Source organism: Emys orbicularis, chromosome 10 (assembly GCF_028017835.1).
Source record: "Emys orbicularis isolate rEmyOrb1 chromosome 10, rEmyOrb1.hap1, whole genome shotgun sequence".
In the NCBI taxonomy this organism is placed as follows: domain Eukaryota; kingdom Metazoa; phylum Chordata; order Testudines; family Emydidae; genus Emys; species Emys orbicularis.
The window spans coordinates 45,872,642-45,943,385 of NC_088692.1; the positions used below are offsets into that span (position 1 = coordinate 45,872,642).

Sequence of the window (70,744 nt, forward strand, 5' to 3'; positions counted from 1 at the left end):
CTTGAGCAAAGCCACTAAACCTACTGCAGCTGTTCCTCCGATCAGACCAATCGGCAGCGCACCACCCTGCTACTTACAGTGACACACCTAGCCCCTGGGTTCAAATGCCAATGTAACCACCCCCTGCTGCACTTCAGAAGTGGGTATCAACCACAGGAGCTTCCACGCTGAAGCTCAGCCTGCTACCACTCAAACTAAACCAGCAAAGCCACTAACTGGCTGCAGTAGTAGGCTGTTACCCCTCTATGGCCCAACCACTCATGGTGGCCACAACATTCATATCAGAGGCCCATTCACAAAGGCAGAGTCGGGGACAGTTTTTTAAAGAACTTTAATAAGCTAAAACCATTTTTTTTGCTTTGTTTTTATTGTTGTTAAAAATGTCATTGCTGTAAACTTGAGAACGGCCATGTGCCCAGGGGCAACGCCCAGGTCCAAGGGCAGGCACATGAGGCAGGACGTGCCCATGGCTCCTGCTCAGTGCTGGGATACAGGGTGATCAGGGCGGGGGGGAATGGGAAAATATCAACAAGCCCGCCCTGGCCGCGTTCTCTGCTATACATCTATGCACAGGCAGCAGGGAGCCAGCTGGGAAACCTGACTCACAGTCGCACCTCCACTTCCCAGATGTGGCACCGGAGCCATTGCCCTCCAGATGTGGTGCTGGCTGAAGCGGCAGAGTCCTGCTCCAAGGAGGATGCTGAGGCCCTCACCCCACCCCCACGCCTGTCTGTTTCCTTCATGAAGCCAGTGTTTTCATTGCTCCTTTTGGCAGCCTCGGACACCCGGCTCCTCTCTGCCTGCACCAGGGGGAGCGGCTCGCCGGCTCCCTGCGTGAAAAGTGTGGGCTCCACAGGTGCCCCTCAGTTTGTGTAGACCTGAGTTCCGATCACACGCATGATTTCCTTCTGGATCTTGGGGTCCTGAGTGTTTATATTGGCGTCTCCTACTTGTCCGTCTTCGTACCTGGGAGGGGCGAGGCAGGGAAAGCACCATGAGGGGGGACTCAGCGAGCACCCAGAGCTTCCCAGAGTGCCCATCACCAGCATGTCCCTGCTCCAGCAATAACCCTCCCTGGGCCACACCCCCATCGAGGGGAGCAGAGCTGGGGTCTCCAGGCCCTCGGACAGAGGGGGAGGTCTCTGATTGCAAAGACAGGCACCTTGCTCTGTGTCTGGGCAAGGGGCTGGCAGGAGGGAGATGAGCCCCAGCTAAACCGCCCAGGTTTGCCAGTGGGGTCGCAGAATGGGAGCCATTCCATTGCTAACACCCCTCCCTGAGCAGAGCCAGGCTGCGGGCGCCAGCAGCCTGGGTGTCAATGTCTGGTCGTAGCTCTCAGCTCCGAGATGGGTCCGTCTCGGCAGGGCTGGCCTCCTGGTGACAGAGTGCAGACCCCTCTGCTGTGCTGCTGGCACTGAGCACCAGGCCAGGGGCTCTGCCTGCCAGCACCTCCCTGCCCAGCGCCCCCTTGTGCCCCCAGCTGGCAGGCACCAGGCCCTGAGCTGTGCGGAGCCAAGGGGAGCAGGCTCTGGGGCTCACCTTCCTCCCACTGCTGACAGCTGCACGCCAGTGCCGCTCTGGCTGGCTGGGGCAGGGGATGCCATAGGGAGAGGGGGCGGTAATGAATGGGGGGGCCTGGTGTGGAAGGAGGGGGCAGTGGGGCTGGAGGCTGCACTTGAGCATCCATTTGGTGGCACACAGGATGCTGCTGGGCCCTGGAGACCTCCCTGGGGGGCGGTGGCGGTGAGGGGCACTGCGTTCTCCTCTCCCCTCCCGTATGGGGCTGAGTCGAGATGCTGACTAATGGTTCGCATGCTCTTGCTGTTTGGGCCGTCCTGGTGCAGTTTGAGCCATCCCATCCCCAAAGGGGGAGCTGCCCCCACCCCACACGCAGGGCCACTCCCCACTCGCGCCCTGGCACTCACACAAAGAAGAAACGGGTGCAGACATGGTCCGAGACCGGGCACACCCAGATGTTCCCATGCTTCTGGAGATCCTTCGAGGTGATCACTGCAAAGGGAGGAGGTGTCAGACAGGCACCAGGTGCGCTCACGGCTCACACACAAAGCTGGGGCCCTGCCTTGGATGCCAGTTCCATGGGGCTGTCCCTGGGTACGTGTGTCCTGCCACACCAGGCTGTGGGGGGGAAGGGCTGCCTCCCCATGCCAGACAGGAGTGCTGGGAGAGGCACAACCACCAAGGAATAATGGGGTGACCATGCCAATGACACCCATGGTGCTGCACAATGGCGCTGCCTGGCAGTGACCCCAGGGAACTGCACCATTATCTACCCACTGTCCTGTTAACACCTGTTACTGCAGCCTGGCTGTGCTCCCATCAGTCACCTCATTTAATTAATCCACTGAAGTGTACCCATTCAACAGGATAATGGGGTGAGATTTGGGCCTGTGCTGGGAGGAATGGTAGATACACTGGAGGCAGTGGCGTAGCCAGCTTCTAAGAGGAGGGGGAGCAAACATAAAAAAGGCGCCGCCCCCTTGGCTCCTCCTCTGGCCACGCCCCCCTTGGCTCCTCCTCCGGCTGCTCCGCGCCCCCCCCCCGGCTGGCTCCTCCAACCGCACCGCCCCTCCCCCCCATGGCTCCTCCGGCCCTGCCGTGCCACCCCCGCACACCCCCCCTCGCTCCTCCGGCTGTGGCTGCCGGCCGCATGCTGCGCCCCCCCCGCTCCTCCGGCCGCGTGCCCACCGGGCCGCCAACCTGCACCCCCCCGCTCCTCCAGCGGCGACTCCTGGCCGCGCTGCGGGCCGCATGCCGCCCGCGCCACCCCCCCGCTCCGCCGGCCGCGTGCCCGCCACCCGCCCATGACTGCCGCCAGCGCTAACAGCATTTTGGGCTGTATTAGTAGGAGCACTGCCAGCAGATCGAGGAACGTGATCATTCCCCTCTATTCAACATTGGTGAGGCCTCACCTGGAGTACTGTGTTCAGTTTTGATCCCCACACTACAAGAAGGATGTGGAAAAATTTGAAAGAGTCCAGCAGAGGGCAACAAAAATGATTAGGGGGCTGGAGCACATGATTTACGAGGAGAGGCTGAGGGAACTGGGATTATTTAGTCTGCAGAAGAGAAGAATAATGGGGGATTTGATAGCTGCTTTCAACTACCTGAAAGGGAGTTCCAAAGAGGATGGATCTAGACTGTTCTCAGTGGTATTGGATGACAGAACAAGGAGTAATGGTCTCAAGTTGCAGCGGGGGAGGTTTAGGTTGGATATTAGGGGAAAGTTTTTCACTAGGAGGGTGGTGAAGCACTGGAATGGGTTACCTAGGGAGGTGGTGGAATCTCCATCCTTAGAGGTTTTTAAGGTCAGGCTTGACAAAGCCCTGGCTGGGATGATTTAGTTGGTGTTGGTCCTGCTTTGGGCAAGGGGTTTGACTAGATGACCTCCTGAGGTCCCTTCCAACCCTGATATTCTATGATTCTGATTCTATGCAGGAGGTTCTTCATCTTTTTCATTCTGAGCCCCCCCCCCCCCCCCCCCCAACATGCTATAAAAACTCCACAGCCCACCTGTGTCAAAACAACTGGTTTTCTGCATATCCAGTATATTAAAAGCCAGGGCCAGCGTTATGGGGTAGCAAGCAGGGCAACTGCCCAAAGCCCCATGCCACACAGGGCCCCGCAAAGCTAAGTTGCTCGGGCTTCAGCTTCAGCCCCAGGCGGCTCGGGCTTCAGCTTTCTGCCCTGAGCCCCAGCAAATCTAAAGCTGGGCCAGCTCTCTGGTTTATTTTGGCGGACCACCCTGAAACCTGCTCGAGGCCCCCCAGAGGGCCCCAGGTCCCTGGTTGAGAACCGCTGGACTACATGATCTAATGGTCTGGCCTTAAAAACTCTAGGAATCATTAGGATCGCCCCAAGGGACCTGCCTATACAACAGGGGTAGGCAACGTTTCAGAAGTGGTGTGCCAAGTTCACTCTAATTTAAGGTTTCGCGTGCCGGTAATACATTTTAATGTTTTTAGAAGGTCTCTCTCTATAAATGTATATTATATAAATAAACGATTGTTGTATTTAAAGTAAATAAGGTTTTTAAAATATTTAAGAAGCTTCATTTAAAATAAAATTAAAATGCAGATCTTATCAGTTTAGTGTAATCCTTGCCCTCGCTTTTCCTTGCTGAGTTTTCCAATGTGGGCTACATCAGGGGGTGACTGAAGAGCGCTGGGTCGAGGCCAGGAGCAGAGCCCTGGGCTGGCTGCCGGTACCCCAGGCTGGCAGTGGGCTGAGCGGGGCCGGCGACCGGAACCCCAGACCAGCAGCGGGATGAGCTGCTCAGCCCACCGCCGGCTCCACTCAGTCCGCTGCCGGTCTGGGGTTCCAGCAGGGGTGAAAGTAACTTACATGTCTTTCAGGTACTGTCATATTGCAACCCCCCTCAGGGGGAGGAGCTCAGGGGCTGGGGATGTGTGGGTGTGGGGGGGAGCACTCAGGGTAGGGGGTTGGGGCGCGGGGGGCTCAGGGCAGGGGGTGGGGATGTGGATGATGCAGGAGTCAGGGCTGGGAGCATGGGGGGTGCAGGAGTCAAGGTTGGGTGGCGTGAGGGGCTCAGGGCAGGGGGTTGGGGTGTGTGTGTGTTGGGGGGCTTGGGGCTGGCCTGGGACAGTCCCGGTTGCAGCCAGGTTACCTGGATGGTGGATGGGTCCCTGCCCCACGCTGTTCCTGTTCCTGCCAAGGGAGCTGTGGGCCAGCTGTGTGTACACCCCCTGCCAGCCCGAGGTTCCGTACATCCAGGCCAGCAGCGGGCTGAGCGGGACCGGCAGCTGGAACCCCAGCTGTCAGGAGCCGGCGGACGGAACTCCAGACCGGCAGTGGGCTGAGCCGCTCAGCCCGCCGCCGCTCTGGAGTCCCGGCCGCTGGCCCCGCTCAGCCCGCCGCTGCTCTGGGGTTTCGGTCGCCGGCCCCTTGCCAGCCGGGGTTCTGGCCACCGGGACCCCAGCTGGCAAGGGGCCGGCAGCCGGAACCTAGAAGTGAAAGTAAGGTGGAGCATGCACGGGGCTGAGTGGGGCCGGCGTGCCATTAAAAATCGGCTTGCGTGCCACCTTTGGCACGCGGGTTGCCGACCCCGCTATACAATTATGTTTCAAAACATACAAAAAGGAGTTGACTAACATCAACTGAATAGCGTTATTATTTATTTGTATTGTTGGATCATCTAGGAGCCCCCACTGAGATCAAGACCCCATTGCGCTAGGAACTATATAAACACGCAGCAAGAGACAGTCCCTGCGCCAAAGAGCGTGCAGTCCAGCCAGACAAGTGAGGAAAGAGCCGATGGAAAGGGAGTTAGGCTACAAGCAAAGAGCCTAGAGGTGGCTGGGATTGATTCAGTTCAACTTTTTTTGTCAAAAAAAAAAAAAATGCAGAATCATTGAAACCGAAACTTCTGGTGGGAAAGTTTGGACAAATGTCTCAACTCCAAAGCATATTTGGAAAAACCGTTTCTGAACCGTCGAAATGCCCATTTTGACATTTCTCAGAACAAAACATTCTGGTTCCTCCAGTTGGAAAGTCCTGTCCATTTCAAAACTCAAGCCAGTTAGAGTAAAACATAGAAAATGAAAAGCGGGCAAAATGTTTTGACTTTATGGCAATGGAACGTTCGACTGAGCCAAACCAAAACGCCTTCAGATTTCCAATGCATGAACGTTTTCAAGTTTTCACTTTTCATCCCAATTTGGGACTGGAAGACATTTCTCAAATTTTCACAGGAAAAGAAAACTGTTTCCTGCCCAACGTGAAGAGCAAAACCCTTTCCCCCCCACCCACTGGCCCCAGGAAGGGACGGGCAGGAGTCACACCAGCCCCAGGGTCAGTGGGCTCAGACCCAATAGAGGGCATAAGCCAATTCCAAAGCATAGGGGCCCAGCACTGGAAATGCCCAGGCAGGGTGTCTGGCTCTGGGGAGAGTTCACAAGAGAACATCGGCTGATCTCAACTACTACATGGGGGCCTGGGGAGGAGGCAGGATCCCAGCCAGACAGTCCCACCAGGCAGGGCTTTAAAAAGTCAGTATCAGCCCCTGGAGCTGTGCCCAGAAGCCACCAGGGATCCACCCAGATCCCATGGGCAGGCCCCATCCATGCCAGAGCCCAGCCATCAGCTGATCAAGAGTGAGCCCCAGCCAGACCACCATTCCCCAAGCCCTTTCCCCAGCCAGGCACTGAGAAAAGCAAACACGCTGAACCCACTGGGCTCAGCACAGAAGAGGCCGAGACCTACCTGTCACGCGCAGCTCATGGTGGCTCACTGCCTCCCACAGCCTCACAGCCATGCTGAAAGTGAGGAGGTGATCTAGCAGAGTCCCTGCAACCCTCACTGCTACCAGGGAAAGCTGCTGAGGAGGAGCCAGAGCTAACACCACCCTTCTGGGTCTCCAAGAGAAGACTCCTGAGTGAGTGATGCCAGCCAAAGCTCCACCAGAGACAACGTGGCATGGGTCCCCTCCAGTCATGGACCAGCCCCCAGACTGGCCCAGATACTCCTAGACAGGGAGAAACGATGCCCACCACAGCACAAGGCCCGGGACACACTGTGCCACAGCCATTTGTGTGGCAGAGAGGGGACACCAGCATATGGACGGCCAAGATGATGAATGGGCAGCACGTCCCACTAGGGCATGGAGCGAGCAGACCACCAGCTGCACAGCCCAGCAGGAAGGGATGGCACGCTGCGATAGTCTGTGCTCAGAGAACAGGCAATAGGCAGCCAGGTTTCTGGCACCCACCATTCCAACCCCACCTTGTTCCAGTGCCATTCCTGGGGTCCCAGGGCCCTCAAGGCGGTGAGTGAGGACACCCCTTCCTCCACCTCTTACCTTCACAAAGTGCTATACAGTTTAGATTCCGACTCTGTAGGAACCGGGACTGGATGGATCGAGTCTGCAAACAAACCACAAAGTCTGGGTTACCATGACCTGCCTGGCTCCCCACTCGGGTTGCGTCACTGCTCTGCCTTTGCAGTGGCCGGTCCTGCCCCTTTCATAGTCCAAGCTCCGTAGGAGCCGCCAATCACAGTGGAGAGTATTGACCACGTCAGAGGTATAAACACTGATAACCCAACCAGGGCTGGACCCCGGCCCTGCTTTCTTCATTTGTTGCTCTCAGTAATTTGTAGAGTTCTGGGCTCTGTGGCCCAGCCCCCAACTGAGGGTGGGACCCGAAGTGCCCCTCAATGCCCACTGGCAGAGGGCCCACTACACCGTAACTCGTATCAGACCCGACACACTGTTGTCCTAACATGTCTCTAAAACATAAGGTATCATACGTAAACTGGTGACATGTTGGTCCTGAAAGTCACTGCGTAACGCATGTACAGATTAGGTACAAAGAGTTGTATATGTGTGCTGGAAATATGTTTGGGAGACGGAGCATGACCCCAGCTTACCCTAGGCAAAGGAATGTCTGACAGGCTTGATGACCGGTACAGGACAATGAAAGTACATTTACATATCAGGTGAACAAAGTCATCAAGCTAACAGGCAACGGAGGAAGGCGCTCAGTGAGCTCACCGGGGCTCGAAGCCTGCATGCCCAGGAAGTCTTTCTGGCTCTTGAAACAAAGACAATAGACTTTGGAAATTGTAAGAGAGAGCACAAAGACATTCTAAGTATCTATCACTTAAGCAAGGCCAGAGCCCTGGGAATCTTCAGCCATGGGGGTTGAAGTCTCTGAGAAGAGGTTATAAGTGAGAAATTGCCTGAGACCAAGCTTGTGAGCTGTTATGCTTTTGACGCTAGAAAGCGGGTTTTACTTTTGTTTAGCTTGTAACCAGACAAGCCTCTTGCTTAGTATCACTTAAATCTCTGTTCTGTATAAATCAACGTATTCTTGTTTTCTTACCAAACCATCTCAGCGTTGTGCATGGAAGTGAAGGGCGAGTCTTCAGCTAACCTAACCAACTGGTGTGCACACCGTCTCTTTGGAGGCAGCGAATGCAAGTGTCCAGTGAAAGGGGCTGACACTGCAGGGAGACCGCTCCAGGGAGCGCAGGAACTGGGGTTCACTGATGGGTCCTAGCAAGGCAAGGCTTAGACGGGCAGAGCCTTGAGGAGTGTGTGGTGAGGTGGGCTGGCTGGGTGGCAGGGAGCTGACTCACAGTTTAAGCTCCAGCACAGTTCCCACTTGTGGAGGCAGAGGGGTAACACAGTGGCGTTCGGTACTGAACAGAGCATCACAGAGGGGTGGGTCTTTTCTTTGGGCAGGCTCCACCCCCCCCTTCTCAGGATTCAAACAGGCTGCCCCCAGGCTGTGCACAGCAAACAGCCAGCTGTCCACCCCAGTGAGCAGTGCCGTATCCACCCCACCCTGAACAGTGACGGAGGAATTCCCAGTCTCACTGCTCCCATGGGCGGACCAAGATTGGATGCTTGTAAATTGGAGAGGCTGATGGCTCAGGCTGGGCTCACTGCAGGCAGAGCTGTACAGGTTTGGCGCACACACACACACACACACACACACACACACACACACACACACAGAGCTCTGCCAATGCATCCCAGCCTTGTCTCAGGACACACAATCAGCTTCATGCTTTGCAAAAATAGAGCCAGAATAAATCCCACCAAACATCTGATAGATGTAAATAGCCAGGTCTCCAGATGTAGACGCCCAGGGCACAAACCAGAGAGGTAGATGAGGCTGACTATACACATTTTATAGATGGGTAAACTGAGGCACAGAAAGTGGGGGTTTTCAGAAGTTGACTGTTTTCACAAGTTGACTGCCCACTGACATCAATGGGACCACAGTCGGGCCAATACTAAGAGGTTATGGCCCTTACCAAAAGAACAACAGAACAGCAAATAGAACCTAGGAGCCCTGAGCCCCAGTCGCCTGCTCTAACCACTGGACAACATTCCCTCCCCTCAGGCACAGAAGCAACAGTGATTGCGCAAACACATCTCAGGCATGACACAAGCCAGTCTTGCACATACCCCTGCGGCTGGCGTAAGGACAGAAGGACAAACAGAGGCTGTGCATGGCTGGGGTTCCAGGGACAAGGCCCAGCAAGCAATACCGCCGGTTACCTGAGGGATGGTGTTCATTCGGTTATATCTCTGGACGAGCTCATCCTTTGAGGGCATCCTGTGTTGTCCTTTCCCCATCCCTGTTGGACAATAAAGGAAGAACAGCAGCACAGGTCAGCAGTTACTGGGGAAAGGCCGCCCTCCTCTTGCTAGATCCTGTGTCCAGGATGCTCCACAAGGCACAGCTGCTCGCTGAAGGAGGCGAAAGGATGAGGCCAGCTCTCCATGCAGATCAATATTGCCCTGGCAATGCACTGCCAAACCCAAGGCTGTGCCATGACCCAAGCAGACATTCCCATGAAGAACATTAGATGGTGCAGGAACCCTCTCATATACAGGAGCACAAATGCATGCGTGCACGTGGGAACTACCATGCAGGGGGCTGACTTGGTGAGTGTAACCACATAGGGACATGTGTCCCTGGAGATCATTTGGGCAAGAGCTGAGACGACCATCTTCAGTCTGCTGTCTATCTTTTAGGAGGCAAGACTGAGTGAGGTCCGTAACATGGCCCCACCACACCACAGCCACTCATGGATTTAGCCCCAGTGGGAGGACTGGACCCACTCTTACAGCTTGGGAACTGGAACACAGGGTAGATCACATGATTTGCCTAAAGCCACAGCATTTGCAGCTGAGCTGGGAATTGACCCCATGTCTCCTGAGCTACAGCCCAGCACACAGCTCCACCAGGCCACGTCTTACCCTGCGTTTATACCTCATCGGCTACATGATACCTGCCCTGTAGCTTAACAATCACAGGTGCTCAGGGAGGAGGAGACTCTGTAATAAGGTGCTCCTGAAAGGGCCAAGCACTGCGGAACGACAGAGAGCCACAGCTGCCACCATCTAGGGCCGCCTGGGGCCATTGTGAAGGACAAAGGTGGGGAGCGAGTGACACTGCTGAAGGCAGGGTCTGAGCCTTGTCAACAGGAGTTGCTGTGGTTCCCTGTTAGTCTGGAGTTTAACAGGACCTGGAGCTCAAATTCTGTCTCCCCCCATCCCCCTCAAACTGCCATGGGGCAGCGTCAATCCACAGAAGCCAGATGAACCCCAGAGCAGCCAGCTGGCTCCCTAGGTGCTTGTGGCTGAAGCAGGGGCACGTTGACTTTCTCTGCCATCCCGCTGGCCTGGGCTGGGCCCCCCAGACATGCATTGTCACCAAATGCTCCAGGTGAAGATCCAACCCGACTGGGAATATCCATGGGTCAGGGCCCTTGACAGACGATGCAGCGATGAATCTGACTTTCCAGAGCTAAGGGGCAAGATCTGCAGCAGTGTGATGTGTCTCAGGGACGCTCAAGCTGGAGGGGGGTTAAGCAGACACGGCTTCTACTGCCCTCGTTTGCTTCCTGATGTGCCCTAAGAGACATCAGCCCATTGGCCCCAGATCCCCAGAGTGAGTAGTGTAAAAGGGCCCTGGGAATCAGAAAGCTCCCCGAGTTCACCTCCCCGCAGAGAGGGGAATAAACAGGGACCAGGAGTCTCCACGTCCCCCAGCTCTCTGGCCTGGGTTAGACAGGAGGCCAGACTAGGTGATCACGGCGGTCCCTTCTGGCCTTTGAATCTGTGAATCCATGGGACCAAGAGAAGGGCCAGCAGAAACCCTGGCGGGGGATCTGTGGGGACTCTCCCTCCACCCCCACTGGCCACGGCAGCACTAAGGCTGGGGCGACCTACCACTCAGGGTAGTTCCTCTGCTGGCCACATGCCTGCTGCTGGTGTGGCCAATGAGCCATGTGGAAGCTGTGCAGAGGGGACAGAGCTGGCTGCCTGGATGGGCAGCCAGGCTTCCCTCCACATGGCCCTGCTGCACTCCCAGGCTAGCTGGCTTGGCTCCCCTTTGCGCCCCACTGCAGGGGGAGGGGGAGGCAAAGCGTTTGCCAATGGAACTCAAGAGGAACCGTCCCCTGTTCATCAGGCGAGCAGAGTGGAGAGGAGGGAAGGAGGGCGAGGCAGGGAGAGCAGGTAACAGACCCAGTCATGCCAGTGCTTCGCAGCCTTCCCCAGAGCAGGACACACACACCCCATCTACCAATGCAGCTTGGTCGCTGCCCCTGACACCGGCATGTGACCCACCTGAAAGCCATGACCCCAGGCTACCCCCGCTCTAGGTGTTCATACCATGCCTATCACCAAATCATGACAGTACCCTCAAGGCACTACAGTCATTCATTCCCCAGACAGGATGGCTCTCTAGACAGTGCAGCCAGGGGCTTTCAAGAGGCACTGCTCTATAATGCACAGGCAGCAGCTGATATAATGCTAGGCTGGACTAGACACAAGGGCACTTACCACAGGGGCCAATCTCACCCCGGCCCCGGGAAATGCAGGGGGACAATCAATTGGCTTTTCCTGCTTACCGGGGCTGGAAGGGTGCTCTGACTGGAATTTCCAACACCGCTCCCAGAGAGGCACCGAAATGACTGGCCCGATTTGCTTAGGGGCTCCGCCCACTGAGTACAGCAGGTGCAGGGCTCTCTGGGAAATCTGGCCCCGGTGAAGGGTTCCAAGCACTGGAAATCTGGGCCTGAGCTCTTTTGAAGAGATAAAGCCAGATTTTCAGAGTTCCTGTGGAGAGACTTTTGCAGATCAAATAAATCAAGCAAGCCCCAGCATGGGAAAGGCTTGAGAGGTGATGGGCTAAGAGACGAGGGCCCTAGTCCTCACTGAAGCCAATAAAAGCTTCAGATACGCAAGGGAGGCAGGACTGGGCTCCCAGTTTGCATCGGGTTTCTTACTGTGCTGATGCAATGGCTGAGAGAACTGGGCCAGCCGGGAAGCCGGGAGCCCTGGCAGACACATCGGGGGAAGTATGTTAATTAAAGCTAGTTGGAAAACAGGTTATTTCTCTATGGCAAATTTCTACACAAATTAAACAAGTTATTTTTGTCCAAATTTTCCATGGGAAATGTTGATATTTCTCTGAAAAATGGGAAACTGAAAGCGAACGAGTTCAGTATGGAAATGCTGCTGTGGTGCCCATAGCAGTTGTAGTTCAGCTGCTTCATGTTCTTCTTCTCTTAAGTGGAGCACAGAGTCTGGTCCAAGAGGTGAACGCAGCTGAACCACTCAGTAATAGGGACCATAATGTAATATCTTTGGAGGGGGGGAAATGCCACAGAAACCCACCCCAGTCACACTTTACTTCAAAAAGGGGAACTACACAAAAAGGAGGAAGTTCATTAAATGGAAATTAAAAGGGACAGTCTCAAGGGGGAAATGCCTGCAAACTGCATAGACACTATTTTAAAACACCATGACAGAGGTTCAGACTAAATGTATACCCCAAATAGAACAGAACAGTAAGAGAACCAAAACACATGCTGCAATGGCTAAAGAGCGGAGTAAAAGAGGTGGTTAGGGGTAAAAAGGTATCCTTTAAAAATTGGAAGTCAAATCCTAGTGAGGAAAATAAAACAGAGCATAAACTCTGGCAAGTCAAGTGTAAAAGCATATTAAGGCAGACTAAGAAAGACTGAAGAGCAACTAGCTAAAGACACAAAAACTAACAGCAATTTTTTTAAGCACCGCAGAAGCAGGAAGTCTGCCAAATAATCAATGAGGGCACTGGATGATTGAGGTACTAAATGAGCACTCAAGGAAGACAAGGCCATTGTGGAGAAGCTAAATGAATTCTTTGCATCAGTTTTCACTGCAGAGGATGTGAGGGAGATCCCCACACCTGAGCCATTCTGAGGAACCATCTCAGACTGAGGTGTCAATAGAGGAGGTTTTGGAATAAATAGCTAAATTAAACAGTAATAAGTCACCAGGACCAGCTGGTATTCACCCAAGAGTTCTGAAGGAACTCATATATGAAATCGCAGAATTAATATCTGTGGTATGTAACCTATTGCTTAAATCAGCCTCTGTACCAGATGACTGGAGGATAGCTAATGTAATGCTGATTTTTTTTTAAAAGGCCGCAGAGGTGATCCTGGCAAGTACAGGCTGATAAGCCCAACTTCAGTACCAGACAAATTGGTTGAAACTGTAGTAAAGAAGAGAATTATCAGATACATAAACATGATATGTTGGGGAAAAGTCAACACAATTTTTGTAGAAGGAAATCATGCCTCACCAATCTATTACAATTCTTTGAGGGGGGTCAACAAGTATATGATCCAGTCGGTATAGTTTTCTTGGACTTTCAGAAAGTCTTTGACAAGGTCCCACACCAAAGGCTGTTAGGCAAACTAAGCAGTCATGGGATAAGAGGGAAGGTCCTTTCATGGATCAGTAACTGGTTAAAAGATAGGAAACAAAGGGTAGGAATAAATGGTCAGTTTTCAGAACGGAGAGAGGTAAATAGTGGTGTCCCCTAGGGGTCTGTATTGGGACCAGTGCTGTTCAACATATTCATAAATGATCTGGAAAAATGGGTAAACAGTGAGGTGGCAAAATTTTCAGATGATACAAAATTACTCAAGAGAGTTAAGTCCAAAGCTGACAGCAAAGAGTTACAAAGGGATCTCACAAAACTGGGGGATTGGGTAACAAAATGGTAGATGAAATTCAATATTGATAAGTGTGAAGTAATGTACATTGGAAAAAAATAATCCCAACTATGGATACAAAATGCCGGGGTCTAAATTAGTTGTTACCACTCAAGACAGAGATCTTGGCGTTATTGAGGATAGTTGTCTGAAAACATCTGCTCAACATGCAGTGGCAGTCACAAAAGCTAACCCAATGTTAGGAACTATTAGAAAAGGGATAGATAAAAAACAGAAAATATCATGCCACTATATAAATCCATGGTATGCCCACACAGTGAATACTGCTTGAAGTTCTGGTCACCCCATCTCAAACAAGGAGTATTAGAATTGGGAATGGTACAGAGAAGGGCAACAAAAATTATTAGGGGTGTGGACAAGCTTCCATTTGAGGAGAGATTAAAAAAATGGGACTCTTCATCTTAGAAAAGAGACAACTAAGGGAGGATATGATAGAGTCTACAAAATCATGACTGGTGTGGAGAAAGTGAATAGGGAAGTGTTATTTATCCCATCACATAACACACAAACCAGGGGTGCCCCAATGAAATTAATAGGTAGTAGTTTAAAACAAACATAAGGAAGTATTTCTTCACACAACCCACAATCAGCCTGTGGATCTCATTACCAGGGGATGCTGTGAAGGCCAAAACAATAACTAGATTCAGAAAAGAATTAGATATGTTCATGGAGGACAGGTCCCTCAATGGCTATCAGCCAAGATGGCCAGAGACTCAACCCCATGCTCTGGGCATCCTTAAACCTCTGACTGCCAGAAGCTGGGACTGGACGACAGGGGATGGATCACTTGATAATTGCTCTGTTCTGTTCATTCCCTCTGAAGCACCTGGCATTGGCCACTGTCCTAAGAAAGGATACTGGGTGAGATGGACCTTTGGTCTGACCCAGTATGGCCCTACTTATGTTCTATGGGCTAAACCCCCTGGTCAGACTACATCTCCCATGGTTCACCACAGTCTCCCCTCTTGGAGAGGTGGGTGATGCATCATGAGAAATAAAATCTAGCTGGGGAGCCTGGCCCAGAGAGGAGAAAGGGGACACGAGGTGCCTGAACTACAGCTTCCAGGGGGTATTCGGGTTTTGGATGAAAAATCAAAGCTTCCCCCAGGAAGCAGATGCTTTGCAGAGAGACATTCATTGTCCATCTGTTCCTGAGACATTGATGGCACCTTCCAGATTGCAGGCATGGGAGGCTGCTTCTCAAAATCAGTGCCATGCAATGCTGGAGAAGAACCAGGACCCACCCACCCCCCCGCCCCAGGCTGGCAGAGTCGCCTTCCTGACTGTACCTGTCTGTGACAGCAGATATCCACGTAGCCAGGGACTTCCCATCAGAGAAGACCCATCGCCCCGTCAGACCAAGGCAGGATCTGGCACTCCCGGCCAATGGCTGCGGGTACATCCCAGGGCATGTTACAGAGAGAGAGGTGGGGAGGGGAGAATGAGGGAGCCGTGCGATGCATGGGGACTGCCATAGATGAGACGGGCACACACACAAACACACCACAAAACAGGCATGCTGGCGCCACTAAGCAGGCGTGTCTCTGAGAAGGCAGGCATGAGCAAGCGTTAATCCCAGGAGGCCACAGGACCAGCTCCCCTACAATTTAAACCTGCCTCCATGCCACCGGCACGCCCTGCCCAGACACCCTGGATGGAGCTGTTCTTGGCAATAGCCCTGAGGGGGACAGCCTGGAGCACAGGGGTGACAGAGGAGCAGGGTCTGGGGGCACTCATGCCAATCACACACAGCTCTGGCTGGAAGCAACATGTGCAGATAGGCCTCGCATCAAGCCCAGCCCAGTGCGCAGACCAGAGCCCCGGAGGGCAGGCTGTGCAGGCCGACCCACGTGGGAAACCCCGCTCAGAACTGGCCCTGGGAGCCGCATTCTCCTTCCCTAATACACATGGCTTCTGGAAAATGCTGTTTGCATGTGCTTCTCCCAGCCTGAGCGGTGTGCAACTGGCACGAGCCCTTTCCACAGGGCGCCCAGAACTGCCCCAGCCCAGCAGCGTCCCTCCCAGGCTGGGTTTGCAACAGGACATGGAGGGGAACGTGTAGTTCTCCAGGGCCATGGGGTGCACAGACAGACGGGGAGAGAGGAGAGCCTCTTACCTGAGTATCCAAAGGAAATACTGGAGATGGGGCTCAGATAGATGCCTTTGCCATAGGCTGCTCCATGCAGCTTGCAGGAAAACACCAGCGTGAGCAACACAGGCAGAGGGCGTGAGCATGTACCCAGGGGGCGCCGCATCCACCAGCCCAGGGCCAGGGCGGGGAGAAACCAACAGGGCACAGACTGGCCAGACTGCAGGCCCTCCCCCGCTAGTCAGTCTGTCCATCCGCCCCATGCTGCAGACCCTTCCTCTGCCTGTCGGTCTGTCCATCCGCCCCACGCTGCCAGCATCTCCCCCACCTGTTGGTCTGTCCATCTGCCCCACGCTGCAGGCCCCTCCCCTGCATGTTGTCTAGCCGTCTCCCCCCATCTCCCACCAGTCAGTCTGTCCAACTACTTTTCTGTCTGCTTGTCCCACTCAGGAGCAGCTGAGCCTGCAGAGCCAGTGCCTGGGCACTGCTGGGAGCGGGGCGGGTTTGGGAAAGTCGGCTGCTGGGAGCTGAGCTGAGCTGCAGTGAGAAGAGGAGAGGGCATGGCCTTGGGCGTGGGACCCTCCCCAGGTGGGCTGTCAGTGAAAATCTACTGCCCTGGGAGCCCTCGGACACGTCTCCCGCTGGCACACCCTGCTGATGGGAGACTCTGCTGCTGGTGCTCACTGCAGCCCAGCACTGCAGGGGTTAATCTCGCCCCACAAAGCTGGGCTCTGTTCTAATGCCAGCTAGGCCAGAGCCCAGACCTCAGACCCACTGGCTCGCTCAATGCCCAGGAGAGCCTAGGTCACCTGCATGTGGCCACACCCAGCCCATGTGGTCAGCACGCTGGCAGAGGGCTGGCACCAGGCCGTTACCTGCAGTTTGGTGTAGGACGCATTGACCAGCCCGTTGCGTAGGATGGAATGCCAGTTCTCAATGTGAGATCCACTGCAAGAGCAAGGAACCAGCACGTCAGGCACACAGCCCTGCCCAGCACTGCCATCCTGCATGCACCCCTGCTCACACCTGTCCCCTCACGCACCCGCCCTCCACTCCTTCACTGGCACCTAGCACACACACAGCCAGCCACTCCCTTGCTACCAGAGCAGCACCCGCCCCGGCCTCCCTCTCTCCCACGCACCCACACCCGGGATGGCAAGGCCAGAGGTGGAACTTCCGGCTGGAACAGACGCCCATGTGAGCGCTAAACGCCACCGTGTCTGTGGCAGTGCGGGCACCAGGAGGGGCTGACCGCCCCGAGGACAATCCCAGGAGCGAGCCTAGCCACATACCTAGGGCGGCTAGCCCCTCCCGCTATGCCTGGCTATGTCCATGCCAGTTGGACTCAAACCTCCTGCTCCAGAGCAGTCAGACCCACAGATACACCCTCCCCTAGGGCTGGTGCGGCTTTGTAAAGTCCCAAGAACTCTCTCCTCTGCTGGGGCATGCCCAGCCTCCCCTTCTGAATGGCCCTGGGCCTCTGGCAGGATGGTGGGCCAGGCTGAATGGAGACAGAGGTTCGGCAGACCCAGCCAGCAGCCCTTCCCAAGGAGCTCCCTACTCACGCACCCTGGGGATGCAGGCAGCCTCCCAGGGCTCCTCATCAGCCCTGCGGTGCCCCAGAATGCCCAGCTGTGCCATGGCCACACAACACAGACTTAGCCGGGCAGCCCCAGGAAGGTCCCGCTTAGTGCAGGTAAGTTTAGATCCTTCTGCACTTCTGGGCTTTGAGGCAGCAGGCTGGGATTCTCAGGAGAGCAGCCCCCACTGCTCCGTCTGGGCCTGGCCGTGCCTTTGCCCTCCCAGGGTAAGGAAATAATGCAAGTTAGCTGGTCCCTGTCAGCTGCCAGCCCCTTTGGGGCTGGAGTCCCTGTTCTGGGCAATGGATTGAGCTGGTTCTGATCTGACCCAGAGGGTCCTTCCCCTCCCAAGCGCACAGCACCACCATGCCACTGCCAGGCGGGCTCGCAGGGCCCGATCCAAAGCCCAATGGGGGTCTTTCCATTGACTCCAATGGGCTGTGGATCGGGGCCTAAGTTTCCTTATCTAGCAGCAACCCCATTCCCCCAGCCTGCCTGTAGCCAGAGTTCTCCCCCAGGTACACTGACCCTCTCGCCTGGCTGGGTACCTGGTTCAACTGCTGCAGCAGGGGCTTGGCTCGCTCTCTCTGGGCACTAGCGCCCCCAGGGCATTGCTACCAGAGCAGGGACAGGCCCCACTGCAGGGATTCTTCCGACATGCTGCAGTGAAGGAGAACCTGGGGCAGCAGCGCCAGCCAGTTTGGAGCCCCCAGGAAGAAGCAGCGGGGAGCTGCCCCAAGGGGAAGGGCCCCGTCCCGCCGCAGACTCACTGAAAAGCGAAGGTGCTCCCGTAGAGTTTCTTGGCTGTGCGGAACCGGGCTTCCTTGGCTGGGGGGCTGCTCAGCAGGAGGAACTGGTGTGAGGTGTGCATGAATTTCAGCTGCTACCAAGGGAAACAGACCAGCAAAAAGGGGAGGGAGCGAGCGAGCAAGAGAGAGATAAAAGAGAGAGATCATGCAGGGAAGTCGGTCCCCAGCGCTAAACCCCCATCCCAACCCCACCACCGTCTCCAGGAGCCAGTGCAGGACCCAATAGTGCAGACCCCTCCACACCTCAGGGACGCTGGGTGCCAGGCAGTGACTGGTGGGGTGGAAGCAAACCAAGGCTGCTCCCTGAGTGGCTAGCGATGGCCACAGACGGAGCCTTTCAGCTTCCCAGGCCAGTCCCTCTCGGTAGGGCCTTCAGGCTGTTACCAGTGACCTAGGAGCGAGTGTACATGGGCCGGGGAGCCGTGCTGGGAACTGGGGGTTGGGGAAGCTCCGGCCCACTGTGGCAATACGGAGCAGGGCTGCACTCACTGGGCATGCAGGAGGGAGCAGGATGGTGGCACGCAGCCAGCCTGACCCAAAAGGAAGGAGCTCGTACCCTGAAAGGGGGGCGGCCACGTACCCTGCTGAGAGGCAGCTTGACAATGTGAGATCTGTTACTGGAGATTATCCTAGGGAGGAGAAAGAGGCCGTTAGAACTACGGGGTTACCCTGCCAGATCAGCCATTGGCCCAGTTAGGACATCTTAGATCAGACCAGTACACACTCTTCACATATTGAATCAGAGCCCAGCCCATCCAGCGTGGCATCCCGCCTCCTCTCTGGCAGATCAGACCCCGCCCATCCAGCGTGGCGTCCCACCCCCTGCCCTGGCAGGTCAGACCCCCACCCATCCAGTGTGGTGTCCCGCCCCCTGCCCTGGCAGATCAGACCCCCGCCCATCCAGTGTGGTGTCCTGAAAGATTCAGAAAAAAAGAAAAACAAACCAGCCGTGCCACATGATCTCAGGGAGAACAAGTGTTTCCTCTCAACTGTTGCCTTTCAAGGCTCACAAGCAATTCAAACCGGCACCCAATCCGCAGATATCACGGCTCCTCCAGCCCTTCAGGATTGGTGCCTCTGTGTCTGGCAATGGGCCAGAGAGGATGACAAAATTCCAGCCCATCCACCCCCGTGGGACCCATGCTGCCCTAGTGGGCCAAGCAGAGGCTGTTTGTATGAGAAGCAGCACAGCTTTTAGCCACTCATGGTGGCACGGGGGAACCAGAGGCTGGGCAGTACATCTGATATTGGCCCAGAGAGATGGTCATGCTTCTGCACATTAATAACCATAGGGTCTGACACTCCGTGCCCTGGGGACTGTGCCTCTGTGCTGCCTGGGAAGCTCAAACCCTCACTGTTCCCAGATTGCTCATCCCGGGGAGAGTGTAACTGGGTCCCCTCAGTGAGCCGGTGCTTTTACCCCCTGGCATCTCATCTATCCTATGAGACCCTTGCCCACCTCTGCCCTGACCCTCCCACAGCCCAGCAGGACATGGAGCACTTACCATTGCAGGAGAGGGTGTGCCAGAGGGTCCAGCTTGTCCATCTGCTTCTTGATTTCCAGATACGAGCCCTGCAAAGAACAGGGCAGCGCTAACGCTGGGGCCTGGCACAGGACACGGGGCACCACGGAGCGCATCTCGGTCAGAAAGTCACATAACTGAGTCGGAGTGCCAAGGGCACTGGGGTTTCCGTCACCAGCATCTGCAGCCCGCGTCCTTCCACAGGGAGAGGAGGGTGACAAAGGAAAGCGAACCTGGCTCACCAGTGGTGCCCTGTGGCTAGGACCCTGGCTCACTAGGGGCTGGGACTCTGGCCTGGGGCTCAGGAGAAGCAGGCTGTACTCCCAGCCCTGGCCCTGACCTTGGAGATGTCATGTCTCTGTTAGCTCTTCAGGAAAGAGCCTGGCTCTTCCTCTGGGGCTGTGCAGCGCCTAGCACACTGGGGCCTGGATCTCGGTTGGGACCTCTAGTGCAGTGGGCCTATGAGTAATAATGAACGTCAAGAATGTCACCTCCTCTGCAGCAATGGGACACAAGCAGCCACCCCGTTGGGTGAGGGTGGAGGGGCAGGATGGGCTGAGAGAATCAGAGCGGGGCCTGGATTTTGGGTCTGCCCTGAGGCCAGACCCAGCGATGGCAGCACCAGCTACCGTACCTGGGTCATTTCCCGGATTGACATCACGCTGTCCAGGGCCTTCTGCAGACGCTCATAGTTCTTCTTCTGTGGCGTGGGAAGGGAAAGAGACAGCTGTCAGGCACAGCGCACACAGGCACATACCTGGCCTGTCCTTCCTGCCCATCCCCCCCACCAGCCTGATGCCGGGGGTCAGAGCTCCCCGGGGAGCCTGCAGTCCTGTCGAGGGAACCCCTGGCCTCACCGCCCCATTGCGTCAATGCAAATCGGAACTGCACTGCAGCCACAGGGTGAGTGGGAGGCGGATCAGACGCCATCCCCGCCCATTCACACAGGGGTGCTCAGGAGTCTGGCTTTGGGCCACAGCAGGCTGGTAGCACTGATGCTGGTGGCTGTCAGAGACAGGAGCCTGGACTCTGTTCAGATCTGCTCTGGCAATTCCTTCGTCCCTCTGTCCAACTCCTGCACCTGAGCAGAGTCGCCCCACTCCCTGGACCCGATGGGCAGGAGGAGGACGTCTGTCTCCCAGCTCAGGTAGCGTCTCCTCCCCCTGGAGCGTAGTCACACCTGGAAATGTCTGGGTTTAAATGGCCTGGGATCACCACTGCCTTCTTGACTGACAGCAACATGAGGTCCTGCCGAGCCAGCCCAGCCCCAGGAGAGCGATCGGCATCTCCCCCGCCTCAGGCGGCAGCAGCTGGGTCTGTAGCGAGAAGGGACAGGCTGCCACACCCCGGCTCAGTGACCCTCCCAAGCGGGAGTCCCGCCCCCAGCTGGAGCTCGCCGCCATGGTCTCAGGAGCGGCCCAGGGCCCTGCTCGCAACAGTGGGATGAGGCGCTTACCTTGGGGTTAAAGGCAAGTGTTTTGGGATCGCTGGGGTCCACCACGGAGGGATACGGCTCGAAGATGATGCTCTTGCGCGGGGACTCCAGGGCAGCCCGGCACATGGCCACAAGCAGGTCCACCACCTGGGCCGGGGAGAGCGTGACTGAGAGGAGGAGGAGGGCGGGAAGGAAGCGCCACTGCCCCTAGCGCAAGATCAGGCCCTGACGTGAGATACAGCCCTGGAGCTCTGGGCCGCCGGAGCCAGCAGCTGCCAGGAAGCAGGGCCCTGATCAGGGGCGGGGAGGTATCCGGTCTGTCCGAGTCGGGGCGAGATGATCAGCTCAGCACCCCTCCGGGCTGGGGCTGTCAGGGGAGCAGGTGCTCCAAGGGACTCTCACCTGCCATGGCATTGCTGCAGCACCATCACTCTGCTCCTTCCCTAACAGCTCTCCCCCGGGCGCAGAGTTCCCCGCCCCCCAACTCTCTGCCTGTGCCCCTGCTGATGTCCTCTGCTCGGTGCTGGTACCTCTGCTCCCGTGGCCACCTCCTCCGCTGCGCCAGACATCACCCCCAGGGTGTAGAAGGAGAAGACGCACAGCTCCCGCGTGCACACAGCCGGCTGCAGGGAGACGAGAGCGACACTGGGGGTCAGAGAGAGCCCCATGCCCCAGCCTCCCACACTGACCCCAGCACTGGAGTCATTCACCATTGTCCAGGAGTGGGTACCGCAGGGAGCAAGCCTGCCCCAGCTCCCAGGCATGCTAGCAACTCAGATGGGCTGACACTGCAGCATTTGCCCCCTGGAACCTGTTCCCATAGAGACCCTGATGCATTCTGGGAATATTTTTCATTTCTGTCAAAGCCAGCAATGCAGCTCCCGCATGGCTCCGAGGCTCCTGGACACAGAAGCAGCTACAGCTACATGTCACAACAACAGGCCACCTCCTTGCTCCAGCACCAGCCATCCAAGGCGCTTCAGCACACGTTCCCTCATTAGCGCTCACACTCCCCGGGAGGCGCCATCCCCTTATGACAGGTGGGGAAACTGAGGCTGGGTACAGTGAGGCCAGCGTTCTCAAGAATGCCCTCTAACTTTGGGTGCTCGGTTGCTAAGTCCTTAGTCTGAGGTTCTTTGGGCCAGATTTGAAGAGATACAGGGCAACCACCGGCTCCTTCGAGTTCAGCCTGAGGTGGGGGTGCTCAGCACCCCAAGATTCAGACCTAAGGATGTTGCCTTCTCTTCAGCTGGGCGGGGCCAAGTGGTGTGTGATTAATGCTCCCATGCTAGTTATGAGTCAGCCAGCAGGGGGCAGCAGCAGAACAGGTACCGCTCCGCTTCCCTGCACACACATCACCACCACAATGCAGCTGCTGCGCTGTGGGGGGGAGGGAAGCCCACTCCCCGCCATAGGCCTGGCTATTGGTGAAGAGGGGCCTGTGGGTGCGGGATGCTGGGCAGGGAGCAATGCTGAACTTACCCTCTAGGATCCCAGCATGTGGGGACAGTCTCTCTCTGACTGGGGGGTTTCCCAGGGGGCAGTTGGGCTGGGCAGGGGAGGCCAATAAGGCCAGCCCAGCTGGCTTCTGGTAGCACCCCTGTGATCATAGACTGGGATCAACCCCCTCCCCCCCCCCATCGCTGGCTGTGCCCCTGGCACATAGCAGCCCATGGGGCGAGGGAAGACAGCTCTGCCAGAGGGCTGCCGCCAGATACAGCCACTCTGAACCATGGCAAACCTCCCTCTGCACCCACTCCCTGCGAGGCGGCGAGGGGGGTGGCACTGGGCACAATTTAAAGGGCCCTGGTTCCTCCCACATCCCCTTCCACCAATCACTGCACTTCTCTTCGCTTGCCTTATTACCCCACCTCCAAGTTACCAGTTTCCATCCTTTACTGGGGCAGGTTAATAAAACCCCCAGCTGCCTGGGCTCCACCCTTTGCTGACTCCAGCAGCACAAAGGGGCAACGAGGAGCGCTCCCAGTGCCAGCCGATCCAAAGGACACCAGCACTTGGCCTGCCTCCACCTGCCCCCATGGCCCCTCCCAGTGACCAGCCCCATGACGAAGGCGCTCCTGGGGAGGCTGGCCTGGAGGTCTCTGTACCTTGAGCATGGATCCGTTCTGGAAGACGTGCTGCTCGTCGCACACTACGCAGTACTCGTTCAGGGTGGGGATCCGCTGCTCCGCATACTTCATTATCTGCACAGCCAGGCCGCAGTGAGCCAGGACCATCTCCGGGCCACACACCCCAGCATAAGCCACCCCCTCCACACCGAGCCACAGGATGAGCATACTCCACGCCAGGCAACACTTCCCATCCCGGGGCAAACGGCAGGTCTGGGCCCTTTATTAGCACTGAGCTTTCTCTGTCCTGTCCCGTCTGCTGACCTGGGCATCTGGCTGGGCAGAATTCACCACCTCCCATGGAGCTTTCCCCAGGATGAGTCTCTGTCTGAGCTAGGACCAGGCCACCTCTAAACTCAAAGGGCAGGATCAGAACAGGTGTGGGTGGGCGCAAGACAGCGGAGCTGGCCCTGTTTAGACAGGGTCATGTCACGGCTCCCTGGAGGTGTGTACCACATGGAGCAGGGCTGAACACATGGCCAGCTCGCTCCCTGGAGGCTGCATGTCAGGCCAGATACCTGTGTTAATGTGGGAACCATGGCTCAGGTGGAGGGTTCCCGGCAGCCAGCACTGGATGGAAGAATGCTGACCAGTGCGCCCTGCCCCAGGCCTCAAACGGTCAGCCTGGAAATGCTCAGCCCTGCTGGCTCAGCTCTGAGGAACAAAGTCCCCATGCTGCCAGCCCACGGCAGGGTAGAGAGCTGCCCTGCAACCCACAGATCTGGGGGGAGCGTTAGGGGTTCAGAGGCGGGACCTTTGAGACCTGGTCTCGCCTGGGAGCTCGGCCGAGTTAAGGTCAAGCAGAGAAATGGAGCTCAAGGCGTTACCCTGCATCCACACGAGGGAAAGGCAATGAACTGAGGCCGGCCCAGCTGGCTCCTGGTAGCTAAGCTTGATCCCGCTCCTAGCCAAGACAAGAGTCGAGAACAAGAAGGCCCTGTCTCTAGAGCCCGGGACACCTGGGCCTCTCCCAGCGGGCAACAGCCGCCTGTGAAAAGGGCCAGGCTGGAGGGGGGCGAGCAGGAGGAGAGGGCAGGCGAGGCATTCTCAAGGGCCACCGGTTAGCGACCATGGTTTACCTGGACAAGAAATCCGTACTCCAGTGTGGGGATGTTCTTGCAATGGCCGCCAACCTGCAGAGGGCACACAAACCAGACCCAGCCGCATTATCCTCCATTCCTGGCCCACAGGCCACCATGCCCCTCAGCGTGGGCTGGCAGAGCGGGGAGCAGCCCAGAGGGCTCTGCGCTCGCCTTCCCCTTTGCTGCGTGGGACCTTGTGCCAGATGGCTGAGGATGTTGGGCTCTGCCCCCCATCTACCCCAGTACCTTACCGCACCCTTCCAAGGGGTGACATCCACCTGGGGTGGCTCGGCAGGCACTGTGCCAGGGCGCACTGAGACCCTGTCCCGGGGCAGAGCTCTTCTGCTAACTGCCCCTGCTTCACGCCACCCTCGGCAGAAGGGAGGGGAGAACGGCTCTCAGGCAAAGAGAACTAGGGAGCTAAGCCAGAGGAGGTCCTGGCACATAGGCGCTAACTCTCTGGGTGCTCCGGAGCTGAAGCATCCAGGAAAAAAAATAGCGGGTGGTCAGCACCCATCGGCCACAGCTGATTGGCAGTGGTGCCAATTGGCTGTTTGGTGGGGCCTCCAATCAGCTGTTCAGCAGCTGGTGGAGGCACTTGGGGGAGGGCAGAGAGCAGGAAGCAGCGGGGGCCTCAAGGGAAAGGATGGAGTGGGGCAGGAAGAAGTGGGGCGAGGGTGGAGAGAGGTGGAGTGGGGGCAGGGCCTGGGGTGAAGCGAGGGTGGAGCATCCCCCGGGGGGAAAGAAAAGCCAGCGCCTGTGTCTTGGGGGAAGAACGGCCACGCTCCAGGAGGCAGCTTCGGCTGAGGGGCCCATCGTATCATTGCTGCTGAGTTCCCAGTGAAGACATGCCCCAGGAAGAGGGTGCATTAGGACACTGACTCAGGGCCTGGCTGCTCCGCTGGCGAGAAGGGAGGACTCACAGCTCCCAAACAGCGGGGTGCTGACAAGCAATAACACCTGCTATCACAGCACGAGAGCTGGAGGAACGGGAGAGCTGGAGGAATGGGTGGTACGCCCCCGGCGGTGTAGGTGCCAGGCCAAACCAGGTTGGCGTTATCCCTGTTGGCACCAGGAGCTGCCCAGCTGCTTCGCAACAGGGCCAGGAGCTCTGCTGCCACACACAGTGTATTCTGCACAGGCCTCGTTTCAACAGGCTGCCTGGCGACCGCGCAGGGGAGCTGGCCTGTGCCCAGGGGAATCCCCCAGATGCTGAAGTGGGGAAGAGGGGGAGGCAAACCTGCATGAGCATTAGCATGGGGAGCACACTCCAGGGTCAGTGTGAGCAAAACACACCCAGAGCCAAGGCAGGGGGATGCAGAGGAAACCCACCAGGATGTTGAATGGGGCGACACCTGCCTGGGTGCTGGGGGGGTAGCCGAACACCTCCACCTTGGGGTTCTTCATGGTGCAGGAGATGGAACGGTTCATAAGGCGATTGACGCGGAGCTCTGGCACCCCCAGTTTGCCCTTCAGCATGGAGTCCTGGATGATGGGGAAGCTGGGAGACCTGGGGAGACAGAGGGAGCCATGAGCCCGCCAGGGGGCCAGAGCCAGCACACAGGGAGAAGGCGGCGGGGGGGGGGGTAAAGCAGTATGGGCAAGGGGAGAGCAGCATGGCATCTGGAGGCCTGTGCCAGTCTGGCACAGGTAGAGCTAGCAGCACAGCTCAGGGGTCACAAAGTGCTGGCTTGGGGGGGCGGGGGAGAGCAGCAAGAAGGATCCCAGCCCCAGGGCCTGGTGATCAGTGCCCCCAGCACCCCTGCGGAGGCTCCCAGTGCCAGTCACTTGCTCCTGGGCCAAGAGGAGCTGGGAGTGCCGCCAAGGCAGCATGTGCCTCCCCCTCTTGCAAGACTCACTGGCTGCGGGGTCTGGGGAGCTCTACCCACCCCCCAAGCAATAAGGAGGGGATGGCTGAGCTTTGTCCACGGTTCACTGGCCTTTAGCGCCCTGGCATAGCCTGCCTGGCACAGGAAATCCCGAACCCCACAGCAGAGGCAGACCTGACACCATCAGGGACAGCACCGACACAGCGCCAGCCCCACCCCAGCCAGCACCCCGGCACAGGTGGGCAAACTGCAGCACAGAGCATGGCAGTGACTCCAGTCCTGCACGGTGCCCATGGAGGCTCCTGGGCTGACGAGGCAGCAAATGAAATCTCCCCTGGCAGCATGTGGGCGTGGGAGAGGACCAGGCAGCATGGGGGGGGGGGCGATGAATCCCACCACATGCACACTGACAGGGTAAACGCAGAGTGGGAACCGACGGGATGGGGGACGACCCTGGGACCACAGTTCAGAGAGAACCATGCTCGGGGAGGGAGCTGGGCTGGAGACAGTCCCAGGGCATTTGCGGGAGCCTTACTTGGGGATGGGAGAGAAGATGCTGAGGCCTGCTCGGAATTTCTTGATGGTGCCACTTGACTTGAACCAGCTGTGCCGCTTCTCCTGCTGGGTCTTCAGGAAATCATTGCTGAGGTGTTTCCATTGCTGGGACGTGAACATTCCCAGGATCCTGGGGGGGAAGAGTCAGAGGTGACTTCAGAGGCTGGATGGGGCCAGCCAGCTGGCGCTCAGACCATAGGGAAGGGCACAAACGCCAGACCTGAAACGTGACTAGGCGTCAGGTCTGATGGGGATCAGGGGCCTCGTCTAATTCCCATTGGATCATCACGAAACCCAAAGGGCCAGGGTCTCCCCTGCGCCACCACCTCCCAGCTCAGGATAGGGGTGTGTCACGGGGGAGGCAGGGGAGACCCAGGCCCTCTGTGTGACATGGAGCAGCCCAGCTGGCAGCTTCTGCCTGGGGCGGTCTAAGGCCCCAGCAGCAGAGATCACTCCAGGCCAGGTGCTTTGGCAGGCTGTGAGAAAGAGGGGCCAAAGCACGGGCGTAGCAGGGAGAACCGGGGCTGTGGGAACAGGCAGGATCGCAGCCTAAGTGGACAGTTCGGTGCCCATGTCCTCACTCGCCCATTCCTCCAGCAAGGCGCCAGTCAGTGCCATCGGCCGTGTGGCCTAAGCAGTGACTGCAACTTACCAGCTCATTTTGCATGGCTCTCCATGGTGACAGGGGGGAGGGATAGCTCAGTGGTTTGAGCATTGGCCTGCTAAACCCAGGGTTGTGAGTTCAATCCTTGAGGGGGCCATTTCGGGAACTGGGGCAAAAATCTGTCTGGGGATTGGTCCTGCTTTGAGCAGGGGGTTGGACTAGATGATCTCCTGAGGTCCCTTATAACCCTGATATTCTATGACAGTCTCCACTCGGCATGGGCTGGATTTGACCAGAGGTGCATGGCACCACAGCCCTGTGCCATCCGTCCCCTGGCGAGTCACTCAGGGCACCATGGCTCCCGCCCAGCAAACCCCTCGGCAATCCAAAGGAACCCTAGTGCCCTGGGCTTTGTGCTCATGTCTGTCTCCCATGGGATATTCTGGCCTCAGGGAGTCATTGAGAGATGTGAGCCCAGGAGTCCAGATCCCATGGCATTTCAGCCCTGGCTAAGGCTCCTCATGGCATTAAAAAGGCCTGGCAGAAATACAGACCAATAAACATAAATACAACCTGCTGCCCCTTCTGCACTAACAGGCACTCACAGAGTCCTGCATCCTAAACCCAGAAGGGACCATTGTGACCATCTTGCATGGTGGTCTCCCTTACAACCCGGGCCAAGGGATCCCTGAATTACCCCTGTGTGAACCAGAGCAAGGCTGGTAGACAAACAGTCAGTCTCGGTTTACAAATCACCAGGGATGGAGAATCCTGGGTATTGTTTCAATAGTTCATTCCCCTCACTGTTAGAAAAGATTTCAGAGTAGCAGCCGTGTTAGTCTGTATCCGCAAAAATAACAGGAGTACTTGTGGCACCTTAGAGACTAACAAATTTATTAGAGCATAAGCTTTCGTGGGCTACAACCCACTTCTTCGGATGCATATAGAGTGAAACATATATTGAGGAGATATATATACACACACATACAGAGAGCATGAACAGGTGGGAGTTGTCTTACCAAGTCTGAGAGGCCAATTAAGTAAGAGGGAAAAAAAAAAAACTGGATACTCTCATAAGAAACCAACCTTCCACACAAACTTCCTCATGGATAGACTTTACAAAAACTAGACAAGCCATTTACAAGACAAACTTTACCTCTCTACAAAGGAAAAAGGACACTAAACTATCTAAACTGCTACATGCCACAAGGAGCCACAACAGTAGTTCCTTTAACCCACCCAGCAATATTGTTAACCTTTCCAGCTATACTCTTAGCCCAGCAGAAGAGTCTGTCCTATCTCGAGGCCTCTCCTTTTGTCCCTCCAGACCCACGAACATGATACAGTTCTGCGGTGACCTAGAATCCTACTTTCGACGTCTCCGACTCAAAGAATATTTCCAACATACCTCTGAACAGCATACTAACCCACAGAATCCCCCCTACCAGCACTACAAACAAAAGGATTCTGCGTGGACTCCTCCGGACGGTCGAAACAACAGACTGGATTTCTACATAGATTGCTTCCGTCAACGTGCAAAGGCTGAAATTGTGGATAAGCAACATCACTTGCCCCATAACCTCAGCCATGCTGAACACAACGCCATCTACAGCCTCAGAAACAACCCTGACATCATTATCAAAAAGACTGACAAAGGAGGTGCTGTCGTCATCATGAATAAATTGGAATATGACCAAGAGGCTGCTAGACAGCTCTCTAACACCACATTCTACAGGCCATTATCTTCTGATCCCACTGAGGATTACCTAAAGAAACTACACCATCTGCTAAAAAAACTCCCTGACAAAGCACAGGAACAAATCTGTACAGACACATGCCTAGAACCCTGACCAGGGACATTCTATTTGCTACCCAAGATCCATAAACCTGGAAATCCTGGACGCCCCATCATCTCAGGCATTGGCACCCTAACATCAGGCTTGTCTGGTTATGTGGACTCTCTCCTCAGACCCTACGCTACCAGCACTCCTAGCTATCTTCGAGATACTACTGACTTCCTGAGGAAACTAGAATCCATCGGTGATCTTCCAGAAAACACCATCCTGGCCACTATGGACGTAGAAGCCCTCTACACCAATATTCCACACACAGATGGACTACAAGCTATCAGGAACAGTATCCCCGATAATGTCACAGCTAACCTGGTGGCTGAACTCTGTGACTTTGTCCTCACCCACAACTATTTCACATTTGGGGACAATATATACCTTCAAGTCAGCGGCACTGCTATGGGTACCCGCATGGCCCCACAGTATGCCAACATTTTTATGGCTGACTTAGAACAACGCTTCCTTAGCTCTCGTCCCCTAACGCCCCTGCTCTACTTGCGCTACATTGATGACATCTTCATCATCTGGACCCATGGAAAAGAAGCCCTTGAGGAATTCCACCATGATTTCAATAATTTCCATCCCACCATCAACCTCAGCCTAGATCAATCCACACAAGCGGTCCATTTCCTGGACACTACTGTGCTAATAAGCGATGGTCACATAAATACCACCCTGTACCGGAAACCTACTGACCGCTACACTTACCTACATGCCTCCAGCTTCCATCCAGGACACACCACACGATCCATTGTCTACAGCCAAGCTCTAAGATATAACCGCATTTGCTCCAATCCCTCAGATAGAGACAAGCACCTACAAGATCTCTATCAAGCATTCTTAAAACTACAATACCCACCTGCTGAAGTGAAAAAACAGATTGACAGAGCCAGACGAGTACCCAGAAGTCACCTCCTACAAGACAGGGCCAACAAAGAAAATAACAGAACACCACTAGCTGTCACCTTCAGCCCCCAACTAAAACCTCTCCAGCGCATCATCAGAGATCTACAACCTATCCTGAAAGATGATCCTTTACTCTCACAGATCTTGGGAGACAGACCTGTCCTCGCTTACAGACAACCCCCCAACCTAAAGCAAATACTCACCAGCAACCACACATCACTGAACAAAAACACTGACCCAGGAACCTATCCTTGTAACAAAGCCCGATGCCAACTCTGTCCACATATCTATTCAAGTGACACCATCATAGGGCCTAATCACATCAGCCATACCATCAGGGGCTCGTTCACCTGCACATCTACCAATGTGATATATGCCATCATGTGCCAGCAATGCCCCTCTGCCATGTACATTGGCCAAACCGGACAGTCTCTACGCAAAAGAATTAATGGACACAAATCTGACATCAGGAATCATAATACTCAAAAACCAGTGGGAGAACACTTTAACCTGTCTGGCCATTCTTTGACAGACCTGCGGGTGGCTATCTTAAAACAGAAAAACTTCAAAAACAGACTCCAACGAGAGACTGCTGAGCTGGAATTGATATGCAAACTAGACACAATCAACTCAGGGCTAAATAGGGATTGGGAATGGCTGAGCCATTACAAACATTGAATCTATCTCCCCTTGTAAGTATTCTCACACTTGCTTCTTATCAAACTGTCTGTACTGGGCTATCTTGATTATCACTTCAAACGTTTTTTTTCTCTTACTTAATTGGCCTCTCAGACTTGGTAAGACAACTCCCACCTGTTCATGCTCTCTGTATGTGTGTGTATATATATCTCCTCAATATATGTTTCACTCTATATGCATCCGAAGAAGTGGGTTGTAGCCCACGAAAGCTTATGCTCTAATAAATTTGTTAGTCTCTAAGGTGCCACAAGTACTCCTGTTATTTTTGTTAGAAAAGAACATCTTATTTCCAGGCTGCATCTGTCTGGCTTCAACTTCCAGCCATTGGATCTTGTTACACCTTTCTCTGTTCGACTGTAAGGGCCTTTAGCCAGTATTTGTTCCCATGTAGGTCCTTATAGCCTGTCATCAAGTCCCCCTTTAACATTCTCTTTGTTAAGCTAAATAGATGGAGCTCCTGGAATCTGTCACTATTTTCTAATCCTTTAATCCTTTTCATGGCTCTTCTCTGACCCCTCTCCAATGTATCACCATCCTTCTTGAGCTGTGGGCCCAGAATCCAGCAGCACTCACACCAGTGCCAGATACAGAGGCAAAGTAACCTCTCTGCTCCTACTCATGGCTCCCCTGTTTATACAGCCCAAGTTCGCGTTAGCCCTTTTGGCCCCAGCCTCGCACTGGCCTAGGGGAAGACGCCCCGACTGCATGTCCTGGTGACAAGTTCACTGGCCTTACTTTTTCAGCTGAAGACCCAAGCCAAACCCCTCCTTATTAGACGGCTGGAAAACCTCGATCGATGGCTCTGCAGAGAGATCAGAGTCAGCCAACATCAATACCAAGCTCCCCTCCTCCCAGGGCACTTTACCCACAGACGGGAATGCCTTCGCCCAGCCTGCTGGGCAGAGCATGGCAACTGCTTGACCATGCACACCCACACCGAGCCGCGTAGGGCACTTGCAGAACGGGCCATAAACACAAATAGGCCCCCACACCTCTGCGGGCAACTGGCCCGGGGCTGACTCAGGGAACAGAATGCTGCCCACTGAATCACCAGCAGCACATAGCTCTTCCCAAGTGGTCTCCCAGCCAAGGGACTGGCTAAGGTACCCCGCTCCTTGATTTCAAACACTCTGAGCGCTGAGCTACAGAGCTCCTGGAGTCCACACACCTTGGTAGCTGAGTGTTAACTGGGCCAGATCGCACTCTGTGGTGCCGCAAATAGGGAGGGGAAAGCCAAAACACTGCCCAAGTTTAGGCAGATTGAATGGATTCCCTCCACAAAGGCTCTGACCCTGGCCAACCTGTCGTCCTGGAGGATACGGCTTCCCACTGGCTGCTCCACACAAGGGTGATTTCCAGGTCGGGAACCCCCACGACGCCTCGGAAGCTCTGCACAATTTCCAGTGGACTGGGAGGAGTGGAAGCACAGACACACCCACCCCTAAGGAATCCAACCCCTGGGACTCCTAGGCCAGGGAGAAGGGCTGGCAGGTCTCATGGGGGGCTGTTTCCCATCATCCCCTTGGAGAGCCTGGGAACGGGGAAGCCCTGAAGCCCTGGATGGTCATTGCAAACCAGGGGGTTGAGCCGATACCCATGCAATGGGTCCAGGTGCCTCTCCACAGAGTCCCAATAGCCACTGGGAACTCCATAGTCCAGGGAGGTTTGCATAGGCCACCCCCACCACAGATGGACAGATGGACCAAGCTGCCCCTGGAGCCTGCAGAATTGTGCCAGGGATAATTGCGGCCCACGGATCACGTGGTTAATTATTCCCAGTGGATTCTGCAGTGTAGTGATAATAATACTGAGCTCTTACAGAGCATCTTTCCTCAGTCAATCGCAAAGCACATTACAACGGAGGGCAGACTCATTATCCCTGTTTTACAAAATGGGGAAACTGAGGCACAGAGCGAGGCCATGACCTGGCCAAGGTCACCCAGCAGGCCAGAGCTCGGAATAGAGCCCAGGTCTCCCAAGGCTCAGTCCAGTGCTCTAGCCACTAGCCCACACTGCCTCCAGGGTACCCACTTGCTTGGCCGGGATGCTGGACAGGCTACTGGTGGCTGTTCATGTTGCCATGACTATTCAGCGTATGACTCAAGGCCCCCTTTCCCTGAGCCAGTCTGACTCAGCATTCTCCATGCTTTTCCCTACAGAGCAGGGCATCCGACCAATCACCCTCTTCCCTAGCTTGCCCTCAGCTTGTGGGCAGGGCAGGGGACAGAATCCTGGGCAGAGGATGAATTGCGAGGCCAAGGTGCGGTGCTGCCCTGCTGTCGCTCTCTCTGTCCCCCCAGCGTAGGCTGGCACTCACCGGGTCCATCCAGGTACTGGGAGAGGGAGAACCGCAGCCTCAGGACAATGGGTTCGGTCCGTAGGACCTTCCAGGCCGTCGACACCTCCTCCTGCAGAGAGAGCAGAGCTGGGGAAGGGCAGAGAGAGCTGAGGGCTCTCGCTCCTTGCTGGAGGGCAGCCAAAGAAGGGCCTGATCCTGGGAAGGGCTAAGCGCCCGTAGCCCATCGGCACGATCACCCAGCAGCAGCATCAGAGAGCGCCCGGTATCTGGCCACAGTGCTGATGGCCATTGCCACAGGCCTGCAATTGTTCCTGTCAATGCTCCAGGGCGATGGTTTGGCCTCTCTGGCAGGAGAGCTACCGCGTCTCCCTGCTGCTATGGCTGAGTGCTCCCCAATAGCCCTTCTGCACTGAGCTATGTCAGATCTCAAAGCGTCCCGACCCCCACCTCTGAGACCCCACTTCTGCGCGCCCCCAAACCTCCGGGTAACTCACAAAACCTGCCACTAACTGCCCATTATCCACCTCTGCCTGCGCGGTGACCCTGAGCCGATTCTCCACAGGGAACAGACGCCTATGCCCACCAAGTAAGGCGGGAGCAAACGCTGAGTAGGGACAGTTGGATTCAGCCCAGGAACTCTAACAATCTAACACGGAGCGTGTTTGTATTTCCCAAGCTCTTTGCAAACACAAATCCACTGGAGGTGGGGCATTTTCATTCCGACCAGTGGGTGTGTTTGTACAAGGCTGGGTAGAGCTTTATCAGATCTCTGCGGCCACAGGGGAATGTGAGACCCTACTGGAACCCGAGAGGGAGCTGTCCGGCCGGCGGCAGCGGGTGTGACCGCTAGCTCCTACCCACGCAGGAGGGTCGTGCATGGGACCGTTCAGCCGCTGGGAACGAGGCCCGGGAGCACATGTAACCACCCGCTGAGAGCCCCAGTGCCACTTACATCCAGGAAGCTGATATTGACGTGGAGGTCGATGTCCACGTCGTCAATGGTCCCATATTCTCTGCAAAGAGACAGGCAGGATTAGGGGCTGGGCCAGAGCCACACGCTCAGCTCCGGTGGGATCAGCGTTTCCTTGGGGCGGATCCACCAGCCGGCGCCCGGGAGCATCGAAAGCCCACCTCTCCTGGCAGGGGATTTATAAACCAGCTGTACAAGTGTGGATGTTCACAGGCGTACCAAAAACACACCACAGCCTCCCACAGCACATGCTGCAGCCCCACCATGGCACACCCCACAGCCCCCCACGGCACAGACACCCACCACAGAACCCCTATGTACACATACTCCACAGCCCCACCACAGCACACACCCCACAGCCCCCGCATGGCAAACAGGCCCCACAGCCCCCCCAGCACACTCACACCACATTCGGTACGTGGGAAAACGATGCAATGATCTCTCACTGAGATGAGCAGCAAACATCTGCACTCCGCGCCGAGACCCAGCCTGGCCCATGCAGCAGGAAATCACAAGTCATAGCTCTTTGGGGAAGGGTCTGTCCATTGGTTCTCTCCGTACAGCTCCTAGCACCCTGGGGCTCTCTGCCAGGCCTGGGCCAATAGGTGCTCCCAATAATTAATAATGATCACAAAGCCCTTCCACTCAGCCCTGCTGCGAGCAACCAGTTACTCACCTCCATCGAGTGCCTGCTGGCCCACAGCCCCCCACAACCCTCTGGGGCACAGGTGGCCAGGCCCCCGTTGGCTGATCCTGGCCATGCTCCCATGGGACACAATCCCATCCTGGATTGCTGGTGGTATTTGCATGGCAGTAGGACCTAGGGGCCCCACTCAGGGATCAGAGCCATCCTGCGCTACAGACACGTCAGGAAAAGGCAGCCCCTGCTCCAGACAGCTCCCATGGGCAGGGGCATGTTCCTGGGCCAGGGGCTCGCCAGTCGCCTCCAGGCTGGACTGATATGGGAGCCAAGAGCCTCAACCTCTCCCACCAGCAGCAAACACGTTCACTCGGGATGGAGGAGAACTGGAACGCTGGGTCCGACCCCCCGTCTCCCCCACCCCAAAGCTAGTAGATCCGGATCCAAACTGCACAAGCCCCCGTCTCTATTAGAGATGGGGGCAGGGTGCAAACTCCACAGCCACACCCAAAAGCCCAGGGGTCTCAGTTCAGGCCCACCTCCAGTCTCTATATTGGGCCAAACCACAGCCCCCACCCAAGCACCCCAAACTCAGATCTGTGCTGGCCCCCAAACCTCCTGGCTCAAGCCCGACCCTCCTCGTGACATCCCGATCCAGAAGAGATGCCTGTTCCTAAAGGACCCATACCCCTTGGAGGTTTCCAGGTCTCAGACAAGGGGCTAGGGACAGTCACAGGGCCAGAGCTTGCCTGGCCTTGGTCATGCCTGCAGGGGGACCAAAGCACCTCCCTTCCTTACTGCCCCGGAAAGGGGCTTCATGCAATCTGGGCCTGGTGTGCTGTGCTCCCCAAAGCCACCTGGCCAATCCCCGGGGGTGGGGGAGTGAGTCCGAAGGGCTTGATGGCAGTTGGCACTTCTGGGCCTCTGTCTTCGCTCAGCTCCCCAGCACATCGGTCACACTTGGCTGGACTCCCCAGCCTGGGTCAGGCGTAACGCCTGCCTCCCCAACACCCCAGCACAGAGATGGGGCCCCCCCTGCGCTGCACGGCACTTAGGCCAGCGAAAGGTGCTAGAAGGTTCTAGGCAGAGATGGGACTGGCTCTTTGTAATGGCCGTTCCCCAGGGGACGCTGCTTTCATCGCCTCCCCAACCTCCCCCCGCAGGGGAGACGCCCCGTATACTCTAGCTAGGTCTGGAAGGAAATCTCGCAGAATCGGGGGCCTCCGGCCCAGCCACACAGTCCTGATGGATCCCCCCGCTCGGCTCTGAGCGCCTGGCCCCTGGGTTAGACGCATTTGAGAAGCGTTTGGGGCTCTCCCTGGGCAAATGGCCCTGCCGGCCTAACTGCTGTTCTGCTTCACCAAGGGAAGAACAAGAGGCTCCCCCCAGGCCGCCATGATGCCTCCTCAGGCTGGTCCCTCCCTCCTCCCCTTTTCCAGCCTTCCCGGCTCCTGCTGCTCACAGAGTGGGGGAGCGAGAACCCCTGCATCTTTCCCTGTATTTAAGCAGGAGGCGAGTGGGGGGGCCCCGCTCGGCTGGCACTCAGTGGCTTTCCCATCTCCCCGCAGGTGCCTGCCCCTCTCAGGGAGGGGGCTATGCTGTGATCTCTGGGCCAGCTCCTGCCCACGCAGGCCCATGGCTCCAGAGGGTGCTGGCTGATTCAGCCCCATTGCACAGCCAGGGACAGGATTCAGGCAGATGGCTCTGGGCATCACCGCCCTGGGAGTGAAATTCAGTTCTGCAGGGGCTTGCAGCTTGGGCAGGGGGGCACCAGGCAGCCCTCTTCCCCTCCCCCCCACGCCCAGCAGATCTGTCCACGTGCCTGGGCCACATGCAAGGTGAGGCTTTCGCCCTCCACACCGGGCAGCATGGCTGACGTGCAGGGCAGTAGAGGAGCTGAGAGCACAGATGAGTCCAGGGCAAGGAGAACCGCCCCGAGTCCTGCTCTGTGGCACTGCCAACGGCTCTCCTCAGCCCAGGGCTGTGATTAGAGCTGGCAGCCGGGGCAAGAGGTGGGCATGGCCCTGGCTCCCCAGCCCCACTTAGCAGTCAGAGGAGCACAGGGAGGGGGAGCGAGCTGCTCCATGGCAAGGCCTGTAGTCACGTACTCCCCTCCTCAGAGCAAGGGGGAATGGGAGAGGGACCTGAGTCTCTGGGGTGCAGCAGCCTGGCGAGCCACAGCCTCGCTCCAGCCCTGAGGCAGGACCAAGGAAACCTCAACCATCCCTGATGGGTTTGTCTGGCCTAGTCTTACAAAGCTCCAGAGCTTAACTACCCTTAGAAAGTTCTGCCTAATATCTAACCTAAATCTCGATGCAGATTAAGCCCATTTCGTCTTGTCCTACCTTGAGCGGACACGAAGAACAACTGATCACCCTCCTCTTTATAACCTTCAACATATCTGAAGACTGTTCATGGCTATGACTCTTTTCCCTCTGACTAGAGAGGGGTCCAGACCAACCCCCCATCCAAATGCAGCCTGGACCTGTCTCTACTTCTAATTGGGCCATTCATACCCTCACCAAGGGGACATGGTTCACAGCAAAGCTGGCACCATCTCAGCCCTTTGCGACAAGCTCCTATATAAGCTTGGGGTGCAGATCCCAGCACCAATCAGCGTTTTAGGTGGGTTTTCTGCACCTTCCCATCCTGGCAGCTCAGATTCTTGTCCCAGTGTGGATCCTCTCCCCATCTCTGAGGCATAGGCAGGGGCTCTGGGTAGTCCCCATCCTGGCATCCCAGCAAGGAGATGCAGGGAACGTGCTGCCCTCTATGGACAAGCTGTGATCTCCGCTCACCAGTGCAGAGAGGAGAGTGGCTCAGTCAGTGCAGCCCCCATGGGGCAGCCAGGAGGAAGCTGCTGCCCGGGGCTGAGTCCCGTCCGCCCTACGCACCTGACGGACACAGAGTTCTCGCTGTAGATCTCCTTCACCGACTCAATGTCGGCATCCAGTTGCGGGTGTCGGTACAGATCCGCTGCACAGGTCCCCTGCAACACACCGCCGGAGCGGGAGGGGAGGGAGTTCAGACGGGCTACAGCCAGCATGAGTGTGCTGGGCCCCAGCTAGGCAGATAGCAGTGGGGGCTGCAGGTTGGGACTGAGGTGCACTGGCAGAGCTGGGGGGAGTGGGGCAGGGGCCAGGGTTTAGCTCAGGCTTGAGATGAGCTGGCAGAGGCCCAGGATTTCCTGGCAGCGGGGGCTGTGGGGGAGGACTGAGGGGCATCGCCACACCTGCCTCCCAGCCGTGCAGTGAGACTGTCACAGCTCCAGACACTGACGTCCACTGCAGTCAGAACGAGTGGGAGAGGCCACCCCAGCGCGCTCTCCTGGGGAGAAGGCAGAGGCAGTTCCCACGCCCCAGTCACATATGACCAGATCCCAGCAGGACACACTGGGGCGCTATTGAAAGAACTGTCAGTAGCACCCCACAGCATGCCCCCAGGGCTCTGCCGCCCAGTGGAGGGGTGCCAGGGCACTGCCAGTCTGCAGGGAGGGCCATTGGCAGGAACCTGGAAAACGCTGAACTAAAAGGCTCCACGCCCGTGGCCCCTTGCAGAAAGGCGGGTGCTGTGCTCCCAACCAAGCTGCCCACCAGGGTCTCCCCAGGACAGGGACAGGCACAGGCACAACACGGCCTCCTGGACACTGCCAGCTCTAGCCAAGGGCCAGGCGCTCAGCGGCTCTGGGAGCCAGTGGCCCTGGGGCGCTGCTGTCAGTCCGTGGAGCTGGATAGGTTTGCACCAGCTGAGAGCTTGAGTCCAGGGTCCCAGCAGTGTGTGAGCATGGCTCCCCGGGGCACAGTTGACCTACGGGTCACATCACTCCCATCACTCCCCACCGAGTTTCCCGTGCCAATCCCACTGGATACGCTGCCCTGGCGCACAGCAGAGGTCCTCGAACTCTGCCACGCTGGTTTCAGCACTGCACCATGGCCCCCAGGGGCAGCCGGCGGGTCACCCAGCTCCTTACCTGGACTCCATAGAGGAATTCCTCTGACTCATTGTCTCCATCCGAATCATCGTCAGTCCAGTACTGGCCTTTGATGTCCTGTGAGAAGAGGCTGTTGTTAGTGTTTACAAGCCACAGCCGGAGCCTTGGGTCCATGGCCATCTCGCTCGCACCCAGCTCAGAGCAGAAGGGTCAGTTTGCCAGGCCAGGGCAGAGGGGACCGAAGTGGGCTCTGTCTATGTACTGGTATGGCCTTCATCTCCGGAGCATCTGAGCGCCTCAGAGCCATTCGTGGGGTCTCGCATCAGCCCGTTGGAGGAGGGGCTAGTACCCCAGGTTACAGTTCATAGACTGACAGACTTTAAGGTCAAAAGGGACCATCAAGAATGATCATCTAGTCTGACCTCCTGCACATCACAGGCCACAGCATCTCACCCACCTACTCCTGTGACAGACCCCTAACCTCTAGCTGAGTTACTGAAGTCCTCAAATCATGGTATAAAGACTCCAAGTTAAAGAGAATCCACCATTTACACTAGTATAAACCTGCAAGTGACCCATGCTTCAGAGGAAGGCAAAAAAAAAACCTCATGGGTCTTGGCCAATCTGACCTAGAGAGAAATTCCTTCCTGACCCCAAACATGGTTATCAGTTGAAGCCTGAGCATGTGGTCAAGACCCCCAGCCAGACTGTAGTAACTCAGAGCCCTGCCCATCTAGTGTCCCATCACCAGCCATTGGGGATATCTGCTGCTAGCAGTCACCAATGGGCCATATGCTATTGTAGGCTGTCCCATCATACCAGCCTCTCCATAAACTTATCAAGTTCAGCCTTGAAGCCAGTTAGGTTTTTTGCCCCCACTGCTTCCCTTGGCAGGCTGTTCCAGAACTTCACTCCTCTGAGGGTTAGAAACCTTTGTCTAATTTCAAGCCTAAACTTGTTTGTGACATTATGAGTGTAATATAATATCTCATTGAAAGATGACAGGGCCAGAAAGAGTTAATTAACTCATAGACTGACCTGACCCATGGCCGAACTTTAGAGACTGGTTAGGAAGATATGTAAATGAAATGCAAGTCTGCATTGTTAGAGGTAGAAGGGTAGATGTTTGCTCAGGTCTTGTGATATAAGCAAACAAGTCTTGTCTATTGCTATAGCTTTGATTCAAAGATCAAAAAAGGAATATTAACATTTAGGAAGATACTTGAGTGAAATAGTATTATTGTCTATGTGTCTCTTTGAAGGTTGTGGTAACCTGTATCTGAATTGTTTAATGGATAAATTACCCTGTGCTAATTGCCAGGATGTTTGGGAGAAGGAGAGTTAAGCCTATTGTTTTCTCAGGCCAAAAGGCTGCTGGAAATGTATAAGAACTTTGGGACACGATCCTACTTCATCTCAGATCTGCTTTGGGTTTCAAGGGGGGGAAACCTTAAGTCACAAGGATTGAGATCCCCAGTCATTGACTGGAGCCACCCTGAATATGGACATTGGACTATAACCTCTGGACTATTTCTAAAAGGACTTTTGGCAACTACAAGCTCATCTCTGCTATGTATCTGAACCTCAAGAATTGAATTCAAGTCTGTATGTATATTGATCTTTTAACCAACACTCACTCTCTTTTCTTTTTTAATAAATTTTAGTTTAGTTAATAAAAATTGACTATAGCGTGTATTTTGGGTAAGATCTAAGTTATAATTGAACCTGGCTATGTGGCTGATCCTTTGGGATTGGAAGAAACTATTCTTTTATATGAGGAGATAAGATTTTCAGTAATCATCATCATATGTTTGATACGTGTGTCTGGATGGAGGCCTGAGGCTGGGTACTTTAAGGGAACTGCATTGTTTGGACTTCTGAGTAACCAGTGAGGTACTATAGAAGCTGTTCTGTGCTGGCTTGGTAAACTAAGTACTGGAATATCCACCAGCATTTGGGGTTTGTCTGCCCCGTTTTGTTTGCAGTTCATCCTAATTGAGACCTCAGCTGGCTCCCACGGGCAGCACCGTCACATTGTTGCTGGCCAGTTTATAGCCATTTGTTCTTGTGTCAGCACTGGCATTTAACTTAAATAACTCCTCTCCCGCCCTGGTATTTATCCTCTGATGTATTTATAGGGAGCAATCCTATCTCCCCTCAGCTTTCGTTTGGTCTTGGTCAGGCTAAACAAGCCAAGCTCTTCGAGTCTCCTCCCGTAAGGTAAGTTTTCCATTCCTCACAACATCCTAGGAGCCCTTCTCTGCATCTGTTCCAGTTTGAATTCATCTTCCCTAAGCCTGGGAGATGAGCACTGCACACAGTATTCCAGATGAGGTCTCACCAGTGCCTTGTATAATGATACTAACACCTCCCTGTGTCTACTGGAAATACCTCGCCTGATGCGTCCTAGAACTGCATTAGCCTTTTTCACGGCTGCATCACATTGACAGCTCACAGTCATCCTGTGATCAACCAATACACCCAGGTCTTTCTCCTCCTCTGTCACTTCCAACTGTACATCCCCAGCTTCTAGCAAACCCCAGGCTTGGGGAGAGGAAGATGCTTGCCCAGTGTCACTTGTGGCTGAACAGGAAACTGACTGCAGGTCTGCTGAGGTCCCCTCCGGTGCCCTACCCACTGGGCCGTCCTCCCCAGGCAGTGAGCCAGGGCACAGCTCTGACCTGGTCCCACTGGCCAACCGGTGATAGCGCTTCCCCTCCACACACGTGTCCAGACCAGATCAGCTACTGAGGGGCCTGTGCCCTTTCCTGACCCTTCCCAGTGACTACAGGAGGCCAGATTGTGGCTTGTTTTCCATAAGGGGAGAGAGAGTGCAGCTTGTTTTTATATGAGGGTCTAAGGAATGGCCTGCCGTATTTCCCCTATAGGGCAGGAGGTCCTTCTCAGGGGAGCCAGAGATGGGGACTGGGAACTCACTCAGTCCTTAGCTAGATGGGGCTGCTGGACCTTTAACAAAAGAGCTTTTCTCCCACCAGTTTGTCAGGTGTTTGAGTGAATTGAAAGTTAACAAAAGACCCAGCATTTGAAACCAGGGGTTCTCTACAGTTTTCCCACCGTGGGCCACATGCTAATACTGCTCTATTCTAGTTCTTTCACTGTGCTCATCCCTCATCATCCCTCATGAGACTGTCACACAAACACTCCCCACAGCCCAGCCCAGCTCCCAGGCCCCTGGCAGCTACAACGTTCACTAACATGGAAGAATGATATTAGGGAAGCATTCAATGTATTTTTAGCTTCTTTTGATGCAATTTATCTGCTGAAAATAGCAAGGAGGAACCAGCATTGTGGGACCAGCCAGCTCTCCGCACACCACCAGCGAGTGCTCAGCAAACTATTGGCATTAAATTAACCTCTCTTCTCCATTAATCGGGGGGCAGGGGCAACATTTTTAAAGCATCTGTGTCACCTGGAAGCCTACACCCCATTCAAATCAATGGAACTTAGGCTCCTAAGTCACCTAGGTGCATTTGAAAATGTTGCCAGGTGTCTGTAATGTCACCTGCCAGTCACAGATTCCAAGCCCAGAATGGACCACTGTGATCAGCTAGTCTGACCTCCTGTATAGCACAGGCCAGAGAACTGCCCCAAAATAATTCCTAGAATCCACCACGACCCTTGGTAAACTGTCCCAGTGGTTAATTCCCCTCACTGTTACAAATTTACCCTTTATTGCTAGTCTGAATGTGTCTCACCTCAACTTCCAGCCATTGGATCATGTTAGACCTTCCTCTGCTAGACCAAAGAGCCCACTATTAAATATTTGTTCCCCATATAGGCTGTAATCAAGCCACCTTTTAACCTTCCTTTGTTAAGCGATATGAGAGACAAGGTGGGTGAGGTGATATCTTTCACTGGACCTACTTACTCTTTGTCATCCATAGACGGACAAACAGGAGAGACCAGACCTGAGCTTTGAAAATAGCAAAACCAAGCAGCAAAAAAGTGTAAAAGAATAAAATGAATTTTGGGGCCATGTGGATGCACCACATAGGAATCAAAAATGACACAAGCCACACTGCTTGTGCGGGTCTCCTTTAAAGAAATGGCTGCATTGTTTTCCCTCTCAAGTACATACAGCAATGACACCTTGTGTCTATCCTGTTGACTGAGATTGTACACGCTCCAGGGTTGGGACCACCTCTTACTCTCTGTGCTTACAGTGCCAAGCATAATGGGGCCCTGCTCTCAACTGGCATCTTTAGATGCTACTTAATAGAAATGTGTTACTAATTATTAGAGTTCTTAATTAACAATACAGTGATGGACCAGGGAAGCAGAAAAAAGCCGTGCCAATTATTTTATTATTATTTACCGAAGCCCCTAGAGCCCTAGGCATGAAGCTTGATGCTAGGTGCCGTACAAACACACAGAACAGACCAATTGTATTTAGAGAGGGGGAAAACAGGCTTGGGAGTACTGCAGAGCAGAATCGGGCCCTTCATATCTTCAGAGCCAGGAGCCCCCATCCAAGTACTCTGGGACATTTGCAAGCCCACCATTCCCTCCCTGCATTGGGGTACTCTTCTTCCCATGGTGGCTGCTAGAGGCCCTGTGGTTAGGAGCCAGGTCTAAGCCCAGTTTCTCCAGGCAGAAATTCCAAGGGCCAGATTCCCAATGCCTCAGAGATAACAGTCAGGTTAGGAGAAAGGAAGGAAGGATAAAAAGGGGAAAGGAAAACAGAGTGAGGGACAGAAAACAGGCGGCAAGGGAGGAGTGAGATGGACCTTCTTTGGCCACTGAGCAACGAAAACAAGAAAGATGGAAAACAGTCAGAAAGATAAAGAGATAGGCAAGAAAAGACAGTGTGGAAGAGGCCATGAGGGAGGAGGGAGGGAGGAACGAGATAGATAGAAAGAGACAGAGAGAAGAAAGTACAAAGAAGCCACACCCCAAATGGCAAGCCATGCCCATCTGTGTGGCTGGCACACAGCCCTGGCCTGATATCCTTTGCCAAGCCAGCTGCTCTCTGGGAACCCCTGATCTTGTGCTCTGAGCCCCGACAGCCTCACTTGTCCACAACACCCCTGACTGTGCCCCCCCACCTCAGCACCATCTCTTCGCGCTGGGAGGCTGGGGGAGCCAGAGCGCCATGAGCCATGGGTTGACCCCTCCCCACATTCACCCCTTGTTTCCCTCCATGCTGCTTTCCAACGCCCGCACCCCTGGGCTTTCCCCCACAGCAGCAGCCCGGTGGCCGTCGCTGCGCTGGGCTGGGGCTCCCGCTTGCCTGCCCGTCCCTCTGCCACGCCCTGCTCACCATTTGCTTCGTGGTTCCCGGGCACTCCTCTGTCAGGCTAGGCCTCTCCCCTCCATGACACCAGGCGGCCTGGAAAGAGCGAGCCAGGCATCCAGGCAGCGTCAGGCCTTGACGTCAGGGCTGAGATCCGGGCTGGAGAGTATCTTCTGCTGTTTCCAGGCAACCGAGTCCCTGGCCTCTAAAAGGCAGCCAGCATCATGGTTACGTCAGCGCTGTGCAGCGGGGGCTCGGGTGCTGCTCCAAACACTGCTGGCCCTGCACGGCAAACACAGGGATTGCAGACAGAGAGGCAAGACCAGGGATGTGGTACAGGTGCCTCGGCCCCCGGGCAGCGCCGCTGGCACCCCTCGTGCCCGGGATCCTTCCCTCACCCTCCTGCGTCGCAGGCCAGGAAGGAATCCTGCCTCACTCCCATGCCTGAGGAAGAGAAGGCTCGCTTTCACATGGCAGGAACATGGGCCCATGCCACCCTGCTGTGCCCGGGGAACACACACAGGGCAAAGCGGGTGCAGCAGGACAAGCGCACAGCCTCTTGCAGGGCGCTGGGCTGGTCCCCTGGGCAGCCAGGCAGCAGAGGCAGAGGAAACTTTCCTCTGAAGTATTTAACCCTCCTCGCCCTCATGGAGTGAGTGTGACACATGGCACGGCCCAGGTGGCGGGAGTCAGGGGCCCTCCACTGGCCAGCCCACACGAGGGTGTGACAGCAGCTAGGGAAGCGATTCTCAGCCTTTTGGGGCTCAGGACCTATCTGCAAACCTGGCTGGCCTGTCACACCCCAGAGACCCCCTGAGATGCCCCCAGACCCGATGCACCCTCAGAGGTCCATCCAAGGGGTCTCGGAGCAAAGATTCCAGATGCTCCAGCCAGATATGAACAGCTGGGGACCACCCCACACATCTGCAACTGGGGGGAGGGGCAAGTCAAGACACCCCAAAACAAACAGCCCCCCAGCTCATGGAGGGCAGAGGATAAGGGATGGGGGGATTTGAGGGCCTGGAAGTGGAGTGGAGAGATTGAGGGGTGCAGTCAGGAAGGAATTAATGGTTCTGGGAGTGCTGGGGAAGGAACTGGGGGGCAGAGGGATATAGGGATACAATGAGGGCCTGGAGGAAGGATCTGGGGGCAGAGGGTTGGCAAGCTGATAGTTACCCAAAAAGCAGAACCTCCCACACATGGCCCCTGGGTTGGGGGCAGTTTAGGTTCTGGGAGTAAAGTGGGGGGCTGGGAGGAGTTGGGGGGCTGAAGAGGCTGGGGTGCAGTGGGGGAGGAGCCTGGCTGTGCAGAGGAGGGAACATCAGGGTGCCCGGGACAGCGGACATGGAAGATGGGGTGTCACCCAGCTGCAGGGCAGGGGGAACACCAAAGGGCCGGTACATACAGGGGAACATGACACCAGCCGCTCCCTCCTGGCCCAGCCCGTGAGGCTGGCAGAGCTCGGCTCCCCACTCTGGGGGTTGCGAGCTCCAAGGCCGCAGCACCGCTAAGGTTTGGCTCAGCCGTGGGCGGTGTTGCAACCTGGCGCACGGGTGGCAGTGGCACTCCCTCACACTTGGCCCAGATGGCCCCCCCGCCATCAGGACAGAGGGGTGGCCGGGCCAAACCTGAGCAGCCCCATGACCCTGCACAGCAGGCTGCAAGGTCCAGAGCGGGGAGCCAAACCCAGCCAACCCCACAGCCCTGGGACGCTCTCTGGAGAGCCGATGTTGGGTGGTGAGGCCAGGGTAAGAACACCTGAGCGAGAGGCTGGCTGTGTGTAGATGGCCCGAGTTGGTTCCACAGGCCTGGAGGGAAGGGTTGGCCTGACTATTGAGTGAGAGGCTGGAAAAGGGTGTTCGAACCCACCATGCGTTAGACCGTGACTGAGCAGGCAGCATTAGCCTCCTCCTGCTCTCCCTTGTAACACCCAGCCCAACCAGCAGGGGGCACACGCAGCCACTCCTCCCCACAGGCAGGGGCCCCTGCACCTGGACTACGGAGATTACCCAGTTTAGCAGAGTGCAGGAGCACCCAGCCGCAGCAATTCTACAGGGCTGGGGTATTCCAGCCCCAGTGCTGCAGTAATAGTCCTGACAATATGGTAATATTGGGAAACAATCCCAGCCCCCTCTGCTGAAATGCAGCCACCTCTGGGGCGGAGCATGCCAGCTGTTTAATGGCACACAGCAATTGCACATAGCAGTTTGGAATCCCTCAGTCAGCTGAAACTGCAGGGCCAGTGCAGGGCGGAGGAGAGGCCCCAACCGGGAATCTGGCCAAGGACCAATATTCCTTTCATGGCAAAGAATGCCCAAGCAACAGGCAGGCAAGCCACCTACCCCAACATGCCCACACCCACCTATCACCCTACTGCCCAACATGTCCGCCAGTCACCCAACCACCCAACTCACCCACAACCGCCAGTCACCCAACCACTCGACTCGCCCACACCCGTCAGTCACCCAAACACCCGACATGCCCACATACGCCAGCTGCCCCACCAACTGACACTCCCACATCTGTCAGTTACTCTACCCCCAACATAACCACACCTGCCAGTCACCCATTCACCTGCACCCGCCAGTCACCCAACCACCCAACTCGCCCACACCCACCAGTCACCCAACCATGCGACATGCCTGCACCCGCCAGCTGCCCCACCAATCATCACTCCCACATCTGTCAGTTACCCTACCCCCAACATAACCGCACCCACCAGTCAACCAACCATCCAACTCACCCACACCCAGCAGTCATCCAACCACCAGACACGCCCACACCCACCAGTCACCCAAGCACCCAACATAACCGCACCCACCAGAGGGCTCCCTTCATAGCCGCTGCACCCTGAAGGCCCACGGCATCACCCCTGGGGACAGCTCCCATGGCTTATCCTGCATTAGTGGAGTGCGGCTCCATGTGTCCCCCTAGTGGCCAGACCCTTGCAGCTCACCCAGACCCAAACACACTGGGCTCCATACCACTCTTGGGTCCAAGGCTGCTGCCACTTCACCCCTCTACCCCTGCCCCTCACCTGCCTCGCTGGCAATCAGAACCCTGTCAGCAGCCTCCAGGCCAGATGGGTGGGGGGAGAAACCCGCCACCTTAAAGCTCCAGGCTCCCTTTCCCTTCCCGCGCCTGGCACCCTGTGTTAGAGCGTGCCAACTCTGTGTTAGAGCGTGCCAACAAGTGACCAGAATGTGGTCCCGGCAATGCCTATGGAGTTGGACTGAAAGCATCGTCTCAGCTCTGGCTCATGCCCCAGGTTAGACTGTCGCCTGATCAGACTGGCCCAAGAGCAAAGCCAGGGCTGTGTTGCTCTGCCGTGAGCTGCTGGGAGAGGCTGGCAGCGGGGTAGCTGTGGGCAGGGCTGGCTCCAGGGTTTTGGCTGCCCCAAGCAGCCAAAAAAAAAAAAAAAAAAAGCCGCGATCGCGATCGGCGGCGGCAATTCGGTGGGAGGTCCTTCGCTCCGAGCGGGAGTGAGGGACCGTCCGCCGAATTGCCGCCGAATAGCTGGACATGTCGCCCCTCTCCGGAGCGGCTGCCCCAAGCACCTGCTTGCCAGGCTGGTGCCTGGAGCCGGCCCTGGCTGTGGGCGCTACCCACAACCCATGCTCCTCCTATTGGAAGTGACAGTTGTGAATACCACAGAGCCGGGCCATAGATCAGCCCCTGTAGGGGGGAGGCTGGGCCTTCAGTCCAGCATTGCTTGGCCATTCCCTACAGACAGAGGCTGAAGCAGCTGCGAGCCGTCATCAGCTGGCTTTCCTACAGCGCCTCCTACTGGCAAAAGCTGGGATTGGCATAGACGGTGCCATTTCCTCCAGCCCTCCTTGCTGGACAAGGCTGGGACTGGAGTAGCTCTGTCTTGTCCCCACCCACAGTGCCCCTGAGCTAGCAAGCCTGGAGCAATGTTAACTACGCACAGTCAATTAATAGCTTCCAAAGGTGCCAAAATGTCAGTTTTCCAGCTAAAAAGACCTAAGCAATTATGGCTTTGACTTGGGGTTTGCGCCCCCCAGGATGACAGCAGCTAATAAAGCCCCTGCCTACGTGTCCTCTCTGCCACGCGGGGAGCTGAGCTTTACGAATGGCACCTGACCTCCCTCGGCCAGCACTAACAGCAGCCCCGGGCCGCTGCTCGGTTTCCCTGAGTAATTTCTCCTCTGGGATGAGAACATGATGCTTGGCTAGGGCAGGGAAATGCCACTGACTGCCTGCGGTGGAGCAAACGCCAGCCACGGGCTGCAAGATGCCAAGGCCTTTGGGTAGAACAGTGATAGCTCCAGTGCTGGCACACACCCGGGCACTGGTGGCATTACTGGGCTCCTCCTCTCTCTCCCAGGCTGAGCTACCAGCCCCTCGCTTTCCTGGGGGCCTTCCTGCTTTCCCCCAGCAGCCCTGCACTGTGAAGCCAGGTTTACGGATGCAATCAGAGCTGGGCTGGCAGCCTGCAATCCGCTGTGGGTTCTGATTGTGGCTCTTTGCATGCTGGGAATGTTGCCGGGTGCTCTCTCTGAGACTCAGGCCATGGGGCAGTGAGCTCTCTGATCTTCCTGCTAGACCCAACAGAGGCTGGGGTGGGAGACACCTTGCTGGCAGGGGCAGAAGCAGCTCTGATGGCTTGTGGCAGGAGCCGTGGCACTGCACACAGCTGGAGGGGCCTGGCCCTCGATGGAACAGTATGGCTGGGGGAATCTGCAGGGCCCTACCAGGGCAGTGGGGCTGGGCCAGGGGGTGAGAGCAAGGGACAAGCCAGGATTTCTTTTAAATCCTTTGCAATGCCGAGCCAAGTCCATGGGGACCCCCCTGCCAGCATGCGGGGCCTTTCACCCTTTCAGAACTCACACAGCCTAGCAAGCAGGTAGCAGCATATCCCCAGGGGCTCTTGCCACCTCCACGGGGCAGAGTTAAGGTGATGGATGGGGGCTGGTGTGTCCCCCAACTCTGTCTCTGCTTTGCAGAGGGTTAGGTTCAGGGGCACTCGGTGTCCTGGCAAGGCAGGAGCCACTGTCTGTCAGCCTCAGCTCTGCACCAACACAGCTTTGAGGCAGTGACGATGCAGAAAGCCCATGGGCACTAACACCACCCTGCAAGCCCAGCTCCATGTACACATGGCTGAAAGTGGAGAACACCATGAGCGCCACTAGAGGGCTCACAGGCTATTTAAAGGGATACCACCCAAGTCCTATAAGGACACAGTGTCATTGGGTAAAGCCAGCTTGGCCCACCCAGGGAGGAGCACACCAGCACGAGAGGGATCCTCCAGGGGCATGGAGCCTTCATGCCACACACCACACAACACGCGAACAGGGGCATGGCTGGGGCGGGAGAGGGCAAGGCTTCCCATGCAGCCCCTTGTGGGTATGACAGCTCTCCAGTGGCTGGCAGGGGACTGTCCGGCCCAGAGCCGCAGCAGGATGGTGCTATATTGTCCCTCTCAACAGAGGAAATGTGGTGAGTGTATTAAAGGCGTTCTTTACTGGGGCTGCTGGGCACAGACCACTGCAGCTCCTAGCCAGCATGCTGCAATGGTACTGCACAGGGCCTGCCTAAGTGTTGGTTGGGGGCATGCCGTGGCGAAGGGCTGGCTGACTAGATACTTCCCCACCCACCCGAGCATCGGGGCTTCTTTCAGCCCAGCCCAGCCCTAGGGAGGGGAGCCTGCTGCTGCTGTCCAGTCCTTCTCAAAACCCATTGCTCCCCACTGTGGCTGGAGGGAAGAAGGGGGCTTAGGGGGCAGGGCGCTGACCAGGGGCTCCAGAGCGGTGCTGCCAACCCCCATGATTTTAGGGTGAGGCTCGGGATCATTGGTGGTTTTCATAGAGCCCCAGCTTCTGGCCTCACGGGTTGAGAATCTGGGCTTTCAAGTATATCCAAGAGTTTCTAGCCCTGGGGGATGCTGAGAAAAGCTGGAAAACATGTCCCGAGTGCAGGAACCAGGAGGCGAAGAGAGACCCCCAGCATGGATCAGTCTAAGACAATCTCCTGTCTTGGTGACGCTCCAAGAGACCTGGGCACAACTCCCAGCTCTGCCACAGATTCCCTGTGAGCCCCCAGGCACATCACTTCATCTTCACTGAAGTGTTCCCTAACAACCTGGGCCAGGAGCAGTTTCCCTGTGACAGGGGAGAGCTCCTGACAGAGGATCCCCTCCAGGCAGGGCGGAAGCAGGCAGAGTGGGCCCCACCAGTCATTTCCTAGGAGCCCAACCACCATCTGATGGGCACAATGGTCCGGCACCGCTGAGCAGCGATAGACAAACCCTGGTGACTTCATTTAGTCCCTGTCTCAGCCGCGTCCTTACTTCGCTGTGCAGGGTGGGAAGACAAGAGATCACACAGGGATTCCATCTGCTCTCAGAACTGGGCCCCAGACCTTCTGCCTGGGGCGGGGAGCTAGTGCTACCCCAGCTATCCTGATGCAGGTGGGCTGGTTCCTTCCGCTCCCTGCCCCACCCCCATAGGGCTGCCTTTCAACCAGAGTGGGAAAAGTGTGGCCTGGCCCATGGAGCACCCTCTTCTTAACAGACCAGGACGTGTGGAAACGGCAATGCTCCAGCTTGTTTTGCTCAGAGTGTGTTGGGACCTGGCGTCTCTGCAGGCTGCCCTCTGGTGTAAACACGAGACCCCTGCCATCCAGGAGGCAGTGTGAGCTGGTGGTCAAGGACCTGGGCTAGGAGACAGGAGACTCCCATCTCCCGTGCAGTGCTCTAACCACTAGGCCACAATACCTCTGATTGCAGGTGCCCTCGTAGTTAATAGAGAAGCACAACCTGCAGAGACTTCATGGCCCAGCATGCAATGTTGTGGCACCCTAGGAAACCCATGTCCTCTCTTTGCAGCTGTTTCCTGTCCCACCCTTTGTCTTGCCTATTCCGATTGGGAGCTCCTTGTGGCCTCTCTGTTGCTCTGTGCCTGTGCAGCTCCTAGCACAGATCCAGGAGAATCCCAACTTTCTGTTCAAATACAGGAAGTTTCTAGCCCTTATGGTTGCAGAGAAAAGCTTGAAAACATGAAGCAAGTGCAGCCTAAAGGCTCAGAATGGAGAAGGCAAACTAAAAAGAACCCCTGCTGTATTGTTTTAAAGGGCTTGTGATTTTTAAGGTCATCTCACAATTTTTGGAGGCCTGACTTGTGATTTTTGAACGCTTAGAGCTCGCCAGACTGCAATGCTGCCCTTGGACGAGCAAAGGTTAGATCCTCAAAGGTCTTTAGCCATTTAATTCCCCGTAAAGTCAATGGGAGTTCGGTGCCAAAATACCTTTAAGGATCTAGGCCCTGGTCTTTAACTCCAGCACCGATGTGGGGTACAGCAGAGAACACACGTATGTATGTCAAGCTGCGTACAAGTCTCGCAGACATATCTGAATCCTAAGGGAAACCCCTTCCTTTCTGTCACCCAGGTGTAACCCCAGGGCATCCTGCCCTCACCAAGCCATCAGTTAAGGCCTGGAGCGAATCCAAGGGACATCAGAATAAGCTGCCAGATTTTAGCAGCTGTTTCCATGTCAGGCCCAGGCTTTTCCTAGCCGAGAGAACTGCCCTATGAGCTCCTGTGTGGCAGGTCAGCCAGGATGACAGTTACCTGGCCCAGCCTTCACCGACCCCAAACACCATGCAGGATGGTACAACAGGGCCAGCTGAAGGGAAGCACCCACTTTGGTTCTCCAGAAGGCTGGAGTCTCCCTGGGGCTCTCCCCCAGTTCAAGGACAGACAAGCTATCCTGCCCTTGGGAGAAGGGAGATGTCAGAGGAGTGAGATAACTGGCTGAGTCCTCCCTGGTGACCTTCAATGGCCAAGCAGTGGGCAGATAATTATACTGAGACTCCTTGACATCTCGGGATTTTAGCAAGGCTTTGACCCAGTCCCACATCACATTCTCATAAGCAAACTGGGGAGATGCGGCCATTACATTTTCCCCGAAAACCCCAAGATGAAGCCCAGAGACTTTAGTCTCCTGAGAGCTGAAATGCTTTAGTCCAGCTAAGCTGTTGTGTGCCACAGGCAGAGAACAGGATGGATGGAGGGGCCACCTATGCCCCAGAACCCTGCAATGGCAGGGAACCGATTAGGTGAGACATGCCCAGCTGATCCCAGCAGCCGACCAGCACCACATGCAATAGAGAAAGAGAAGACCCTCTCCCCAGGTCCCTGCTAATCAGCCCTGGGGGGAAAAACTCTTCCTGACCCCAAATCTGGCAATCAGTTGAACCCTGAGCATGTGAGCAGGATGCACTAGCCCAACATGTAAGACAGAGGATTCTCTGGAGCACCACACAGCTGTGGTCCACCCCAACCAGTGTCCCATCTCCAGCTGTGGCCAATCTCTGATGCTTCAGAAGGCAAAAAAACCCAAATAGAACACAACTGGTCAATTGTGCATCGGGGGGTGGGGGGGGGGATCCTTCCTGACCCCCGCAGGCAGCCAGGCCTGAAGCAGGAGATTTGATTATGCTCATCATCCTAATGCACAGCAGCAAGTGTTGGGAGCTTGTTAAGGGCAATATGGGCAATCCCATTCTCCCCATGGCCCATGAAGAAAGGGGGATGAACAGGAAATTGCAGATTCCAACCAGAAGGGACCCCAGATCCTCCAGCCTGACCCCCCACGCTCGCACACACAGGCCGCAGAACTTTGCCAAGAAAACGGATTAAAGCATATCTTTCGAAAACACAGCTAATCTTGTCTGAACCACTCCAAGTCTACCACCATCCCGGGAAGCTGTTTAACGCTGCAGCTACCAGGCCTTTCCTCTATTTCCGGGGGGGAGGAATTCCCTAGAATGACCCCTTCCTGCCCAGAGAGACAGATGTGGCCCAGAGGTGTACCGAGCCCTGTACCCCACACCCCATGGCTAGGAATCTCTCCAGTAGAGAAGCAGGCCTCTCCTGCCTCTCTCTCCCCTTTATCAGCCTGTGAGTGTTTTTCTAAGAAGCAAGGGACACCTGGAAAAGCAGGAGCTGGATCTACTGCTCTGGCAAGATCCCAGGAAGGTGAGGGCAGCCCGGTGCAATGACCCAGCCACCACCTCCAGGCTCTGGGCTGGGCGGAGGGAGTATAAAACTCTCTCACACACAAGGGTAGAAGGAGCAGGAAGCTGCTAAGGTGGTGAAGGGGCCCAACCCAAAGCTCTGCCAGTGCTTCAATCCACCCGGCACGGAACAATACAGTGGGTGGCATAAGGGTCCCTGGCAGAGAGGCCCAGCCCAATGCAAGTTCGCTTCATTTTCCTTCAGCAGACAGCACGGGCACTAACCCCTGATCAGCACCAGACAGGTTGGCTCTGTAGGGGCAGCTCACCACTAAAGTGGGGCAAACTCTCGCCCAGCGGGCACTCCTGAGTCACTGCCTGCAGGCAGAGCTGGCACGAGGCAGGCAGGGCTGGCACATAACAGAAGGCAGGGCTCCCCTCGCTGAATCTGTGTCACTCAACCCACAGCCAGGGCAACTCCGCCTGTAAGAGAGGGGGACTCTGCCCACAACCCTTCACAGCCAGTGCTCCTGCATTGTGTCCTGCAGCGCCTCCTGCTGGGAGAGGCAGGGTTGGATAACTTCCCACCAGCAGCTGGGATGTTTGCCCAGGAGAATCATGGATTTAGTGACGTTTTGGCTCTCCTTTGCTCTGTAGGGTCTTCCCCTCCTTCCCCAGCCGGGAGCAGCGCTGCATTGTCCCACTGCAGTGAGGCAGGCAGTGGGGATCAGGACAAAACCCGAGGATGATGTCTCTGCACTTCCGTCAGACAGGAGTCACCCCCTGGCCTCAGCAGTGTCTCCGGCCTGCCTAGGGACATGACCTAGAAGGCGCTGGCCCTGCTCCAAACCCAGCCTCGCTGATACAATAGTACTCAATGGGGACAGATCCCCTCCTGGGATTTTATCGCCAAGTGTGGCAGCGACCCTTTAAACAGCACCCAGGCAGGGCCGCAGCGACTCCGTCTCAGACACTGACAGAGCTCAGTGAGGGACCTGGGCCTGCTCCCCGCTGCCAGTCATGCCAGGGGCCGCAGGCTGTTTCCCTTGCTCCTGGGAATAGGCAGAATATCCTCACGGGATCCTTCTGCCTGTGCACAGCCTGCTCTGGGTCCTACCTGGCAGAGAAACGCCCACCTCAGGCAGATCCTGGGCACAGGAGCAGAAGACCCTGAACAGGGTTCCTGTGCCTGGGTGGAACAGCCCTAGGGCAGAACTGAACCTTCCAGGATCCCTAGGCCCGCCTGGAACAGACCTGTGAGCAGGCTGTGTGGGGGAACGGAGCCTGAACAGGACTGCTGGGCCCACCTGGACGCACCCTGCTGCAGCCCCTGGAAGCAGAAGAACCTGAGCTGAACCCCCATGCCCATCAGCAATGGCCTCTAGGGGAAGATGGCACAACACCGGCCCACCCCAGGCCTGCTGCCCCAAAGAGACACCTGCTGGCAGGACCCTTCCCCTGATCACAGCCCTGCCTCCTTGCTGCCCTGGGCTGTACAGCAGGGTCCTGCACAGCCAGACTAGAACTTGAGCGCCTCACAAAGGCCTATGTGGGCAGAAGGCATCGAGGTGTGGGGTGGGGGAATGAGCAGGAAACCTCCCCTTCCTCCCAGCTGGCTCCTGCCCCCTCCCAGCCCCAACACAACAGGCAGTGTCCTGAGTGGAAGGGCTTGTCCATTCAGCAACACCTGCCGGAGCCAGGAGGGCTGGGCTGGGCAGGGCCTTCCGCGTCTGTGGCTACTTCCCCCTCCTCCCTGCCCCGCTCAGTGACAGGCAGTGTGGCTCGCTCTCCCACCTACCCAGCCCCAGCTCCGGCCACTGCCAGGCATCGATACTCACGGTGATTCCTTCGGCCAAGTCCCTGCAGCCGCGAATGCCCTGGGAGGCTGCCAGGCTGGTCCAGGCGTTGCTGTGTGCCAGGGATCAGGGCCGGAGGTGGCTGGCCTCTCTCCACAGGGGAGCGGACAAAAGGGGGGCTGAGGAGGCTGAGTGGAAGAAAACAAAAGGCTTGTCGGCTGGCTGCTCCTCCTGGCTTTGTTGTTTCACTTAACGGAGCACAGCACAGCAGCCCAGATGGCTTCGCCCATGCTCAGTGCCGCTCCGGGCTGGAGTCATGTGATGCTTTCGGCTCGGTGAGCAGGAGAGTGCTGTTGAGCTGGAGGCAGGGATGCACAAAGCTCACACACGTACACACGCGCGTCTAGTGCACCGGCTGTCCATGCATCTGTAGGCCGAGCCCCCCGCCTGCCGTCTCGGTGCAGCACAGAAATCCCACAAGCTCACCCTGGCCCTGGTGCAGCGTAAGACACAGGAGATGACCCAACTCCCTACCCCAAGGTCTGTCCTGCAGACCCACTGTGCTGCCCTACCCTCAGGGATCGATGGGGCTGGGTGCCAGATCTCTTGCGGGGAGAGCACTGCACTGCTGGCAGCAATTATACCCAGCTTCTCACCCTTGACCAGATTCCTAAATGTCCTTTCCCTCTCTGCCACCCTCACAGTTCACCCGCCTGCCCAGCTGTGGCCTGGTGACTTTCGAAGGCCCTGCGCTGTGGTGATGATGATGATGATGATGAAGGCTAAGAAAGTCTTTGTTTCTTCCACCCTACCGACCGCAAGGTCCCCAGTCGGAAGGCTTGTTCCAGGGGATGAGGTGACCCAGCCCAGCCTGCCTCCCCTTGGGAACCAAGGCAGCATGTCCTCACTTGGAGGAATGTCCCGATTGCTTTGTCAAGAAGGTTGGTCAGGTTCAGACCAGATTGTCCAATTTCTAGCAGAGAGCAAATGCTATTCCCCCCACCCTGGGCCAGTTTTACTGGGGCAGAGCCAGGAGGTAATTGGAGGTCTGCAGCCTCCAACCTGTGGGATGGATCAGTGCCCCTCCTAGCTAGGTAAAGTGGTGAGACAAGGGCAGGGCAGATCTTTGCTGGCAAACAGTTATCACCTCTGCCCAGGAGGGCCAAGTGCTAGCTTCCCCCAAGCAAGCCATCTCCCAGGGCTGACAGCCTCATCACTGCAGTCCAGCCTCTGACCTTCCTCCTCTGGGAAAGGTTATTAAGGAAGTTGTATCAGGACAGCTGTGGCACCACCTAGGATCCTCTGGTCCTGCCTGGCTTGATGTCAGGGTATGGTAGAGGCTGTGCTGGTCTCGCTGGTCAGGGAGCTTCTCCTGGGGATGGAGGAGGGTCCCTGCTGATGGGCAGGCAGTGCTGTGGTCCCGCCTGCAGCCCTTGGATGGAATCACAGACAACTGGCTCTCAGGGAGGTCCCAGAGGCTGGGTGGCTTTGGCCTGTGACTCATACGTCCCCAGGGCACTTCCACAGTATTGGGGATGGTGTTCCGCAGGGTTCTCGCCTGTCACCCACTCCTATTTGGTGAGCCTGTGAGGCTGCTGGGGAGGTGCAGTCAGCAAGCAGATGGCAAAACAAGTCCACGTTCCACTCCCATCAAACCCAGACCATGCCAACTGTTTTCCTAGAGTCTGGCTGTAGTTCAGATCAGACAGGAGAAAAGTGATGCTGGGAGCCTGGGGGAACAACCTGCTGGCTCTGACAGAGGTGCTGTCTCCTCCCTCTACTAAAGGCCTCTCTCCAGCTTTTGTTAGCGAGGGTCACAACTGGTGGCCCTTTCACATCCCTGGCTAAGCCTGGACTTTCAGGTAGCAGCAGTAGCCTGGAGTGCTTTTATCCTTCGGAGCCTGGGTAGGTGGTTGAAACACTTCTGCTCAAATATGGACATCCCCACAACTGTCTAGGCCTCTGTCACGGCCAGGCTGGATAACTGACGTGCGCTACCTACAGCTGCCTTTGAAGACTGTAACGGGGTACACTCACTGCTAGACCCCCTCCTCATGGCTACTCTGGGGATTAGCTCCTTCAAAGTCCAGCACCCCCTTCTGTCACTCATTCACATGCCCTGCTGCCTCGCTCTTACCCTCTCTCTCTGCACGTTGGGTGCTCTCTCTTCATGGCACGGCCCTTCAGCCATGTCACTCTGGTCCTCCACTTCTGGGGTATCAAAGTCCCATTGGACAACCTGTCCCCGGCAATCTTCTGCTACACTGCCCAGTCTATGCCACTTCCCCTGTGGCTGGTAGGGGAACCCTGGCCCACCCTCCACTCCAGGTTCCAGCTCAGGGACTCTCTAATCAGCAGCTAACGTCTGCAATGCCCCACCTTGCTGCCATTTCCCTGGGCCATTTCCTACTCCACCTCTCTCAGGCTTTTGCTTCACCACCCTTCTGGATAAACCCTTCCTTCAGGAGCTGGATCCCCTGGAGCTTCTACTCGCCCCCTGGGCTTCCTTCCATCTCTAACATACAGAGAGTGGCCACAGGCTCCCTGTCTGCAGCCGCTTTCTGCTGCCAGCTTCCTGGCTTTGTCCTAGCCCTGCCTGTCCCTTCTCAGCTGGGCTCCATCATCAATCGGGGGCTACTTAAGCCACAGCTGAGGGGAATTCAGTGACCTACTTTAACCTGCTTTGCCTTGTGTGGGAAGGGGACACCCCCTCACAAAGACCCTTCAGACACTTCCCCCACTGGTAGCCCAGTGGTGCTCCGTGCTCTCGATGCAGATTGCGCTAACTCCCTGTTTGTTTCTGACAGTGTCAGCTTCAAGCTAGCAAACCCAGCAAGGTTTGGTTCCAAGGTTGCTGCTTTCCAAAGGCCCCATCTCCAGAGCGGGGACCTCCCCTCTGGAATTCCCTTCCCCCATTAGCCTGCCAAGACCTGTTTATTTCTGCTATGGTCTGGCCCCCAGACCTGTAGTACCTGAGCACCTCACAATCTTTACTGTAGGAGCTACGATCCTCATTTTACAGACTGGGAACTGAGGCACGGAGAGGCTAGATGACTTGCCCCAGATCACACAGGGAGTCTGTGACTCAGCAGAGATTTGAGCCCAGGTCTCCAAGTCCTAGGCTAGTGGCCTAACCACTGGTCCACCCAATCTGTGACCTTCAGGCCACTTGGCAAGGTTTTTCCTGGTCACGCCGGCGCATTTTCAAAAGCAGCCACTGACTTTGGGTGCCAGCTTGAGACACCTGGAGCCTGATTGTCCAAGGGGTTGAGCACATCTGAAAATCAGAGCCAAGGAGTCACAAGCTGCAATCCCAAAAATGAAGCAGTGGCTGCTTTTGTAAATGGTGGTGTCTGGCTTTTGCCTGAGGGAGGCCGATTGCCTCCTCTGGACTGGGAAGGCACATGGGGGGTGCACTTTTGGGGCTGACTTTTGCTGTCTTCTAATTTGGAAGTTTGGTGGGCTGAGATCCGTTCCTGGTAGACAGGGGAGGCTCAGACTGCAGCGCGGTTCTGGAACCCCCCAAAACCTAGCGAATGCACTGGATGATTCAGTTAGAAACACTCCTGCCTTCCTTTCCAGGAAGCGGTGACTGGCATTCAGACCCCCATAGCCCTGCGTCAGCCCCCATGCCCAGTGAGTAGGCTGCTGAGTCATGACAACAACAGTTCAGGATGCCTGAGGAGTGGGAAGTGGACTGAGCCACATTTCCTCGAGGAGACAAGTCCTTCCCACGCCCACTGCTCCCCATCTCAGACTTGGTAGAGACTGATGAGACCAGGGGGCCTGAGGTAGGCATGACAGGGAATAATCGAGGGGAGGAATGTGGAGGGCAATGACGTTTCCAGCTGGTGACAGAGATGTCAGCCTATTTGATGGGTGGAGCCAAAGAAAATGAAAGGCCCACCCCCAGCAGGTGAAGGTGGGGCCACACAATACAGACAACAACTGAGTACATTTTGACAGCTCTGGAGACCTCTTTATGCACAGAGTAGGGACAGCTCAGTCCAAGCTTCTCCAGCCATGCGCCCCTGTCCTGAGCTGGCCAACTACAGAAGCAGTTTCTCCTCCCTTGGTGTTCACACCTCAACTGCTAGCAGAGGCCCTCACCCTCCCTGATTGAACTAACCTCGTTATCTCCAGACTGATTCTTGCCAGCATATTTATACCTGCCCCTGGATATTTCCATTACATGCATCCGACGAAGTGGGCATTCACCCACGAAAGCTTATGCTCCAATACATCTGTTAGTCTTAAAGGTGCCACAGGACTCTCTGTTGCTTTTTACAGATCCAGACTAACACGGCTACCCCTCTGATAGTAAAGGTTTTGTCAAGTGTCCCTGGGAGCTGGACTGAGACCCAGCAAACTCTTTTCACCCAGGCCACTGACTTACCCCCAGATGGGAACAGCTAGACAAGTTTGAGGGGGTGCTTGTGATGGTAGGGGGCAGGGCTTGGCAGCCCTCGGGCTCGGCAGCCCTCGGGCTCCCTTCTGGTGGATGTCTGATGTTCCATGCTTCAGGGCTTTAGCAGCTCACCTGCAGGCATCAGGACTGGATTCCCCCCCCTCAGTGTATTATGGCGATTTTTGGTCTCCTTCTTCTGAAACATGAGGGATGGCCACAGCTGCAGGGGGGACACTGGGCGGGGTGGGCGAGGCTCTGAGGTGGCACCGAGCACTGTCTCTCTCGGGTGCTTGGCTGGCTGGTTCTTCCCACATGCTCAGGGTCTCACTGATCACCATATGGGAGGTCTTGAAGGAATTTTCCCTCAGGTCCAATTGGCAAAGACCTGGGGGGGTTTCACCTTCCTCTGCAGCGTTTGCTTGCAGGTCACTTGCCAGGATTACCTGGGTGTATCTCATTAACCATTTCTGTGCTGCTCGGTCCCTCCTCGCTCTCCCTGTGGCAAAGAACAGTCGAGGCTCCTGTGGGCTGTGACCCTTTGCTCTCAGTTCTGTTGGTGGGTTTAGCGTGCAGGTGCTGGGAGGTGATGGTGACCTGTGATGCACAGGAGGTCAGACTGGGTGATCTGAGCCCTTCTAGCCTTAAACTCTCTGACTCTTTGACTTGTCCCTACCCCGTTGGGCTGCAACCAACAGGGCAGCCTGACAGTGTTGGGGATGAGTGTGTAGGCAGGGCACCTCCTCTGTCTGGGCATTGCCAGGATACTTCTTCAGACCCAGTGCCTTAGCCTGCATCCTGGCCATGGAGATCCAAGAGGTGTTGTGGGAGCCAGGGGTAGCTGCAGGGGGCAGTAGGAATGTCCCCCAGAATTTCTCCTGTGCTGGGGGTTTCTTCGGGAGGCTGGGGAGTCTTCTTCTGGGGGCCTTGCAGCCTTCTGGCCACAGCACCCCTGTGAGTTGCCCATCTCGCCCAGTAATCTCCTTTGTCAGCAAGTTCAGGAGGACTCAGGATGTGTAACCCCGAGAGCCCTGGAGCATCCTGGCTCCCCCATGGGCACAATTCATGCTCAGTTCCGCAGGCAGGGTGGCGCAGTGAGATGTGGGCTGGCATTGGGAGCTGGGTCTGGCTCACAGCTCTTCAGTTATTCCAGACTCGCCCTGCTGTGGCTGAAAATGGCCCCCCTCCCTGAGAAGAAGATCTCACCATGGCATTGGGCCCTCACAGCCAGCCAAGAGGTGAAGGGGCATCACCTGATGCTGGGGCTTGTTAGGAAGGTGTTGATTAGGGACCCGAGTGTGCAGAGGCCATGGGGGCGGGGGGGAGGGATGGGTGATGTAAACAATGGAGGGTGTGTGGCTGTAACAGCAGCACTGCCTCCAGAGCACCCCCTCATGGCAGGAAGGTGCCCCTGCAGGCACCCAGCCTCAGTTGCTCCCCCCACTGAAGACTCTCTTGGGCTGGGAACCCTCTTGTCACAGGGTAGTTTATTATTGTGCACATCTCAAAGGTGTCAACTTCCATCCCCTCTCTGCTGCCTTTTGTCACCTCAACTCTTCTTCAGTGCCCAAGATTCCTCGGGGTAGGGGGTTCCTGGGCTTCTCCCTGTCATCCCCAGCTCCCTGCCCCTTGCACAGGGCCATAGCCATAGGGGCCCTCCCTGGTCTTCCTTCACCCTAGCAATCGCAGAGAGTGGCAGGACACAGCCCCTTGGCTTCCTTCAGATGCCATCCTCTCCAGGTTCCCTGCCCCTCACACCCGACAGGGGCACAGGGCCCTCCCTGGGCTGTCCTCTGGCTCCAGGGTCTCCACCCCCAAGGCCTCGCCCTTATTTATCCCAGAGGCCTGATGGGACATATGTCCCCTCTTCATTTTTCCCAAGCTGGGCAGGTGAGTTCACCATGGCACAGGCAGGGTTGAGACCCATTTCCTGTGACCCACAACCACCCTGTGATGGCATTACTGACAGCAGAGGCACCACACTCCTCCTACTGCAGTCTGTCCCCAGAGCACACCAGCCAGACTTGGGTCAGCTGGAATACAGGCACAAGGAGCATAAGTTTCAATTGACTCAATCACCAAAGAACACTCTGGCCCAGGGATGGGTGTGTGCACATGTTCACTGGGTAACAGAAGGTGGCCTTCCCCAGCTCACTGTCTTAGATGACTGCCCAGTATCATGAGATGGGCATAACCACAGAGGAAGGGCTGGCTCCATGGCAGTGCTGGAAGGTCACTATGCTGCAGGTCCTACCTATTTCTGCTTTGTCAAGTATCCAAGAGTCCTGCCCTGAACACACACAACATCTACCAGAGAATAACGCGGCCACCATGCCAACTTCCAATCAACAGGGCCAGCTCTGCCTCCCACACCCCCTGCCTCCTCCTGGGGCACAAACTGTATCAAACTACCCAGAGTCCCTGAAGAGGAGCAACTGTGAAAGGAATGGATTCTTTGCTTCAGAAACTAAATGGATTCTTTGCTTCAGTCTTCACGGCTGAGGATGTTAGGGAGATTCCCAAACCTGAGCTGGCTTTTGTAGGTGACAAATCTGAGGAACTGTTACAGATTGAAGTATCACTAGAGGAGGTTTTGGAATTAATTGATAAACTCAACATTAACAAGTCACCGGGACCAGATGGCATTCACCCAAGAGTTCTGAAAGAACTCAAATGTGAAGTTGCGGAACTATTAACTAAGGTTTGTAACCTGTCCTTTAAATCGGCTTCGGTACCCAATGACTGGAAGTTAGCTAATGTAACGCCAATATTTAAAAAGGGCTCTAGGGGTGATCCCGGCAATTACAGACCGGTAAGTCTAACGTCGGTACCGGGCAAATTAGTTGAAACAATAGTAAAGAACAAAACTGTCAGACACATAGAAAAACATAAACTCTTGAGCAATAGTCAACATGGTTTCTGTAAAGGGAAATCGTGTCTTACTAATCTATTAGAGTTCTTTGAAGGGGTCAACAAACATGTGGACAAGGGGGATCCGGTGGACATAGTGTACTTAGATTTCCAGAAAGCCTTTGACAAGGTCCCTCACCAAAGGCTCTTACGTAAATTAAGCTGTCATGGGATAAAAGGGAAGGTCCTTTCATGGATTGAGAACTGGTTAAAGGACAGGGAACAAAGGGTAGGAATTAATGGTAAATTCTCAGAATGGAGAGGGGTAACTAGTGGTGTTCCCCAAGGGTCAGTCCTAGGACCTATCCTATTCAATTTATTCATAAATGATCTGGAGAAAGGGGTAAACAGTGAGGTGGCAAAGTTTGCAGATGATACTAAACTACTCAAGATAGTTAAGACCAAAGCAGATTGTGAAGAACTTCAAAAAGATCTCACAAAACTAAGTGATTGGGCAGCAAAATGGCAAATGAAATTTAATGTGGATAAATGTAAAGTAATGCACATTGGAAAAAATAACCCCAACTATACATACAACATGATGGGGGCTAATTTAGCTACAACGAGTCAGGAAAAAGATCTTGGCGTCATCGTGGATAGTTCTCTAAAGATGTCCACGCAGTGAGCAGAGGCGGTCAAAAAAGCAAACAGGATGTTAGGAATCATTAAAAAGGGGATAGAGAATAAGACTGAGAATATATTATTGCCCTTATATAAATCCATGGTTCGCCCACATCTCGAATACTGTGTACAGATGTGGTCTCCTCACCTCAAAAAAGATATTCTAGCACTAGAAAAGGTTCAGAAAAGAGCAACTAAAATGATTAAGGGTTTAGAGAGGGTCCCATATGAGGAAAGATTAAAGAGGCTAGGACTCTTCAGTTTGGAAAAGAGAAGACTAAGGGGGGACATGATAGAGGTATATAAAATCATGAGTGATGTTGAGAAAGTGGATAAGGAAAAGTTATTTACTTATTCCCATAATACAAGAACTAGGGGTCACCAAAAGAAATTAATAGGCAGCAGGTTTAAAACAAATAAAAGGAAGTTCTTCTTCACGCAGCGCACAGTCAACTTGTGGAACTCCTTACCTGAGGAGGTTGTGAAGGCTAGGACTATAACAATGTTTAAAAGGGGACTGGATAAATTCATGGTTGCTAAGTCCATAAATGGCTATTAGCCAGGATGGGTAAGAATGGTGTCCCTAGCCTCTGTTCGTCAGAGGATGGAGATGGATGGCAGGAGAGAGATCACTTGATCATTGCCTGTTAGGTTCACTCCCTCTGGGGCACCTGGCATTGGCCACTGTCGGTAGACAGATACTGGGCTAGATGGACCTTTGGTCTGACCCAGTACGGCCTTTCTTATGTTCTTATGTTCTTATGAATGAAATAGGAAACCTGGGTGCTGGCCACTTGTGGGCATTAAAGATTCCAGGTCCCTTTCCATAAGTTCAGTGGTGTTAGCCAGATACCCTGGTGTAGTGGGGTGGCACCCACCTCTCACGAGTGCCCCCTGGTCCAGTATGTGCGTGCCTGCGGTTCTCAATTTCTCAGCTCATGGTGCCCCCAGGCATCCACTGCGCTTCTCACGTGGGTCTTCAGTGACACAGCCCTCCGGCTGAGTCACTCACAGTCTATGTGCAAACAACCCTTTTTTGGGGTACGCTGTCCAACCAGGCCTATCTCAAAGCCCTCGGTAATATCCTGTGGCCCTCCCTGGGCTCAGTCCCTTCACAGTCCAACAGGGCCCATCACAGCACCCCACTGTTGGTAACGGCTCTATAGCCCTCCCCAGGCTCCAGTCTAACCAAGAGGGCCTATCTCAGTACCCCAGCTGGCCAGCTTGTGTGAGAAGGTGCCTGCTCTGGTGTGGAGCAGCACCCCCGAGGGCTTTCTCCCTGGAGGCTCTTCGCCTGCCCTTTAGTCCTCTGACACCAGCTCTTTATCTGGGTCAGTCCCAGTTCAGCCCCCTTCCAGGGGGATAACAGGTCCAAATACAGTCCCTTCCCTGGGCCCGTCTAAACTCCTTTCTCTCAGAGCAAGCTACTTCCCCAATGGCTGCTGGTGGCAGAGGGAGACCCACACCCACCCACTACTCCAGGTTCCAGCCCAGGGACCTTCTAAGTAGCAGCCACATTCCATGTGCCTTTAACAAACTGCTTTTCCCTGGGCCACTTCCCCGTAGCCCAGTGGTGGGCAACCCGCGGGCTGCATGCAGTCCATCAGGGTAAGCCACTGGTGGGCCACCCTACCATTTGTTTACATTTGCATGGCCGCTCACAGCTTCCAGTGGCCACGGTTCACCATTCCCAGCCAATGGGAGCTGTGGAAAGCAGAGTGGGCCTGGCCACCACTTCCTGCGGCTCCCATTGGCCAGGAACGGCAAACCACAGCCACTGGGAGCTGCGGGCTGCCATGCAAATGTAAACAAACAGTCTGGTAGCCCACCAGTGGCTTGCTTACCCTGATGGGCCACATGCAGTCTGCAGGTTGCCCACCACTGCCATAGCCTGTCTTAATTGAGTCCTGGCAGCCAGCCAGAAGCTATTCCCTCACTTTCCCAGGCCCTGCCAACAACTACCAGCCTCAACCCCTGCAATCCCTGCAGCCAGCGAGGAGCACCTCTTGCTCACTGGTGCCTGCAAGCAGACTGATCTAGCCAGTCCTTTCAGCTCCAGCAGCCACCCAGGAACACCTCTTACATCCCCAGTCTCTGCAAACAGACCGAACTCTATCCCTGCAGCTCCTTTCATATGAGCCTGCTGGGCCCTCATTGGCTGCTCCCTGCAGCCTCTCTGATTGGCTGCTTCCCCTGCAGCCACTCTAGCCTGCTTGGAGGACCTCTCCACTGCTCCTTCCCTGGGATGGGTGTGGCAGGACTCTGAGCCTCCAGTCCACCCTTTTACACCTGGCCAATTTCCAACTCAGGTAACTAAACTCAGCCCAGGAAACCCTTTTCTCCTTCACTTCCTATCCTAAACCATGTTGCTGGGTGCTGTTAAACAGCTGTCAGGTTCCACCCCAGAGGTGGCTCACTTCAGTGGTCGGTGAAATTATACATATAAAGGAGATTAATATTAGCCTTGGGGTCCTTCTGGATAAAAGGTGCTATATATTTGTGCCACAAGCATTTAGACAGATTTGCCTTAATCATAATTAATAATAACCACTTAGCTCCATTTCAGGGCAGCAATGTTGGATACAGGATTCTCCTTCACTTCCTACCCTAATCTGTTCTGTAGCGTTGCTGTGTACTGGTAAATAGCTGCAAGGCTACTCCTCAGCTGCAGCTGCATTTCAGAGGTATGTGAAGCACTGTATGTAGAGTTGGTACAAGTCATGTCATCAAGGGCTTATAAATCTTTGGCTTGCTGTGCAGGTGACAGTTGTTGACACGATTATCCTCCACTTCACTTGTAGATGGGCAGATGGGATAAACCAAGTTGAAAGGAAAGCTTGTTTGCTTGCAGAAGTGCTGCTGGTGCCAGCTCAGGGATTCAAAATACAGGGTGGGAAGCAAATTAACTTGTGCCATGATGAGCAAAGGTACTTGCCCTGCAGAGACATCTTCCTGGACTATGCTGTACCAAGGAGCAGCATGGCCCTGGTGCTCCTCTCAGTTACACTGGGGTAAATCAGGAATAAGTGTTGCCAACTCCTGATTCTGTTGCAAATCTCATGACCCTTGGGGTTTTGCTGAAAGCCCCAGCTCCTGGAGTCATGTGAATACACCAGAATCTGAACTTCCAAATCAATACAAAATTGAGTTCCTAGCACCTATGATTCCAGAGAAAAGCTTGAAAAAGTGACCCCCCCTAAAGAATCAAAGGCCAGACAGCAAATAAAAAGAACTCTGAGTGTATCATCATTAACGTATTGTGATTTTTAAAACAATCTCCTGATTTTGGTAAAGGGGGACGTTAGGTAGGTATTTAAAGGGCCAGCAGCCAGATGTTTCCACTGGGTGGCCCCGGGGAAATGAGTTGTAGGACTGTCATGCTTTTGGAACGTGTGGGGTCAGCACTGACAATGTGCTGAGGCCAGTGACATTCTGCCTTCAAGAAACCTGCTTATGCCCCAACAATTTGCCTTCCAGAGGGCCTGGCCAGCAAGCTCCTGGTGTGGGGATCCCTGGGCCAGGGCCACACAAGTGCTCCAGTGCCTCCTTGGACCTATGGACTACAAGGTTCTGTTTCAGACAGACTGAAACACAGACCAGTTTTTCATGTCAATTTGCAGAAACTCCGGAGGGTCCAGCAGGGTGTTTTCATTCACTGCAAGGATGGTGGGGCTGATCCAGGACCCCAGGTTCCCAAACCTGCGGGCACTGAGAAAGTACCTCTGGGGACACAGCTAACTAGGACACAGGGAGGGCAAATGGGCAACCTCCAGAAGGCATACAAGGATGTGTTTTCCCCACTCCTGGGACAGACTTTCCTCATGACACACCAGCTCCAGCTCCAGCCTAGGGCCAAGCTGGTGCAGAAACCAGCAGCTCCTGAAAGAGATGAAGACAGTCCTGGTTCAGGAAGTTGAAGAAATGCTGATATGGGGGGTAATCAAGGAATTCCATAGCCCCCGGTGTAGCCTGGGTCCCAAACCCAAAGGGGCCATCTGGGTCACTGTCGACTTCAGACAGGACAGTGCCAGCTCTTGCTTTAATGCCAGTCCATGCCCCGGGTGGATGATTTACCAGACTGCCTCAGCCAAGCCCAATATAGCACCATGTTGCTCTGACAAGGGCCTATTGGCAGGTTCCTCTTTCTCCTGACTCCCAGGAAAAAACAGCACTTGCTAGCCTAGTAGGCTTGTTCAACTTCGTCATAATGGCTTTGGGGTTACACGGGACCCTGGCCACCTTCCAGAGGTCGATGGACTGAGTGTTATGACCTCAGTATTGCTACATGGCAGCATTTCTCAAGGATGCTGTCATCTGCAGCCGAGACGGGTTTACTCACCGTCGGAATCTGGCTGCAGTCCTACAGTCCACATGAGAGACCCATCTCACAGCAAACCCTAGGGAGGGCCAGGTAGGCAAGCAAGAAACAAAGGATTTGGGATCTCTAATGGGTAAAATCCCTCATCAGTAAGGCAGAGGCACTTAGAAAGCAGGTGTGGTTCTTGTGGGGCCTAGAAAGCTGTTACCTGTGGTTTGTGTTGGATTTTGTTTCCCTGGTGGCACCCGTCATGGACCTCAACAAAAAGTCAGCAAGTCACCTGCTCCCCCCCATGTGACCAGGACCTCCAAGACTAAAGCAGATTCTCTGTAGTAAGCCCTTTTGCCCAGCCTGGATTTCAACATATTTTATGGACAGATGCTTCACACCAGGGAATCGGGAGGAACACCATCAAGATGAATGGCGCAGCGCAGGGGTGCAACGGGGAGAGGGGGGGCAGGGAGGGGAAACAGGTCTGGTGTCACTGTCTGCCACAACGGCAGCTTCCACAAGAGAGACACTGGCTGTTCTGGAAACATGGCAAATGTAACAGATATTTCCTAAAAACCATTATTTGGGGATTTCAATGAACTATCTGCCCATGGCCAGGTGCACTCCAGGATCCTTCAGGAGGTTAATTTATTTGTCATTTCTTTCTGTCTCGGCTGTGTTGTGCGTGTTTGTTCCTGAAGCAAAGTCCACAGAGCCTCTGCAGGAGCCATTGCAGGCCTGCCGCTAACGAAAGGGACAGCTCCCACACCTAACTACCAGCCATTGGCACAGACGAGAGTCCGTCTGGGAGCAGCAATCCCATGCCCAGGGTCACCGTGTCATGGCAGGACACTGACTCTCCAGCCAGCCCAGCCGAGTACATGCACTCGCCTCTCACGCAGACAGATGGACACAGAGACAGACAGAAAAGGGCAAAACCACAATAATAACTATACTTAACTGGGCTAATACTAGAGAGAGTTCTCGCTAATAAGGAGAATTCTAATAATAAGTAGCTGAGACTGATAAATAGTTAATAGTAAATACAACTCATAGAGTCAAATAGTAATTACTATTTAATGTACTTATCTGTAATAAATCATTATTAATCATATAAAATGCTGTAATCCTAAATAGTTAATAATAATAATAGATAACAATAAGAACTAGCTTTTTCTAAAAAAAAAAAAAAAAAAAAAACAACGAGGAGTCCTTGTGGCACCTTAGAGACTAACAAATTTATTTGGGCATATGCTTTCGTGGGCTAAAACCCACTTCATCAGATAAATTTGTTAGTCTCTAAGGTGCCACAAGGACTCCTCGTTGTTTTTGCTGATACAGACTAACACAGCTACCACTTTGAAACCTGTCGCTATTTCTAGTCACTATTAAGAATCCAGTCTCTGTTTGAGCCCTATCTAGAGTTACCATATGTCCAGATTATCCCGGACATGTCTGGATTTTGGGGGTTTAAATAGCCGTCCGGGAGGACTTTGTAAAAATCTAAAAAGGTCTGGGATTTCCCTCCCAGTGCAGAGTGGTCGGGCCGGATTGAGCCACTCGCATCAGGGCCTCCTGCAGCCAGTGCCCCTCCCCTGCTCCCCCCTCCCCTGCAGCTGTGTGCTCTGCGGGGGAGCGCAGCAGCATGTCTGCGGCAGCGTGTCTGGCTCCACGTGAAGCCAGACACGCTGGTCTGAGCAGCACGGTAAGGGGGTTGGGGGGTTGGAGAAGGGGCAGGGGATCCCGGGGGGGCAGTCAGGGGACAGGGAGCAGGGGGGGTTGGATGGGCCGGGGGTTCTGGGGGGGCCTGTCAGGGGGCAGGGGTGTGGATAGGAGTCAGGGCAGTCAGGGGACAGGTAGGGGTGAGGTCCTAGGGGGGCAGTTAGGGTGGGGGGGTCTCAGGAGGGGGCAGTCAGGGGACAAGGAGAAGGGCGGCTTAGATGGGGGTGGGGTCCCAGGGGGTGGTTAGGGGCAGGGGTCCCGGAGGGGGCGATCAGGGGACAAGGAGCAGGGGGGTTGGATGGGTTGGGGGTTCTGTGGGGGGCAGTCAGGGGGCGGGAAGTGGGAGGGAGTGGATAGGGGGTGGGGCTACCCCTCCCCCCATGGATTGTCCTCTTCTTTGAAAGTTCAAATATGGTAACCCTAGCCCTATCGAATATCAACCCCATCTCCAGTCCCTCTCCATCCTGTCTCTCTCCGGGGGGCGCTGGCTCTGTGCTCCATGTGAGAGAGGGCGCTGGCTGCAGGGGCTCCTACCCCCCAGTGTGATCTCCCACAGGCCTAGGGAGGAAGCAAAGCCAGACCCTGACTCAGATGCCCTGGGCAATCTCGGGCTCTCGTCTCCCCCTCGCTGCGGCCTGAGGAACTCATGCCTGTGGCAGAATCTCTAGGGGAGGCGCCAGGAGCCATGGCAAGGGATTGAAAATGGGGCTGGAGGAACAACCAGCCAATCCCCCGTGGAAAGATCCTGGAGAGAGGGACCCCCCTCTATCAATTTTGTAGTTGAAGTTATGAATATTGGCTCTATACTGTCTGTATTTCAAACTTATGCTATGCTTCTGGGAGACATCCCAGACAAGCTGGTGTTAGCTCTGCCTACAAAACTGATACACACATATAGACAGCATAATCATAACCAGCAAACCATAACCTTGTCTTAGACACCTCATTTGACCCCCTTTATACAAGATTTGGTGCTACTACAGGACTTTGGTTGCAACCATGTTCTATATGGTCCCAGTTCAAATCAATAATGTGACACATATGTATGAGTAGGGTCGACAATGTAATCAACAGTTCTTGTCTATGCTGTATTCTGATAGTTCAGAGATCAAACGGACATCCTAGCATTTAAATGAATTGTAAACACGGGATATCTCGATATTCATCTCTCTTTGACATGTACTGTGAATGGTGGAGGAACAAGCAAATGGCCTTATGTTAATTTGTATAGCTAAGTACCAGTGATGGACCTCCTTCAAAGTCATCCTAATTACCTTTTATTCCCTGAGGAACTCCAACTTGTCAAAAGACATGAAATTGTATAAAAGATCCTTGGGTCTTGATTCTGTCATCTCAGATCTGCTTAGGCTTCATCAGGGGAGGTTTGAGTCGCAAGACTGAGGTCCCAGTTATGCTGGTATGCCCTGAATACAAGATTTGGACATTGGACTATAACCTATGAACTATTTCTCAAAGAACTCTTTGCAATTACAAAGCTCACCATCTCTGCTATGAATCTGAACCTCAATTAATTGAACTCTGTGTCTGTATGTATATTGATCTTTTAACCAGACTCCCTCTCTTTTGTTTTTTCATAAATTTTAGTTTAGTTAATAAGAATTGGCTGTAGCGTGTATTTGGGTAAGATCTGAATCGTTCATTAACCTGGGAGGTAATGTGTCCAATCCTTTGGGACTGGTAGAACCTTTCCTTTTATAAGATGAAATAAGATTTACAGAAATTTTCATCATATTTGATGTGGATATCTGGATGGGGGCCTGAGGCTGGATCACTTTAAGGGAACTGTGTTGTTTGGACTTCTGAGTAACCAGTAAGGTAATAAAAAAGCTGTTTTGTGCTGGTTTGGTGAATCTAAGTATTGGAATATCCACCAGCTTTTGGGGGATTGTCTGCCCCATTCTTTGCAGTTCACCTTAATTGAGTGACCATAGCTGGCTCCCAACTAGGACCTTAGTCACAACGGGGTTTTCTGTGGGAGGGGGTCAGAGCTGCGCACTGATCCAATGTGAGAGCCCCCCATTGGGACTCTGGGAGTCCCTGAGTGCCAACGGGCAGAGGGCACAATATACCGTAATTCACATCAAGCTGACACACTCATTGCCCCAACACACTGTTGTCACAATCTGTATCTAGAGGGTATCGTGTGAGGTCTCATACACAAGCTGGTAACATGCTGGTCATTAATATCACCACGTGATGTACGGACGAGCAGTGTAGAAAGCATTAGATATG

The 70,744-nt window shown here is 55.1% G+C and overlaps 1 protein-coding gene across 1 annotated transcript; it reads right to left on the reverse strand.

Moving 5' to 3' along the window:
• Window positions 1-863: 863 nt before the first annotated feature.
• Window positions 864-38,676, reverse strand: PARP6 (poly(ADP-ribose) polymerase family member 6). The gene is made up of 21 exons (XM_065412691.1): window positions 38,536-38,676; window positions 37,460-37,554; window positions 33,908-33,968; window positions 32,974-33,064; window positions 31,392-31,458; window positions 26,578-26,727; window positions 25,573-25,723; window positions 24,211-24,264; window positions 23,111-23,206; window positions 21,533-21,625; window positions 21,024-21,149; window positions 20,202-20,267; window positions 19,550-19,617; window positions 18,625-18,673; window positions 18,006-18,118; window positions 16,531-16,603; window positions 15,683-15,752; window positions 9,047-9,126; window positions 6,836-6,899; window positions 1,926-2,010; window positions 864-966 (listed from the first exon to the last, which is right to left on the reverse strand). Exons 1-21 carry the CDS (start codon window positions 38,674-38,676, stop codon window positions 864-866), a joined length of 1,896 nt encoding a protein of 631 aa, XP_065268763.1.
• Between the last annotated feature and the right edge of the window lie 32,068 nt (window positions 38,677-70,744).

Coding starts and splice junctions, on each gene's coding strand:
- PARP6 (XM_065412691.1), bottom strand. CDS start 38,676: ATGGCCATGGACCCAAGGCTCCGGCTGTGGCTTGTAAACACTAACAAC. Junction 24,265..25,572: donor GCTACCCCCCCAGCACCCAG/GCAGGTGTCGCC, acceptor TGCCCTCTGCAG/GTTGGCGGCCATTGCAAGAA. Junction 21,626..23,110: donor AGAACGGATCCATGCTCAAG/GTACAGAGACCT, acceptor GTCTCCCTGCAG/CCGGCTGTGTGCACGCGGGA.